General features: G+C 39.6%; 2 protein-coding genes across 2 annotated transcripts; both read left to right on the forward strand.

The window, feature by feature from the left end:
• The first annotated feature begins 14,359 nt into the window (after positions 1-14,359).
• Positions 14,360-27,087, forward strand: FCRL1 (Fc receptor like 1). Its single transcript, XM_037500783.1, has 11 exons — positions 14,360-14,390; positions 17,734-17,754; positions 19,760-20,032; positions 21,370-21,657; positions 21,827-22,102; positions 22,332-22,451; positions 23,473-23,500; positions 24,475-24,557; positions 24,737-24,808; positions 25,389-25,420; positions 27,004-27,087. The coding sequence occupies exons 1-11, from the start codon at positions 14,360-14,362 to the stop codon at positions 27,085-27,087; spliced, it is 1,308 nt and encodes a 435-aa protein (XP_037356680.1).
• A 17,529-nt stretch (positions 27,088-44,616) lies between these two features.
• LOC119236829 (Fc receptor-like protein 2) lies at positions 44,617-57,392 on the forward strand. Its single transcript, XM_037500784.1, is given in 10 exon segments — positions 44,617-44,647; positions 45,984-45,998; positions 48,828-49,088; positions 49,322-49,552; positions 49,555-49,605; positions 50,563-50,850; positions 51,288-51,376; positions 51,378-51,564; positions 51,876-51,997; positions 57,372-57,392. Coding segments are annotated over 10 exon segments (1,296 nt in total).
• Positions 57,393-72,089: the final 14,697 nt, after the last annotated feature.

Consider the following 72,089-nt stretch of genomic DNA (forward strand, 5'->3'; position numbering starts at 1 on the left):
AATTTACATTCCCACCAACAGTGTACTAGGGTCTCCTTTCTCCACGTTCTCTCCAACACTTGTTATTGGAGATCTTTTTAAAGTTTGACATCTCATAGGTGTGAGATGATATTGTGGCTTTGACTTGCATCTTTCCCATTAAAAGTGATGATGAACATTTTTTTTTGACACCACTGCTGATCTGTATAGTCTAATAATTTTCAGATCTGCTGCCCATTTTTTTAAAAAATAAATTTATTTAAAAAATTTTCTTAACATTTTTCATTTCTGTACAGTAATTGCTTTCTCTCCTTGTGTTTATTCCCTATAATCCTCCCACCCCTGCAGCACTCGTGACCATCACCATAGTCCATTGTGCACCATTGTGCTCTTCTCTCCCCTCCCTTGCTGTATTCCTCAGATCTATAGTTTGTATGCAAGTTTTGTCTCTTTTCTGATCCTTTGTTTGGTTTCCCTGTATATTCCCTATTAGTGATAATCTCATCCAATGGTTTTCTTTTTCCTTCTTATTTATTTTGCTTAGCACAGTCCCTTCCAGTTCCATACATGTTGCCCCTAATGGCACGAATTTATCCTTTTTGATTGTGGAACAGTATTCCATTGTGTATATATACCACATCTTCTTGATCCAGTCATTTGTTTTGGGGACATTTAGGGTGTTTCCATATCTTAGCTACTGTAAATAGTGCTGCGATAAACATAGGAATGCAGGTTTCCCTTCAAATTAGTGTTTTTGTGTCCTTTGGGTAGATTCCCAGGAGTGGAATCACTGGATCATATGGTAGATCCATTTTTTTGTGTTTTAAGGATACTCCATACAGCTTTCCATAGTGGCTGGACCAGTTTACATTCCCACCAGCAGTGTAGGAGAGGTCCTTTTTCTCCACATCCTTGACAACATTTGTTATTGCTAGTTTTTTTTTTTTTTAACATGGGCTATTCTCACCAGTATGACTGCTGCCCATTTTAATTGATTTTTGTACTTTTTTATTGAAGTAACATTGGTTTACAACACTGTATATGATTCAGAGGTTCATGTTCACACTTCTTCAGATGTTCTTCAGATGTATGTTACAACATTGCAGCTGTCACAATCTATCCCAAATCCTCCACCATAGTCCACTATGGACCTAGCCCCCTCTGACAGCTCCAATTGTGCAGTTGGATTTTTAGAGTATGTTTGCTTTTTTTTCTATCCCTTAGCTTTGTTTCTCTATATCCTACCTATGAGTGAAATCGTTCAGTACCTGTCTTTCTTCTGTCTTATTTCACTTTCTATGCTTATCTCCAGTTCTAGTCATGTTACCCAAATGGCAGAAGTTCAACTTTTCTTAGAGCTGTAATATTCCATCTTGTGTACAAACCACATTTCCCTGATCCATTCACTGATATTGGGCAACTCGGTTGTTTTCATAACTGCAATGACCATAGTAGAATGTACATCCCTTCAAATTAATGTTTATTCACTTGGTATTTGAGTAAATACCAAGGAGAGGGAATGATGGGCTATATAGTGTATATATTCATATTTTGAGAAACCTCCATACTCTATTCCATAGAAGCTAACGCAGTCCACATGCTCACTAACAGCGTGCAAATGTTTCTCTCCAAATCCTCACTAGTGCTTGCTATTTCTGTTTTTGACATGGGCTGTTTTCACAGGTGTGAGGTGGTATCTCATTGTGGTTTTGATTTGCATTTCCTGGTTGAGAAGTGATGTTGAACATTTTTTCCTGTGCTTATTGACCAGCTGTATGTTTTCTTTAGAGAAGCACCTATTTAACCCTTCTGCCATTTTTTTGATTAGGTTGTTTGTATTCTCATTGAGTGGTGTGAGTTATTTGTCAATCTTAGATATTATCCCCTTGTTAGATGTGTGAGGTGCAAACATTTTACTCCAATCAATAGGACGTCTTTTTGCCTCGATGATAATTTCACTGCACAGAAACTTTTTTAGTTTGGTGTAGTCCCTTTTGGTTCTGTTTGCTTTTGTTTCCCTTCCTGATGAAGTGGTGTCCCCAAAGACAGTTGCAGTGTTTTGCTTGTTTTCTTCTATGTGTTTTGTAGTTTTTGGTTTTCCATCCAAGTCTTTAATCCATTTTGAATTAATTCTTCTGTATGGTGTGAGATGATGATGTAATTCATTCTTTTCCATGTAGCTATCCAGTTTGCCCAGTTGAAGAGGCTTTCCACTCTCTATTATATGCTCTTGGCTCCTTTGCCATAAAATAGCTGTCCTTACAAAAGTGGGTTTATTTCTGGGCTCTCAGGTCTATTACATTGATCTGTGTGTCTATTTTTACTCCATTAACATACTGACTTGAATACTGTTGCTTTGTAGTATATTGTGAAGTCTGTGGCCCTAATAGCTCCATTCTTCTTATATTTTGTCATAATTACTTTTACTATTAAGTTATGCTTTGGAGAATCCAAATAGTAAAAGAAAAAGTAAAACTATCACTATTTGTAGACAATATGGTAATATACATAGAAAACACTAAAAACTTCACAGAAAAACTAATCAAAATAATCAATGAGTTGGGCCTCCCCAGTGGCACAGCGGTTGAGCACTGGGTTGCGAAGCTGCCCGCAGCCTTTGCAGCACCGGTTCCATCCCCGGCTGCTCCCCTGCCACCAGAGGAGGGTCCCACATGGTGCACAGACCTCTCCTGCCACCCGCTGCTCCCCTCAGCAGTGTACTTCGGTCCTTCTGCCTGATCTGCTCCCCGCTCTGGCTCTGGTGAATTCTCTCACCCTCCCGCCTTCTGACTGTACCCAGTGCATGTATAAATAAATAAAAAATTAAAAAAAAAATCAATGAGTTTAGTAAAGTAGCAGAATACAAAATCAACACACAAACATCAGTAGCCTTCCTATACACAAACAATCAAGCTGAAGAAGAAGAAATCAAGAAAAACATCCCTTTTATAACTGAAACAAAAAAAAATTACAGACTTGGGAATAAACCTAAAAAAAGAAGTGAAGGAGCTATACAAAGAAAATTATAAAACACTGTTAAAAGAAATTGAAGAAGACACAAAGAAATGGAAAAACATCCCTTGTTCATGGATTGGAAGAATTAACATTGTTAAAATGGCCATCCTACCAAAAGCAATTTACAGATTCAATAGTATTCCAATAAAAATCTCAATGACTTTCTTCAAAGAAATAGAACAAATACTGATGAAATTCACAAGGAACCACAAAAATCCAGGAATAGCCAAAGCCCTACTGATGAAAACAAAGTTGAATGGAGGTATCACACTCCCAGATTTCAAACTATACTACAAAGCCATAATAATTTAAACAGTATGGTATTGGAACAAAATAGACACACAGACCATTGGAACTGAACAGAAAGCCCTGAAATAAAGCCACACATATATGGACAACTAATCTTTGACAAAGGAGCAAAGAATATGCAATGGAACAAGGACGTTTGTTCAATAAATGGTGCTGGGAAAACTGGACCACCACAGGCAAAAGAATGAAACAAGACCACTACCTCTCACCATGCACAAAAATCAACTCAAAATGGATAAAAGATCTGTACATAAGACCTGAAAATATAAAATCTATAGAAGAAAATACAGGCAAAACCCTCCATAACATACATCTCAGTAACATCTTTAGAGACTCATCACCCAGAGCCAAGAAAGTGAAGGCAAAGATAAACACCTTGGGTTACATCAAACTGAAAATCTTCTGTACAGCAAAAAAAAAAAGACATTAACCAAAACAAAGAGACACCTCACTGATTTGGGAAAAAATCTTGGCACTCCATACAACTGATAAGGGACTTATCACAAAGATATACAAAGAACTCACAGGACTCAACAAAAACAAAATAAACAATCCAGTTAAGAAATGGGCAGAAGCTGTTCTGCTCCCTGCTTTGTCTCTGGTGAATTCTCTCACCCTCTCACACCTCTAGCCTGTACCCCAGTGCTTGTATAAATAAATAAATTTAAAAAAATTAAAAAAAAAAGAAATGGGCAGAAGAATTTAAAAGATATTTCTCCAAAGAGGAAATGCAATTGGCCAACAGGCAAAAGAAAAAATGTCTAACATCCCTTATAATCAGGGAAATGCAAATCAAAATCACAATGAGATACCACCTTACACCAGTAAGAAGGGCACATATAAAAAAAAAAACAACTAGCAACAACAAATGTTGGTGAGGATGTGGTGACAAAGGAACTCTCCTACATTGCTGGTGGGAGTGAAAACTGGTCCAACCACTATGGAAAACTGTGTGGAGTTTCTTCAATCTACTAAAAATGGAGCTACCATATGACCCCAGCAATTCCACTCCTAGGGTGCTACCTAAGGGACACAAAAACATTGATTCAAAAGAATACCTGTAAAAACAAGGCAACATGGCGGCGAGGAGACGCTGCGAGTAAGATCTCCCATTAAAAAAAGTGAATAGGGAGGAAAAGCGGCAGGTCCCAGTGAGAACTGGGACACGGAAGATAAACGGGTGACTCCAGCAAACTGCCCAAAGAAGAAAGTTGCCATAAAAGAGGACCAGAAGGGAGGGAAGCGCAGAACCCTGCTCCCCTCCCCCGCCCACAGAGGCGGCACTCTCCGACCGGCAGAGGGGAGGAAACAACAAACCAAAACGGCCAACAAGAAAAACGGACGCAGCAAGCGGGACTGTGAGTGGAAAGGAACTATTTCAGCCACCACACCCCGTGAACGGGAGCTGTGGAGAACCCTGCAGGATTCGCCGCGGAGGTGAGTGAACGGCTCCGGGCGCCATTAGAGAAGAACAAAGACCCCGGGAGACGCTCACACAGCCCGGGCTGCCGGTAAGCTGGCGCGGGAAAGTGGCGCGCTCGGCGCGCTTGAAAAGCAAGTGCAGACCAGGATCGTGGCTGCCCAGGTCCCCGCGCCTGCGACCTAGGCTTGGGAGACGACCTAGGCTTGCGGGGAGGCGCGGAGGTCCTCACTGAGGTGAAGGTCCCTCCCTAAGTAAGCAGGAACCAGGCGCCCAGGCACGGGAGCGGTGCAAAAGGCGCCCTTCCCGCGCCACTGAACTGGGCTACAGCCCGCGTCCTGGAACTGAGGGCTTTGGAACTGAGACCCGGGGCACGAAATTAGGGGCGTGGGTTCCCCACGACGGTGGGGCACAAGGCAGACACAGCACCCCAAAGCCGTTGAGGTGTACCCTACCATCCCTGCTTTGCTCCCTGTCCCACGGCGTGGAAAATCAGCTCCCCAAGGGCTCTAGGAGAGATCTTTGGCGCCACCTAGCGACTTGTAGACAGCACAGGCTCCTGAAGGAACTAGTGGCCAGCTGGGGAGTTAGCCCACACCCGGCCCCTTCCGAACAAGTAGTCTGAGCCCACAGGGAGAGCGAGCACCCACAGCCAGGGCAGACCAGGCACGCAGAAGAGTGTGCCTGACACCGGACGCGCAGGGAGTGTGTCCCACATCACCATTTTAGAACAGGGACATTTCTTCAGTAAAGACTACCTGCAGAAGGCTTCCTCAGGAGCCAGAGGTGAGCGGGGGAAGTTCGCCCACGCCAGACCCCCTCTGGCCTGCAGTCCAAGCCCAGAGGGGGAGCAGGAACCCACCGCCGGGGCAGACCAGGCGCACAGGGGAGTGTGTCCCCACATCGACATTTTAGGACAGGGACCTTTCTCCAATAAAGACTGCTTGAAACTGACAGATGACTCCAGGAGGAACCAGAGGGGAAAAGAGAAGCCCACCCAAGATGCCGGCCAGTCCCAACAACACAGTGTCCCAACGCATACGGCAAATTAGAAAACAGACAGTAGGGAGGAGAAGAACCACACGCAACCTAGCAACTCTCCAGAGAAAAAGCACACCACAAAAAGAAAACCAGCCCCCAGATTGCAACGACAGTAACTTGGAAGAACTTCTGAGCCTTCCAGAAAGAGAATTTAAAATTGTCGTGATTAAAAAACTGACAGAAGTCATAAAGGAAAACAATGATAAGGGAAAAATAATCAACGATCAGAAGAATGAAATTGAGTCCCTAAAGAGGGAAGTAAAAGAAATGCAGGAGATCAAAGAATTAGTGGAAGAACCAAAGAATTCTGGGAAAAGCAATGAAAGCAGAATTGATGAAATGGAAGAACGAATAAGTGCTCTTGAAGACACAGAAATAAAAAGAACCAAAACAGAAAAGGAAAGAGAAGTACGAAGGAAAAAGAATGAAGAAAGACTTCGGGAACTATCTGACTCCATGAGGAAAGGAAATATAAGAGTTATAGGAATACCAGAAGGAGAGGAGAGAGAAGTAGGAACAGAGAAAATATTCAAAGAGATAATTGAAGAGAACTTCCCAAATGTGAAGAAGGAGCTGAAAATTGATATACAAGAAGCAAGAAGAACACCAAACTTCCACGACGAAAGAAAAAATACAGCAAGACACATAATAGTAAAGCTCCCAAGAATCCAGGACAAGGAAAAAATAATGAAGCTGGCAAGAGGGAAGAAACAGATAACATTCAAAGGAAAACCAATCAGGCTGACATCAGACTTCTCCGAAGAAACACTACGGGCAAGGAGAGAGTGGAGGGACATAGTCAACAGACTCCAAGAAAACAGATGCCAACCAAGAATACTCTATCCCGCAAAGCTCTCCTTCCTCTTTGAAGAAAGAATATGGACCTTCCCAGACAAACAGAAACTCCGGAATTTCATTGCAACTAAACCCCCACTCCAAAAAATACTACAAGGAGTCCTAAAGCCAGAACCTCAGAGGGACGAATAACAATGAAAGAAGGCCAAAAAAAAAAAAAGTTATTAAAAGAATAAATAAATAAAATCAAAGGAAAGACAAACACAATGGCAAATACAGATGTTAACATATCAATATTAACTCTAAATGTAAATGGACTAAACTCTTCAATAAAAAGACACAGAGTTGCAGCCTGGATTAAGAAACAAAACCCAACCTTTTGCTGTCTCCAGGAAACACATTTAGCTACAAAAGATAAAAATAGGCTCAAAGTCAAAGGATGGAAAACAATCCTACAAGCAAATGGGCCAAAAAAGAAAGCAGGAACAGCTATACTTATATCAGATAAAACAGACTTCCAACTCAAAAAAATAAAAAGAGACCCCAATGGTCACTACATTATGATCAAGGGGACAATACTTCAAGAAGAAATAACACTCATTAACATATACTCACCAAACGAAGGAGCACCAAAATATATCAGACAACTGTTGTCTTCTCTGAAAACAGACATCAGAGAAAACACATACGTAGTGGGAGACTTCAACACACCACTATCAACAATGGATAGATCAACAAGACAAAAAATAAGTAAAGAAACCAAAGCTCTAAATAAGGACCTAGAGCAATTGGGCTTAACAGACATCTATAGAACACTAAACCCCAAAAAAACGGAGTACACATTTTTCTCAAGCGCACACGGATCATTCTCCAGGATCGATCACATACTGGGGCACAAGACAAACATCAACAGATACACCAAGATTGAAATCATACCAACCATCTTTTCTGACCATGAAGGCATCAAACTAGAACTAAACCATAAAAAGAAGGCAAGGAAATTTCCTACCTCATGGAGATTAAAAACCACACTACTGGAAGACCACTGGACTAATGAGGAGATCAAAGAAGAAATTAAAAAATTTTTTGAATTGAACGACATGGAGGACACCAATATCCTAAATGTATGGGATGCAGCAAAAGCAGTAATAAGAGGAAAATACATAGCAATAGAAGCTCACATCAAAAAACAAGAAAGAACTCAAAGAAACAACCTAATCTCGAAGCTCAAAGATCTAGAAAAAGAACAACAAAAAAACCCCAAAACCAGTAGAAGAAAAGAAATAATAAAAACCAAAGCAGAAATAAATGAAATTGAAACTAAAAAAACAATCCAAAAGATCAATGAAACCAAGAGCTGGTTCTTTGAAAAAATCAATAAAATAGACAAACCCCTAGCCAGGCTCACAAAGGAAAAAAGGGAGAAAGCACAAATAAACAGGATCATCAATGAAAGAGGAGAAATCACAACGGACACAGCAGAAATCAAAAGAATAATCAGTAACTACTATGAACAGTTATATGGAAATAAGTTTAATAATCTAGAGGAGATGGACAAATTCCTACAACTCTACAATCACCCAAAGCTAGATAAAGAAGAAATAGAACACCTAAACAGACCAATTACAATTAGCGAAATTGAAATGGTAATCAAAAACCTCCCCAAAAACAAAAGCCCAGGACCTGATGGATTTACAAATGAATTCTACCAAACATTCAGAGACGAATTAGTGCCTATCCTTCACAAACTCTTCCAAAAAATTGAGAAGGAAGGGACAATACCAAACACGTTCTATGAAGCCAACATTACACTAATACCAAAACCGAACAAGGACAACACTAAAAAGGAAAACTACAGGCCAATCTCCCTAATGAACACTGATGCAAAAATCCTCAATAAAATTTTAGCTATCAGAATCCAACAATGTATCCATAAGATAATTCACCACGACCAAGTAGGATTCATTCCAGGGGCACAAGGATGGTTTAACATCCGAAAATCAATCAACGTTATCCAACACATCAACAAAAAGAAATATAAAAACCATATGATAATATCAATAGATGCTGAGAAAGCTTTCGACAAAGTGCAACACCCATTCATGATAAAATCCCTTGAAATTCTTGGGATACAAGGAACATACCTCAACATCATAAAGGCCATCTATGACAAGCCAACAGCCAGTATCATTCTCAATGGTGAAAAGCTGAAAGCAATTCCATTAAGATCTGGAACAAGACAAGGATGTCCACTCTCACCACTGCTTTTCAATATAATACTGGAAGTCCTAGCCAGGGCAATAAGACAAGAGAAAGACATCCAAGGAATCCAAATAGGAAAAGAAGAAGTCAAACTATCACTATTTGCAGACGATATGATATTATACATAGAGAACCCCAAAAACTCCACAGAAAAGCTAATTCAACTCATCAATCAGTTCAGTAAAGTGGCAGGATACAAAATCAACACGCAAAAGTCAGTAGCCTTCCTATACACAAACAATAAATCTGAAGAAGAAGAAATCAAAAAACCATCCCTTTTGTTATTGAAACAAAAAAAATCAAATATTTGGGAATAAATCTAACAAAAGAGATAAAGGACCTATACATAGAAAACTATAAAACACTGTTAAAAGAAATAGAAGAAGACACAAAGAAATGGAGAGACATCCCCTGCTCGTGGATTGGAAGAATAAACATTATTAAAATGGCCATCCTTCCAAAAGCAATATACAGATTCAATGCTATTCCAATCAAAATTTCAATGTCATTCTTCAAAGAAATAGAACAATTATTGATGAAATTCATATGGAATCACAAAAAACCCCGAATAGCCAAAGCTCTCCTGAAAAAAAAAGAAGGGAATGGAGGCATTACACTCCCAGACTTCAAACTATACTACAAAGCCATAATCATCAAAACTGCATGGTATTGGAACAAGAACAGACATACAGACCAATGGAATCGAATAGAAAATCCAGAAATAAATCCACAGATTTATGGTCAACTAATCTTTGACAAAGGAGAAAAGACTATGCATTGGAGCAAAGAAAGTTTGTTCAATAAATGGTGCTGGGAAAACTGGGTCGCTACATGCAAAAGAATGAAGCTTGACCACTACCTCACACCATACACAAAAATCAACTCAAAATGGATTAAAGAACTAGACATAAGACCTGAAACCATAAAATATATAGAAGGAAATATAGGCGAAACACTACGTGATCTGCACATCAAAGACATCTTTACAGACACATCACCCAAAGCAGTGATAGTGAAGGCAAAGATAAACAGCTGGGACTACATCAAATTAAAGAGCTTCTGCACAGCAAAAGAGACAATAACAAAAACAAAGAGAAACCCCACCAACTGGGAGAACATTTTTGCACCCAACACTAATGATAAAGGACTGATCACAAAAATCTGCAAAGAGCTGATGAGACTCAGCAACAACAAAGAAAATAATCCAGTCAAAAAATGGGCAGAAGAGCTAAAAAGAAACTTCTCTGAAGAGGAAATGCAAATGGCCAACAGACATATGAAAAAATGTTCAACATCACTTGTAATCAGGGAAATGCAAATCAAAACTACCATGAGATACCATCTCACACCAGTGAGAATGGCACATATTAAAAAAACTAGCAACAACAAATGTTGGCGAGGATGTGGAGAAAAAGGAACTCTTGTGCACTGTTGGTGGGAGTGCAAACTGGTCCAACCACTATGGAGAGCTGTGTGGAGATTTCTGGACCTACTAAACATAGAGCTTCCATATGATCCAGCCATTCCACTCCTAGGTATTTACCCAAAGGACACAGAAACATCAATTCCAAAGAACACCTGCACCCCTATGTTTATAGCAGCACTGTTTACAATAGCTAAGCTTTGGAAACAACCCAAATGCCCAAAAGTAGATGACTGGATCAAGAAGATGTGGTACATATATACCATGGAATATTACTCAGCATTCAAAAAAGATAAACACATGCAATTTTCAGCAACATGGATGGCGCTGGAAGGGATCATGCTCAGCGAAATAAGCCAAAAAGAAAAAGAAAAATACCGGATGGTCTCACTCATAGCAGGAATCTAGAAAACTTAAATAAGGGACCAGGAAAATGAATAACTATAAGAAAGTGAATATCAAAATCAACAAAAAACTATGAACCAGAGACACTTTTAGGGGGGTGGGGGCGGGAGGGGAGGGATTGGGGTCAGAATGGGGGGGCTGCAATTGTATGGGGAATATAACAATAAAATTTATAAAAAAAAAAAAAAAAAAAAAAAAAACAAAAGAATACCTGTACTCCTGTGATTATTGTAACACCACTTATAATAGGTAAAACCTGGAAACAACCCAGATGCCCAAAAATAGATGACTGGATCAAGAAGATGTGGTATATATACACAATGGAATGTAATTCATTGTAATTCATTGTAATTTAATGTATTCAGCAATCAAAAAAAGATAAACTCATGCCATTTGCAGCAACATGGATGGAGCTAGAAGGGATTATGCTCAATGAAATAAATCAGAGGGAAAAAGTATAATTTTGCATGGTTTCACTTATAGGAGGACTATAGTGGAACCAAATAAGACATCAGGGGAAAAATAATAACAATACAAAACACAATACAACAAAACAAAAACAAACAGACAATTATAAATCAGAGCCATCCTGCAGGGGAGAAGGAGGGAGAGGGATTAGAGGGAGTGAGGGAGGAGCACAGGGGGCTGTGGTGATGGTGCGTGGGTAAATTGGTGAAGGAAATTCTATGGGGACTACACCCAAGAGGGGGAGCGAAGCAAACATTGTTTAAAAATGAACAATGATGTAATATATATATATATATATATATATATATATATAAATAAAAAATAAAAAAGTTATGCCTTGGAAGAATTAACATTGTTAAAACAGCAACTTTCACAAAGTAATGTACATATTTAATGCAATACTTACCAAAATTGGAATGCCATTTTCAAGGAAATAGACAAACATTACTAAAGTTTGTACAGCACCACAAAGACCCTGAAGAGTAAAAGTAATTCTGATAAAATAGAAGAATAATGGAGCTATTGGGCCTCAGACTTCACACTATACCACAAAGCAATAGTAATCAAGTCAGTATGTATTGCTAAAGAATTTCTTAATTCTCTTGCTAGGACTTCCAATATTATATATGCTGAGAGCAGACATTCTTTTCATATCTGACCTTAGAGGGAAAGATTTCAGTTTTTCACCACTGAGAATGGTATTAACTGTGGATTTATTATATATGGCCTTTATTATGTTGAGACATGTTCCTTCTGTCCCCATGCTATTAAATTTGATCATAAATGAATGTTGAATTTTGTTATGTTTTCTCTGCATATGTTGATAGGACCATAAAATTTTTCTCTTTCCTTTTGTTCATGTTGTGGATTACATTGTTGAGCCATCCTCCCATCCCTGGAATAAATCCCACTAGATCATGATATACGATCCTTTTGATGTACTGTTGAATTAGGTTTGCTAGAATTTTTATTTGGGATTTTGCATCTATGTTTATTAGGGATACTTGTCTATAGATTTTTTTTTGGTACTATCCTTTTATTCTTGTAAGCTTTTGGTAATATTTTGGGATTATTGTTTCAATTTCCTTGCTTTTCAGTTTTCTTGCTTGTAATCAGTCTGTTTGGATTTTCTATTTTTTCTGATTTAGTCTTGGAATGTTGCATTGCCAGATTCCAGCTCCCATGAACAGGGTTGAGAGAGGAATCCAATTGAGTGGAGGAAATTATCAAGAAATGACAGACACAAAATAAAGTTTAAGAGAAGCGGGACCCAGGGGACACAAGGGCTCTCATTCCCGCTCAAGCATCCCCAGTGCCCTGAGCAACTCGTTTTTATTGATACAAGCAGTCCCCTCCCTCAGGTTAGTTACTAGACAATTAAGTATTCTCTTAGCAGTTTACCTGGTGCCAGCACACATTCACCACCAACGTTCTGCGCTATCAGGTTATTCTGTTTCTTTTTCTAATCTAGTTTGACCCCCAGACATAGCTTCACAGACACAAGAAAGAACATCAGGGTAGTCCTCCCACCTGGGCTGATCAGTTTTTTAGCCACAACATTCATGTTTTCCTGTCTCAGCACTGCATGCCTTAGGGGTCTCCAACATTTTATGATTCTAAGAATTTATTTATTATAGATTATCCAGTTTATTTGCAAAAAGATGTTCCTAGTAGTTTCTTATGCTCCTCTCCATTTCTGTGATGCCTATTGTAACTTCTTTCATGTTTCTCATTATGTTTATTAGCATTTTCTCCATTTTTTAGTAGGTCTAGCTAAACATTGTCTATTTTATTTATTTTTCAAAGAACCCGCTTTTAGTTTCATTGATCTCCATATTGTCTTTTTGGTTTCTATTTTGTTCATTTCCACTCTATTTTTACTATTTCCTTCCTCCTAGTGACTTTAGGTTTCATTTGTTTTTCCTTCTCTAGTACCCTACAGGGTAAGGTTAGTTTCTTTATTTGAAATCTTTGTTTCTTGATGTCATCTGCTCTGTCTTATAGGTCTGATAGATCTTGTCTTCATCTTTCTTTTTTGCTTTTACCTAGATATTTTTAGTTGCTCTTTTGATTTCCTCATTAACCAATAGTGGCATATTATTTAGACTCCACATGTTTGATGTTTTCCTCACTTTACTTATATGTTATATTTGGTTTCTAGTTTGATAAAATTGTGATCAGAGGATATACTTGATATGATTTCAATCTTCTGGAATTTATTGACACTTGTTTTGTGACTCAACATGTGGTGTATAATAAGTTCCACATGAACTTGAGAAGAATGTATACTCAACTTTTTGCAGGTGGAGTGATCCACATATGTCTATTCAGTCCTTTTGGTCTGTTTCTTCATTTAAAGGCATTGTTTCCTTGTTGGTTTTCTTTGTGGTTGATGTCAGTCAATTGTTGAAATCCTCTACTACTATTTGTGTTACTGTCAGTATCTGTATCTGTGTTTAAGTCTATTAATAGTTGCTTATATATTTTAATATTCCTTCCTTGGATGCATCTATATTGATGACTGTTAGGTCTTTCAATGTAGTAAACATTTTTTTTAAAGATTTATTTATTTATACAAGAATTGGGGCACCGGCCAGAGGTACGGGAGGGTGAGAGAATTCACCAGAGGCAGAGCAGGGAGCAGAACAGGCAGACGGACCAAAAACGCTGCTGAGAGGAGCAGCGTGGAAGACAGGAGAGGTCTGCCAGGCCATGTGGGTAGCTCCCTGGGCGGCCAGAAATTGAACCTGCACTGCAGAGACTGCGGACAGCTTCACAGTGCTGCATTCAACCCACTGTGCCACTGGGAAGGCCAAACTCTTAATCATTATATAATATTTATTTCTTTCTCTTGATAGCTTCTTAAGCTAGAAGTCTATTTTTACGAAATAAGTATGGCTATCCCTGCCTTTTTTAGGGCACCAATGCTTTTCTGCCTTTCACTTTAAACCTGAGCTCTTGATGAATCTCTGATGTAATAATGTGTATATATTGATGGTGTAGAAGTTAAAGCAAACTAAAAAATTGAGCACATTTATTTTTCTCAGCTTGTACAGAAAGGAAGTGCAGATTTACTATTAGGGGATTCTTGTTTCTTCTTCTATTTATGTAAAGTGGTGCTGGCATGTGACTTCTGACCCTAATTTCCGTAACCCTTTGACTAGGTGCTGCCTTTTGACTCTGAAGTAAGTTCTTTTTTTGATGAAAGGGCATCTCCAGTTGCAGCACCCAACCTAGTCCTCATGCTGCTGAAGTTCTTGCTGTTGATCTGTGGTAAGTAGACCACCCAGAGCAGGGTGTGGGAACCATCTGCTGGTGCCCCACATCCTGGAGAGCTGTGGGAGCTCTGAGGGTTTTGCTTGGCAATGCTTAGGGATGCTCAGATAGTCACCTCCAACTAAGGGTTCAGAGTCAGACAGAAAGTAGTAGAGTGGAAGGCCAGATTTTTGAGAAAAATTGTCATTTTAACTTCACTGTCCATCTCTCCACTATTAATTCTGATTTTAATATTTCCAGCTCACTTTCTCTGACAATCTATCTCCAAATGTCTTCAAATTCCCAAGATTATTTTCCCTTATCAATTACTACACTCCATTTCCTTGCTTCTCACAGCACTCAGCTTACATTCAGTAATCCATCACAATATGCCCTGGATACATCTTCATCTCTCTTTGCTTAACGGTTTTCTCCTGAGATGAAGTACATCTTTCTACTTGTTTCACTCCCGTGTTTGTATGGTGTGACTTTAAACAAGTGGCACAATCTTTATAACTTATCACCTTTAACTGTAGGACCACCTGCCTCAGGTGGCCACGAGGAGGTAATTCTACACATTCAGGGTCTGTGCTCTCCCTTCTGATGGCCACTACTTTACATTCCTTTCTCCTCAAGCTTCACAGTTCTTACTCTCATTTTTTAAACTTTGCTTCATATTTCACTGAAAAAATCTAAGTAATCATAGGATAATTTCCTCATCTTTCTCCCGTAAAACTTATCCACCTGCCCTCCCCTCCACTGTATTCACACACCCTCTTTCCTCCCCCCATCATCAGAATAGTGCCCTCACTCCACCGAAGACATGAATCTCCATTTGTGCTGGTCCCCTCTTTCTTGCTGGCTCCAAACCCTTGTTACATTGTTAAAATGTTTCAACATTTGTCTTTAGTCCCATAAATATACAAACATGCTATACTATCTTCTTAATTATTTATTTTTGATCGAGGTGGCATTGTTTTACATTGCTGTTTGTATTTTGGAAGCACCCCCCCCCATCCTAGGTCATCCTGCTCCCTCCCCACTCCCGCTTGCCCACACACAGGGAAGGTGAGGGTGGGAGGCTTGTCTAGCCTTAAAGCCTTGAACCCCAAGGCAACAGTATATGTTTTAACTTAAAGTAATAAAAATGTGACCTGATGGTGTCCTTCCATTTACTTAATCTTTTTCCTGTCTCCCCGTATACGTTTTTCAAGAGTTAATGTTTTTCACTTTCTCTTTCCATCCTTTTTTTTTCAAAATTAACTTTAAGTTTATATTATAGTAAGAGACTTTTTTTAATATATCATCTACTTTTTTAAAAAAATCTATGGTTTTTGACAAAGATTTTCAGTGATGTGGCCACTAGCACACTCAATACAGAACATTTCTATCACATCAGAAATTCCCTCATGCCCCAGATCTATTTGCAGTCAACTCCTCCCCCACTCACAACCCCTGGCTTCTAGTAGCCTCTTACAGGGCCTTAAAATTCTTTCTCATACTGTCTTGAGCCCACTACAATATTTCATTTCCATCTTCATTGAAAGAGCTCTTGCTAATATCATCAAACTCCCATATGTTTTCCTTGTTTAGGATTCAATTTTCATTTTATTCAAATTTTCAGGGGTATTTGACATAGTTGATCACCCTCTCCTAGAAAGACTTTTTCTCTTAACTTCTGGAATGCCATATTCTGTTGAGTTTTTTCCTAAACAATGCCTGCTGCTTTATTGACCCCCAAATGTTTGACTTCTCCAAGATTGATACCTAGACTTCTTCATCTACAATCACTTTCCAAAGTCATACAATCTAGTCACTTTACTGCCACTTTAACTGTTTGAGCTCAAGCTTTGATTTCTCCTTTGAATACCATTCATGTATTCAACTGCCATCAGTTGTCTAATAGGCATCTTAAATTCAACATGTCCAGGGGCTCCCCGGTGGCGCAGCGGTTGAGCGCTGGGTTGCGAAGCTGCCCGCAGCCTCTGCAGCGCCGGTTCGATCCCCGGCTGCTCCCCGGCCACCGGAGGAGGGTCCCACATGGCGCGCAGACCTCTCCTGCCGCCCGCTGCTCCCCTCAGCAGTGTACTTCGGTCCTTCTGCCTGCACTGCTCCCCGCTCTGGCTCTGGTGAATTCTCTCACCCTCCCGTGCTTCTGACTGTACCCAGTGCATGTATAAACAAAACAAAACCAAACAAACAAATAAATAAATAAAATAAAACATGCCTCTATTAAAAAAAAAAAATTCAACATGTCCAAACAGGTCCAATCCACTAGCACCACCACTAACACCTTAACTTATTTCTTCCCACAAAATCTCCTCTTCTGTAAATGTCCCCACCATTCTTCAATTGCTGTGACCAAGAATCTAGGAGTCATATGTTATTCATCTTTTTTTATACACAGTTTTCATCTGATTCAAAAGCAATTCCCATTGATTCGACTTTCAAAATATGTACTGAAATCTGGCCACTGCACAGCACCAGTGCTGCTTAATCTGAGTGATCACCTTTGCTCTGCCAGTGTAATCTCCCATTAATGTTCTCCCTGCTTCTCTTGCATATCTATAGGCTGTTCTCACAATGTAAGAGTGATTTTAAAAAATGTAAATTAAGTCAGAACTGTCTGTAGCTCTCCATTATGTCTAGAATGAACTCCAGAACTGTTAAAAAGTTCACAAGTACCCGCATGCTGCCTCTGACCTACATCTCACACACTAATGTCCATCACTGACACCCACATCCCCCACATACACACCTGGTCACCTTCTCATTCCTCATTGGACAAACTCATTTCTTCTTAAAGTCTTTGCATTTTCTGTTTCCACGTTAGGGATGTTCCTTCCCAAACATTTGGAAGACTTGCTCTCTGATTTCATTTACGTTTCTGCTCAGTTGACGTCCATCATGTTGATACCATGAGTCAGTTAGAGAAGAGTTAGATCATCAAGCTTCTGAGAAGAGAATGAGTTTTTTGAAGAAGGAAATTGCAAAGTAGTTACAGAATAAAGGCAACACCTCCTCATCATAGAGGAGAGAAGTTATTGGAAATTTCTTTGTGATCATACAATGACACTACATGCTGTTTTCTGGATAGGTAAGGGAAGGAATGTGGAATGGGACAGGAACAGAGAAAAAGAGAAAAAGAAGGGAGGAAGGAAAGAAGGGGAAGGTGAGTGAAGGGGGAGAAGAAAAGACAGAAGGAGGAGAAAGAGTAAGGACAGAGCTTCTGAGGAAAGGAGCGGTGCTGGGAGGGCACAAGGGAAGGGGTGTGTTGCTAGGAAAGCTCCCCAGGGAGTAAACATCACTTAGGCTTTGGGATTTGCTACTCTGTACTAATGTCTGCTGGTTTCCCTCCCAGCTCCACTCTGTGAACCAACTGGTGAGTTGCACTTCTTTTTGTTCTTCACTCTCTGTGAGTATCTTGTATGTTGGGCCCATGCAGGAAGCCAGGGATGTCTGTGTGACCGCTGACAGCTGCAGAGGCACACAGCTGTCTGCAGTCCCCCGCGCCTAGATTGCTTCTGTCCACATCAGATTCTGAACTTCACGGGTGTCTGCTCTGTTGGGGGAGCAGATCTTATTCTGACCTTCTCAAGACCACAGTCTTATTTGTGGGAAGTCCTGGCTTAGGGAGAAAGAGGCTGCCCAAAGAGAGTGCTGAAGGCTGATGTTAGAAGAATCTTTGTCTTTATAATCTCAGAGGCTGTAAGTTCCATGTGTGATTGCCAGCTGGGTACTTTACCAGGGCAGATGCAGGAAATGCCAAGGTCATGTCCAAGAACATCATTGCAGTTAGTCCTTAGGCCACATGCAAAATGAAGCAGTGATGCGGCCACATTCTTATTCATAGCTCTGCAGCCACATCTGTTACCCCAGTATGCTTTCTCTCAGACTCTGAGTTACGCAAATTTGCTTCATTGCTTTGATCCTGATTCAGTCTTACCTTTACCTGATGAATAGTGTAGGAAATTTTTCCCCACAAGGAATCTATCACTAAAGTGTGTTTAAATGCAAGATATATGAGACCTGCTCTCTAGTGCATAAACTGTTAACACAGGATTAAAAAGATTATCCTGCAGCCTCAAGAACACTGGCTGTGTATGCAACTAGGAAATACAGGACTAGGAATTCATGTAACCAGAGATACTCAGAACTGACTCAACCTTCTGGGCCCCACATCTGATGTTTGTCCATCTGATGTTTGTCCCAGCATCTGATGTTTGTTCATACCTTGTGCTGACATTGTGCATGCCTGTGCTTGGCCCAGCTTTGGCCCCTGAGCCCACACATCCAGTCCCAGCCTAAGCAGAAATCTAAAGCCACATCAAGGATGAAGAAACAAAGTATCTGCCACCAAGATTTTGACAGGTAGTCACTGGGTCTGAGAATTTCTGATAGAAGATCTGAGCTACAAGTTCCAGTGCCAGACTCTTGCAACTGCCCTTTCCTATATCCTGCTGCATCCCACCCTGGCCCCATCCAGAAGAAGGGGTTGCAGGCACAGAGATGTTTTTATTCCCTTCTCTGCTCAGCACCAACGCTGTGCTTTTCCATCTCTGGGGACAACTGTTTTCTAAGGAGAGAAAGGAGCTCTAACTTACAGGGTATTCATAACCCAGTACAGAGCAAACATTCTGGCATTGTCATTGGAATTGATTTTTTTTTAAGTCCCAGGGTAAAGCATTGCAACAGGGAAGCTTGGAGGTTATGGCTATTGGAGCATGAAGCACCCTTCAGTGATCTAGAACATGTAACATTTCCAATGGATGCAGAAAAAGGTTTTCTTAGCAATTGTGTCAAAATTTCCCAAAGAGTTAGATAAACAAGTACCCAAAGAGTCAATGCTATCAGGACTTTTGATATTTCATGGGCTGCAGCTGGGAGATAAGGAAATGAGGTGAAAGCAGAATACAATTTTACCCATTCTTAATTCATCTAGAAAAGAATCTCTGTGGCTTAAAGGGATAGTTCTCTGAGTCATAAGGTATGGAATAAATTTGCTCCTTATAAATATGGTTTTTATAGAAGAAGTTGCAAGGGAGCTGGGTGCATGGATGTGTGCACACAGGGCTTTTCCAGGCAAGTGCACACCTATGCCTCCATTCTAAATGGTGGTAATAGTGAAACTCCAGAGAGTAACAGCCAATTCAAAGGTAAGGGTTGTCTTCTGGAAGGAGGTAATGCTGCAAAGGGCAGGGTGTGCTGGGGCTAAGCTGCTTGCAAAAAAACCGCTCCCGGGCCACTTGTGAGGGTGGTAGGAGGGGTGGTTTGTGTGTCCGGCTGACTGGCTCTTTGAGTCTTGTTTCACTGCTGAAAACACAAAGTGCCTCTTACAAGTAACTGAATACCATGCCCTGGAATATGTGTTCAATTCTTGTCTCTAGTGGTGTCTCTGACCGCCAGCCCCTCTCAGCCCGTGGAGGGGAACTTAGTGACCCTGACGTGTACGGTCCAGCTCCCACCACAGAAGTCGGACGCCCAGCACCTGTTCAGTTTCTACAAAGATGGCCACACCCTGGGGCCAGGATGGACCAGCTCCTCAGAGCTCCAGATCACTGCCATATGGAAAGCAAGCTCAGAGTCCTACTGGTGTAAAGTAAGGATAGAGAGATCCAGTAAACCCCTGTGGAGCAAGCGTGTCCAGATACGTGTGCGGAGTGAGTGCCATGGGCCCGTGCAGGTGGGCGGAAGGGCAGACCGCGAGGGTGGTCTTCCCTGACTGCTGTGTTCTGCTCCTGCAGCAATAGGAGCTGTTTGCAAGATGCCTGAGCATCTCCCTTTGTGAGTCCTGAAGGGCTCTTCCCTTATCCTTGCTATTCCCATGTAAACATAATCCACGGTCTCTAATTTCGAGAAGTTGCTCAGTGTCACCCGAAACAACTCGGGTGTAATATGTGGTGATGTCCAGTGTTGACCACAGAGCAGGGAGAAAGCTGACCAGGCAAGGAGGCGAGAGCAGCCCTTGTGGAAGAGGCCACGGGGGAAGGGCTGAATGAAAAGTTATTTTGAGAGATAAAAGTAAGAGGGTGTCCTGAGACTCTGAGTCATGTCATTCCATGTCAGTGACACTTTCGACATCCTCTCCCATTCTCAGACAAAGAAACATCATTGTGCCTTAGAGCAAATGTCCAGACCTCCTGAAGGCTGGGCGTCCCATACTGGCTCCCAGCTTGGCCACAGCACAAGCCGTTGGACAGGCAGCAGGCCCAGTTCTAGAGCTTTGCACAGTGTTTAGCTGAACTCTCGCACCAAGAAGGGCACTATCACTACCCTCCCTGGTTCTCAGAGAAGTTAAGTGACTTGAACAAGCACACACAGTAAGAGTTGGAGGCAGCATTCAAACCCAGGCCATTTGATTTGCAATCTGGGCTTGAAAGCACTCTGCTATTGCTCCATGGACAAGGACAGCATGACTGGTCCAGTGATCTGCGAGTCACTGAGTTGGGCAGGAAGGTGAGTCTGCATCCTCCTGGTGAGGTTATGGTGTCTTCTTTTTTTTTTAACTTATTTTTTTATTTTTATATTCCCCATACAAAATCAGTTGCAACCCCCTGATTTTGACCCCAATCCCTCCTTTCCCTGCTCCCCCCCTCAAGTGTGTCTCTGGTTCATAGTTGTTTATTGATTTTGATTTTTTTTTCTTTCTTATAGTTTTTCTTTTTCCTGGTCTCTTATTTAGGTTTTCTAGGTATTTTTCTTTATCTTTCTGGCTTATTTCGCTGAGCATGATCCCTTCCAGCTCCATCCATGTTGCTGCAAATTGCATGTGTTCATCTTTTTTGAATGCTGAGTAATATTCCATGGTGTATATGGACCACATCTTCTTGATGGTTATGGTGTCTTCTTACCCAGCCCATCAGCCCAACTCGTGCCACTCCAGCTCAGCATTACGCGACTGACTTTACCTGAGGCTGTTCAGAACTGTCACACCTCCCATCTGTCCTTAACACCCTCCATGCTCAGGGTTCTCCTCTGTCATCTTGTGTTCATGCAGGAATCCATGTCTCTAATGTGAGTTTGGAGATTCAACCTCCAGAGGGACACGTTGTAGAGGGAGAGAAGCTGGTTCTCATCTGCTCAGTCCCTGAGGGCACAGGAGACATCACCTTCTTCTGGTACAAAGGGAGCCTGGGTTTAAACATGGGAAAAAAGACTCAGCGTTCACTGAGAGTGAAGTTCGAGATCCCTGCAGTGAGAGAGAGTGACACTGACCAGTATTATTGTGCAGCGGACAATGGCCAGGGCCCCCGCCTCAGTGAGCTGGTGAGCATCACCGTCAAAAGTAAGTTCTGTTTTGTTACCTTTCTTACCTTCCGATCAGCCAGCAGGTTGCAAACTGGGCACCATGTTCCCTAGGGAGGACGTTCCATGGGGTTGAGCCTGTGTGGGAAGGGGTTCTGAGTCTGTCACATCATCAGAAACCCTCTCTGACGGTGTCCAATCTCCCTCAGTTCCAGTGTCCCACCCTGTGCTCACTCTCCGGGCCCCCGCCCAGGCCATGGTGGGGGATGTGGTCGAGCTTCACTGTGAGGCCCAGAGGGGGTCTCCCCCGATCCTGTACTGGTTTTATCATGAAGATGTCACCCTGGGGAGCAGTTCGGCTTTCTCTGGAGGAGGAGCGTCCTTCAACCTCTCCCTGACCGCAGAACATTCTGGAAACTACTCCTGTGAGGCTGACAATGGCCTGGGGGCCCAGCGCAGTGAGGTGGAGACACTCAACATCACAGGTATAGCTCAGGCCATGGAATCATCTGGGTTAGTATCCTGTTCTAGCATCCTGGGAAATTTTTGCCAGTCCCACAGTGTTTCTGGTCTATCTTACCAAACACAGAACTTCTGTGGGTAGTGTTGACCTGGGAGATGTTCCCAAGGCTTTGACCTCAGCTCACACTCAGCTGTTTGCTGTTCAAACCCAAGCCCTCTTCCTGGCAGCTCATGCCACGTCTCTCCCCTCAGGGCCTGTCGGGGACAAAAGAGGCCTTCTTCCCTCAGGAGTCATTGAGGGGCTGCTTGGCATCATGGGTCTCACCACTGTAGCCCTGTTATTTTGCTGCTGCTGGCTCAAGAAAAGAAAAGGTTAGTATTTAAAGATACTGTCCTTTTGTTCCTGTGACCTTTGTTTTTATTGAAATAGGCTGAATTTGTGGCTGCATGCTAGGGGATGATTGTGCAGTTGTCACCCTTCTTGCAGGTCAGTCACAGCCCCCCTGTGTAGGCAGGGCACCTATTACAGTGTTTCTAGTACAGTTCTCCACCTCCATGTGTTATCAGTTGAGGTTCAACTGATAGCTTATATTTCTGTGATTTAATTTTTATACAAAGATGTAACTATTGAAAACAATGAATCAGTCACTAGAAGAGAAATGCAATCAGCAATTTCAGTGTTACTGACCATCTCTCAGTCAAAGCCATGCATCAGTTCTTATTCATCATGGATTATTGTCATAAAGGTTTCCTTCTCCCTGGAATGCTTATTTACTCATCCACATAGTCTACTCATTGCTGAATCTTTCCCATTGTTCAGCATAAATGTCATTTTCTCCAAATTGCTCCCTGACCACAAAGCCTACAATTTACTATTTTTCCTCATCAGAGAACCTAGTTAGTCTCATATTTTATCACAGTAGCAACCACATATTTATTTGCATGTTTACTATGGGTCTTCAGTTCTCCACTGAGCAAGCTGGAGATGGGGCAAGAAAAGTCAACACGAGATTCTCAAGTAAATTCCAAGTTTTTCCTACATCATTGGACACCTCACCCCATCTCTAGCGTGACCACAGCAGCACCTACCTCTGAGGACTCCTGCCATGATAAGATCGGGCAGTGTAGTTTGAAACCAAAAGCAAGTATGATAATTGGCACAAGGGTGAGACTCAAGTCCTCATTCTCGTATTAACTGTCCTTGGGAATCTGGCTTAACTGTTGGGCTTCTGTTTCTTCATCTGCAAAATGAAGGATCTGCCTAAATGTTTGCCAGGATGGCCTCTAGACTGTCTGGAGATGGGTGTCCTGGTGCAAGCGTGGGCCCTGATGGGGCTCTGATGGCACCCATAGCCCCTGCACTGACATGTCTGTCCATTTGTTTGATTTGCAGAAAGACGTCCAGTCATACAGCCACGCAGGTGAGGCCTCTGCTTTCTTCACGTGCACCTGTAAGGCAGAACAATCCATTTAAAAAATAGGAATTGCCCTCTTTCATGAACTTTTATTCTCCACATTTTGTTATATCAAACATTGTCTTTCCAGAGTTCTCCCACTGATAATTTTGATCATTCATTTGCTATTCCTTGTATTTCATATGTTAACTAATTAATTTAAATTCGTTCTTCATCATCCTTCCCAATTTATCTCCTTCCCTAGCTCTGCAGTATCAGGTGGTTACAGAACTTTGGCCAGCTGCTTGCATTCATTCACACAGCTAACCATTGTCTGGGGTCTGTAAGTCATTCTGGTGGATGATGAAAGCCATGTGGCGATGCAATGTCTTGAGAGTCTCAGAGATCTTGAGTAGTTAGGATCTATGCGCACTTCTGTAATGAGGGCCAGGGAGTCATAAACATTGAGGAAGTTATTTGGAAGCTTAGGGGAGGAAAGGATTCTCAAAATATTTCCACCCAGAGATATCAATGTTTAGTTGATGTATTTTCATAGTATGTAATTGTTTATGCCAACAAGTTGCTTGTCTCCAAATCAGAGTGGTGCTCTTTCAGGCCCAGGGACAGGCCTACCACTATCTTCTGGTCTTTCCTCAAGCTCTTGCTATGCCTTGTTTCCTGGGGTGGGTCAGTATTTCTTCATTACTGAACCCCTGATGTGTGAATGGTATTATTCGAGGCAAGAACAGTAGTATGAGTCAGTCAGATGAGGACCTTGCACCTGTGGAATGTGCAGTGTAGTGACAATCTGCTCAGCTTGGGGTAGGGTTGTGGCTTGTACCTTACAGCTGTGTCAATGGCTGATTTTTCCATAAATTAGCATTCACCTTAAGGCCCTTTCTAACAGACTTCTCTTCTTCTACTTCATAATCCCAGAGAGTAATGTCTGGGACATCTGGGAGGCTTTCCCAGACAGGTAGCATGCGTTTCTGTGTTTGCAGGAGCCCTTCCAACACTGTACCACAAGAAATCACCTACCTCAACTCACCTGTCCCAGAGCAAAGACACCCTGTATACCAAAATGGTGAGGCTTTCTGACTGACTCTGGGCCAAGGTGGGAGGAACAAGCTGGGGAAGGGAGTTGGGGTGACTTCTGCTGACCCTGCTGTGCCCCACACACCTCCGAAGGTGACTCCTCTGTCTATGTTTATGATAGTGGCAGAAAGAAGGGACTGTCATGGAGCCTTCTTTTTTCTCTTTCAGTGAATGTTGTGAGTGGGGATGAGGTGTACTCACTGGTATACCATATGCAGCAGGCGTGTCCATCAACAGCAGGTGAGACATGGGGGAGTGAATGTGTCTCTCCCTTTTGCCTTTCTGGAACCAACAGGATCATCAGTGGCTGTGTATGGCAGTATGGCAGGGCTCCTTAGCCCAGCTGTTGCTTTTGCCCTTGGAGCCAACTGTGAGCATTGCTGTGTCTGTCTGAAGGCTGCCCTTGGTCTGGAGGTGACCTTTAAGAGTTCAGTGATGATGCCGATGGCCTCCTGTCTGTCTCCCTCCCCAGAGTCATGGCCACTTTGGAGGTGGGGCTGCTGTTTAGTCCCTTGAGCTCCCCTCCCTTTGCATCCTGTAGCCCCCATCACAACATGAGTTGCTATTCTATCCCATACGTGGTGGTCTAGAAATGTTGAGGTGTAAATCTCATGAAGAACCTACTTAGCCCCCAGGTGGCCAATTTTCCTTTGTATAGTAAGAAAAACATATTGATGATAGGTAGATAGGTAGAGAAGAGAGACAGAAAATATGAATGGAAATCAATCCATGGGAAATAGGAGAGGACGAACCCTTTATTAATACAAATTGAGTGAATGACTTGAAGTGAAATCTTATAGCATAACCTTTTCTTCCATAGCGGAACCCCCAACGACTCATAATGGATATAAGGTAAGTTAGAGTCCCTATTATTATTTCTCCCTTTCTGTTTCTTCTGGCAACAGGTTCTTAAACTTTTAAAATTATGCCATTTAGGAAAGACAAAAGAACACATGTCTATCTACTCTATTATCCCCCCTTCCATGTATAATGTGGATAAAAACTTTGATAATAACAATCAATAACAATAACTGTACAAGGATATTTTGGAGGCTTACATTTCCTTTAACAGTGGGCATGACTGGTAGACTACAGTGTATGCTCAGTCTAAAATTTCTGTTTGTTTGACCATCATCTTGAAATACCATTGAACCACACATATATCTCTTTGCATGGTGAGGTTAACCAAACAACCTGCAGAAACTAAATTCATATTGAATGAAAGTTAAACTAATAGTGATTTGTATCATAAGAATCAGTAATTTGTAAACCTTGGACAATTAGAAACATCATTGATGATACAAAAATACTCTTGGAAAGTTGCAGCTATTTCATCTCTGCTATGTGCAAGGTTGGGGGGGTGCCTTGCCATTTTGTCTACTGTGGGGAGGCACAGAGCCAGATGTCTCAGGACAGAGTCCACATGGCTTGTGAACTCCAGTGACGTGCTAAATTTAATTGATGAACACAAAAGTCTGACAGCCTTCTAAATGGCAGTCACAGGACTGCCTAGCTGTCTATGAGAGTGAGAGAAGGTGTTATGTTTGGTCAGCTTGCAGCCTATCAGGATCAATACATAGTCCACCAGTGGGGTGAAGGTTGTTGAAAATGTAGGCCTAGTCTGACCACAGTCTGCCAGGGGCCCCATTTTGTGTGCTGTGTACCATTAAAGTGTTAACAGGCAGATCGGGGGCACCGTAGGACTCCCAAACCCACCTGCTGTAAGTGGGATCTGTCATCAGCCACTTAAGAACAAAACATACTCTTAGTGGTAAGACCGTCAACAAAACAGAACTTTTATCCAATTAGTGTGCAATGAAGAGAAGAGAAGGAATATGGTTAAAATAGTTTCCACTTAAACACCCAAAGTTACCCATCCCCTTGTGGGTATATGCCCCCAAACAGGGTAGGTTTTAAGCAGGCCTACTAAGGCCTGAAAACTTGCCATAAGTCTAAGGCTCCTTCTGACTGGGAACCATGCAGAAGGAGCCAGGCAAGTTTGGAAGGAAAAGAGCAACATCAAAATACAAGTCAAGTTAAAGGCTGCTATTGCCAGTCTCCCCTCGGGTCTCTCACCCACATCTCTGTCTCTTTCAAGTGTCTCCTTCCATGTCCATCAAGTCCCTGGTACAAATCCAAGGCCACGAAGCAAGTGTGGCTTCTTCACATGTCTCTCTGCTCCATGTACCACTTCCAAGTCTTCTTCCTTCTCCTTTTCACCTTCTCTCTCAAGTGCTTTTTAGTTTCCATTCTAGCTTCTCCTCCCTGCTCAGTTCCACCCTTCATTGGGTGGGATAGGGAACCTGGAACTTCCCCTTTCTGTGGCTATCAAACTGTTACAATCAGATTCCTTCAGGCTGCTTGGGGAAAACAGTGGTACAGACTTGGCCTACATGTCCGCCTCTTCTGGTCTTATTTATGTACCTTTCTTCTAGGACTCAGCCGTTTATTCTAGGTTGAAGAAGCCAAACTTTACAGACGTGGACATTACAGACGTGGACTATGAAGATGCTATGTAGAATTATGGAAGCATATCTCTTTGGAAACCATCCAACACTACACTTCAGAACCAATGTGTTCTTTAAAGAACTGGGGGTCAGATTTCTAGAATACTTCTTCCAGATGCTTTCCTCCACAAAACTATTCCTGCATCTGTTAGGAGGTGAATTTAGTGCAAGCCTGGAAATACCACCCAAATAACTGGAAATACTAACACAGATAACAAGAGTGGGAGGACTTTGGTACCAGAAACTGATTCCTGCTGATTCTTTCAGTGAAGGTCAAAATGTGCTCTAACTCCTCACTACAAGAGGAACAGGATGGAATAAAAGAACCTGGAATCTTGGGACAGAGAGACAGTGAAACTTAGGGCATAGAAACATATGGCCAATGATTTTGCGGGATTGTTTCATAGAAAGCTTTGTCCATCACTTAGTTCAAGGGTCTTCTCTACTCAGCACAGAACACCAGCTCAGGTACTTACATTAATCATCCTGTTTTTATGTAAAATATGTGACTTCCTGCATTTTGATTCACTATTACCAAATTAGAATTAAAACAAAGTTACAAAAAGGTTATTGTGCTCACACTCAATTTTAGTGACATATTGTATACACAACAGCCCATCTAGATATCCCCAAGTTTAATAATGAAATGATCTCGGTGCCACCATGTTTATAATGAGATAGAATCTATAAATTTCACCACAACCAGAGTTCTGGTGGCACTCGCAAAAAGCTTTATGAATATATATTTTTTTTTTTATTCACAAGCATTTTTGAAGATGCGATTGGTTTGGAGTCTGTATTTTAATTTTAAAACAATCTTATGCTAACTCATAAATTAAAACAATCACATGGTAACTCATATATGAAAACAATTTAGAAGTATCTAGGGTAAAACGTTAAAAATCTTTCCTATAATCTAAGACCACAATTATTAGAAACTTAACATTGTTAAATTCTTAGCTCTGCACATATTTTCTATTTTTATGTATACATTTTTACATGTAAATATATAAATATTTAAAATATACCTATTTAACAAAATATCATCAATTTTTTTTCAGTCTGTGTATAGATCTATTGTACTATTTTAAACAGCTGTATGGTATTTAGCTACGTATGTATCATTACATATGTATATATATTTGGTAAAATATGCATAGCATATCATTTAACATTTTAACCATTTTAAGTTACAATTCAATGGCATAAACACTATCATGTATTTCAAGTCTTTTAATCACAAATGTGCATTAGAATGTTTTCCCAAAATCTAATATTATAGAAACAATGCTAAAAAAATGTTCTCTTAAAATCATACTCCTCTAGTCTATCTGAAGGATAAACTTGTAAATCAGGATAACTATATTTTAGAATGTGCATACTAGATGTTTTGTTAAATACTCTGAAATTGCTCTCCAGTAAGGCTGAATTAAATTACGCATCAACCAATAATGTATGAAAGAATCCATTTGTGGAAGAAAAGCTTCATTGTTATTTCAATTTAAAATGTTAAAATTACTAATGCAGTTGAGTATCTTTCCATAACAACACTTGATTTGTAAATACAAAAGTTTCCTATTTACCATTTGTCCATTTTCTAAATCTTCGTTTGTCTTTTTCTTCTAGCTTTCATAGGAAGTGCTTATGGAGGAATAACTTACACACGGTGAAATGCACAGATGGCATGTGCATAGCCCATCAGTTTGACAAATGCATACATCCAAGTAATCCAAACTCATCATGATATCAAATATCCCATGACTCCAGAAACTTCCTCATATCATCTCCCATTTCATTTCTGCTCCTCTTGAAACACTGAGTATTATGTCTTCTAGCCATTTCTCCATTGCATATGATATAAACATTCTAATCTTTCACTTCATTTTTTTAATCACAATGAACTTTAAAATATGGAAAGTTCATTTTTTTGTGTGTATCTCTCAATCTTTTCCTTCTTGACTTCTGAATTTCTTTTCTTTGCTATTTTCTATCAGACCATGTTAGTATCTTTATATTTTCTTAAAATATAAAAATATCCTATATTTTCTTAAAAGGCTTTCAAAATTTTATTTGATATACACATAATGTATAAATTTGTTACACAGAAATAATCTAACTTTTCTTGCTTAATGTTTATATCATATTTTAATTAGAAGAATGAAAATTATGCAAGATAGAGGCCTAACATTTTTTCAAAATGATGTTATCTACTATTGTTTATTTGTTTTCTCTATTTCCTTTTATTTCCAGACTACCTTTTTCTCAACCAAATAAAATATGAGTGTGTTTCTTTAGGCTTTGTGTTTAGTATCACAGATCTTCCTGCCACTCTGCCACTGAATAGTCCACTTCAACCATACTTGCCTCAGTGTTCCCCAGCATGTAGACACTGAGGGACCCAACTCAGGAAGTCTGTACTTCCTATTTCCTGTACACTTCATTGAATATTCAGTTTCCTCGTGTCTGTGGTCTCTTATTTCCTTTCCACTTTGAGTTTCTGACCCATGGGTTTTTAATAATTTTTTTTAGGACAAACATAGATTTTTATATTTTGTCTGTCACTGCTATATATTTGGAGCTCAGGATGAAATTGTGGTACCAACTGACCAGAAGCTTGAATTTCTTTGTATGGTCAAACTTTTACCTTGACACTTGCATTAAACCTCTCCATTACTTCTTAAATTCCACTCCTTACTTTTTAATTTCTTTCCCTCCAACTTTATTTAGATATAAACAACATATCAAGGTGAATTTAAGGTCTAAAATTTGATGATTTGATATGCATATATTGCAAAATGATTATCACAATGAGGTTACTTAACATTTCCATCATCATATAAATTATCATTTATTTGGTGTGCTTGTGGAGAATGTATAAAATCTATCCTTTTAACTTTCACATCTTTAGTGCAGTTGTGTTAATTGTAGTCACCACACTGTAGATGAGATCTTGAGAAGTTCACCTCATATGTGGACATAAGTATCCTTTGACTAACCTATTTCTAGTTCCCCCATCCCTCAGTCCCTGGCAACTGCCAATCTATGAATTCAAGAGAAACTTTGAGATTCCACATAAAAGTGAGAACACATGGTATTTGTCTTTCTTTGACTTATTTCACTTAACATGATTCTTTCAAGGTCCAAGTCAATACATACTGTCACAAATGGCAGGATTTCCTTCTTTTTCTCTTCTCTTCTCCTCTCTTCTCTTCTCTTCTCTTCTCTTCTCTTCTCTTCTCTTCTCTTCTCTTCTCTTCTCTTCTCTTCTCTTCTCTTCTCTTCTCTTCTCTTCTCTTCTCTTCTCTTCTCTTCTTCTTTTTTTTTTTAAAAGATTTATCCACTCATGCATACAAGAACCGGGGTATAGGCCAGATCTGCAGGAGGGTGAGAGAATTCACCAGACACAGAGTGGGGAACAGAACAGGCAGACTGACCGAAATGCACTGCTGAGGGGAGCAGTGGGCGAGACAGGCGAGGTCTGCCATGCCATGTGGGTATCTCCCTGGCTGGCCAGGACTGAACCTGTGCTGCAGAGGCTGCGGACAGCTTCACAGGGCTGTGCTCAACCCATTGTGCCACCTGGGAGGCTCAGGATTTCCTTCTTTTTTCATAGCTGAATAATATATATATTTGTCTGCCATGTATAAAGTAATAAACATATAATATAGAAAAGAATATATCACCACATGCAAAGTAATATATGTGTAAATATTTATGTGTGTCTCTGTATATAACTACATAGGAAACTATTGTTTTCATTCTCCATTTATCCATCAGTGGACACTTAGGTTATTTATACGTCTCGGCCATTGTGAACAAACACTGCAGTCAATACAGAGCTAGAGAAATCTCTAGTGCCTCTCTGAGATACCGATTTCATTCCTTTGGACATATACCCTAAAGTGAAATTGCTGCATGTTATGGTAGTTTATTTTCAATTTCTTGAAGAACATCATTACTGTTTTCTATAGTGGCTGTATCAACTTACATCCCCACCAACAGTGTGTAAGAGTTCCTTTTCTCCACATCTTTGTCAGCATTTGTTCTCTCTTACCGCTTTGATAATAGTCATTCTAATAGGTGTGGGTGATCTCATTGTGGTTTTACTTTGCTTTTACCTGATGATTTGTGATGTAGAGCATATTTTCATGAACCTGTGGGTCGTTTGAATTTCTTCATTGGAAAAATGTCTTTTCAGATCCTTTGCCTATTTTAAAATTGTATGATTTGATTTTACTAATGTGTTGCATGAATCACATATTTTGGATATTAATCTTCCAACAAATATGTGGTTTGCAAATATTTTCTCCCAATCTATTCATTGTCTTTTCATTTTGTTTATTATTTAATTCGGTGTAGTCCCACTTTATTTTTGGAGTTTTTTCCCTAAGTTTTTTTCTAGGAGTTTTAAGGTTTCAGATTTGACATTTAAGTTTTTAACCCATTTTGTGTTTAGACAGGACTAAGATATGGCTTAAGTATTTATTTTTAAATTTGTATTTTAATTTTTGGGGTTGTGTTTCTGCTCTTCCATGTGTGCAGATTTTCCATGCTCCCTCCACCAAACCAAACCACAATGACAATACTCTCTCTGCCTCCTTCCTTCTTCACCTCTTCCCTCCTCCTGTTGCTTCTGGTAACCATTATATTGTTTCACTGTGATCAAGATTTATTTTTACTGTAGTTTGCCTGTGTATTTTTTTTTGTTATTTATGTTCCACAGAAAAGTGAAACCATCTGATATCTGTCTTTCACTTTTTGACTTATTTCACTTAACATAAGCGCCAAAAGTTCCATCCATTTTGTCCCAAATACCATTATATCATCTTTTTCATAGCTGTGTAGTATTCCATTGAGTAACTATTCCACTGTTTCTTTATCCATTCATCTGTTAAAGGGCACTTAGGTTGATTCCATGAATTGCAATTGTGAACAGAATTGCTATGTATATAGGCATAAATACACATTTTTGTTTTAGAGTTTTCATATTATTTGCATAAATACCTAATAGAGGTATTACTAAATCATATGGAATTTCCATTTTGATTTTTTTAAGAAATCTCCGCATCATTTTCCACAGAAGTTATACCAACTTGCATTACCACCAACAGAGGATCAGAGTTCATTTTCACCACAAATTTACCAACATTTTTTGATTCCATTCTTTTTTACATGGGCCATTCTCATGCAGGTAAGGTTTTGATTTGCATTTTCCTTACAAGTGACACTGAACACTCTCATATATCTATATGCCATCTGAATGTCTTCTCTAGAAAAGTGTCTAGTGAGGCTCTTTGTTCATTTTTTGATTAAGTTGATTGTTTCTTTGTTGTTGGATTGGATAAGAACTTTGTAAATTTTGGAGATTAGCCCCTTGTCAGATATGTGATATACAATTTTCCCCCCATTCTATAGGTTGTCTTATTTTTTGTGATGGTTTCTTTTGAGGTACAAAAACAAAATCTTTTTGGTTTGACGTAGTCCCACTTGTTTATTTTTGCTTTTGTTTCTCTTGACCTTAGAGGTGAGTCTCTAACTACATCTTTGTGGTAGATGTTCTGTAGTGTGTTGCCTATGTTTTTTTTTTTTCCCAAATGCTTTATGGTTTGGGTTCTTTTATATGTATCTTTACTCCATTTTGAAATAATTTTCATGTCTGGAGTTTAGTATGGATCTTGGTTTTTTTTTTTTTTTTTTTTTTTTTTTTTGTGGTATGTGGCTATCTATGTTTCCAACACCTTTTATTAAGGAGGCTATTTTTTCTCCACAGGATGGCCTTTGTCAAAGATAAACCATCCATTATAGTATGAGTGAATCTCTGGGTTTTCTATTCTATTCCATTGGCATGAGTTTCTGTTTTTGTGCCAGTACTATACTGTTTTGATTACTGTTGTGCAATACAGTTTTATTCAGGAAGTCTGATACTTTCGTTTTTCTTCTTTACTCTCAGGATTTCTTTTTTTTTAAAAAGATTTATTTATTTATGCATACAAGAGCTGGGGTGTAGGCCAGAGGTGCGGGAGGTGAGAGGATTCACCAGAGGCAGAGTGGGGAGCAGAACAGGCAGATGTACTGAAATACACTGCTGAGAGGAGCAGTGGGTGAGTCAGGAGAGGTTTGCTGTGCCATGTGGGTCACCTCTCTGGCCAGAGATCAAATTTGTGCTGCAGTGGCTGGGGATAGCTTCATAGTGCTGTGACTTAACCACTTGCACCACCAGGGAGGCCCTACTCTCAGGATTTCTTTAGCTATTTGGGGCCTTATGTCATTCCAAATAAATTTTATATTTGTTCTATTTCCTTGAAAAAAGTCATTGGTATTTTGCTAAGCATTGCATTGAATCTAAAACGCTTTAGGTAATAAGGCCATTTTAATGATGTTAATTCTTACAGTCCATGCACATGGGATATCTTTACATTTCTTTGTGTATACTTTTATTCCTTTAACAGAGTTTTATGGTTTTCTGTATATAAGTCCTTCACCTCCATTGTTAACTCCCAAGTACTTTATTCTTTTTGGCATGATTGTAAATGATATTGTATTCCTTATTTCCCTTTCTTATGATGCATTGTTTGTATATAGAAAATCAGCTGATTTTTGTGTACTGATTTGTATCCTGCCACTTTACTGTATTCATTTATTATTTCTAGTAGTTTTTTGTTAGAGTCTTTTGGATTTGTGTTATTTCTAGTAGTTTTTTGGTAGAGTCTTTTCGATGTCACTTGCAACTAATAACAGGTTCACTTCTTCTTTTCCAATTTGGATTTCTTTTATGTCTTTTTCTTACCTAATTGCTCTATCTAGGACTTCTAATACTATGTTGAACAATAGTGGTGATAGTGATATCCTTGTCTTGTTCCTGATCTAGGTAGAAATGCTTTCAACTTTTTTACTGTTGAGTATGATTTTGGTTGTGGGTTTGTCACATATAGCTTTAATAATATTTTGATAACTTCTTTTTTTTAACATCCTAAGTGATTTTATTTTTTTAATTTATTTTTTTATTTTTAAACAATATTTGTTTCCCCCCACCCCCTCAGATTGAGTTCCCATAGAATTTCCTTCCCCAAGGCACCGGTGCACCATCAACACATTGATAACTTCTTTATCCCCATTTATTTGACTGTTTTTATCATAAATGGATTTGAATCTTGTCAAATTATTTTCAACATCTATTGAGATAATCATGTGATTTTTTTATTTTCTTTTCTGCTGACCTGGTGAATGACACAGGTTGAACCAGCCTTGCATCCCTGGGACGAAGCCTACTTCATCATGGTGAATGCGTCTTTTAATATATTGTTATATTCTGTTTGCTATGATTTTGTTGAAGATTTTTCCAATTGTCTTAATCAGAGATATTGGCATATATATATATATATATACATACATACATACATACATATATATATATATATATATATATATATATATATATATATATAATGTGTTGGGGAGTTTCCATCCCTCTTCAATTTTTTGGATGAGTTTAAGTAGGGCAGGTATTAGATTTTTTTTAAGGCTTGGTAGAATTTACCAGCAAAGTCATTGGGTCCTGGGCTTTTGTTCCTAGGGAGACTTTTTGTTACTCTTTAATTTCAGCACTTGTGATTGGACAGTATAAGCTGTCTGTTTCATTCTGGTTCAATCTTGGGAGATTGTTTAAGTCTAAAATTTGTCCATTTCCTTAAGGTTGTCCAGTTTGTTTGCATAGAGACTTTTGTAGTAGATTCTTAATAGCCTATGAATTTCTGCAGTACCTGGTATAATTTTACCATTTTCATTTCTGGTTCTATTGATTTGGGTTTTCTCTGTGCAAGCTGAGCCAATGGCTTATCATTTTCTTTTTTTTTCTTCCAAAGAACCCAGACTTGGTTTCACTCATCTTTAGGATTGTCTTTCTGTTTTTTCACTTCATTTATTTCTGCTTATATTATTATATTTTTTCCTCCTACTGTTTTTTGGATGCTGTTCTTCTTTTTCTATTTCCTTCAGCTGCTCAGCTAGATTGTTTATTTGAATTTTTTCTTATTTTTTATGTGGGCCTGTATTGCTCTGAATTTTCCACATAGTACTGCTCTTAGAGCATCCTATATAGTCTGGTATCTTGTCTCACCATTTTCCTTAGTTTCTAGAAACTTTTTGATCTCTTTGATTTCTTCATCGACCCAGGAGTTATTCAGAAGTGTTTTGTTTAGTCTCCACATGTTTTAGTTTATTCCAGCATTCTTTTTGTGGTTAATTTCTAGCTTTATAGCATTGTGGCCTATGACATGTTTTATGTCATAACATATGATCCATCTAATACTTCATTTAGGGCCTTCATTTCTTTGTTAATTTTCTGCATGGATAATTCTTCATGTCAGTGATGTGTTGAGGTCTCTAACAATGATGATATTTTTGTTGATACGTCGTTTTAGATCTGTTAATAGTTGCTTTAAGTAACTAGGTGATCCTATATTAAGTGAATAAATATTAATAACAACTGTATTTTTCTGATGAATTGTTTCCTTAATCATTATATAGTGTCCATTTTTGTTCCTGAATAACTTTTGTTCCTGAATAATCTTTTTCAGTTGAAAGTCTATTTTATCTGATATGAGAGTAGAATCCCCCTTTTTTCAGTTAAAGTCTCAGCACTATCAAGCTATCACTAGTCACTGTGGCCTGTGTTTGATCCCCAGCCCAAGAACTAACTCATATGGCTCAGCAGACCTCTCCTGTCTTGCCCGCTGCTGCCCTCAGCAGTGTATTTCAGTAGATCTGCCTGTTCTGTTCCCCACTCTGGCTCTGGTGAATCCTCTCACCCCCTCACCTCTAACCTAACCCCAGTTTATCTATAAATACATACATACATACATATATACATAAAATAAATCTTTTTTTATTTAATTTTTTTAATTTTTATATTCCCCATACAATTGCAACCCCCTGATTTTGACACCAATCCCTCCTTTCCCGCCCCCCACCAAAGTGTCTCTGGTTCATAGTTGTTTGTTGATTTTGATTTTTTTTTTCTTATAGTTATTCTTTTTCCTGGTCCCTTATTTAGGTTTTCTATATTCCTGTTATGAGTGAGACCATCTGGTATTTTTCTTTTTCTTTCTGGCTTATTTCGCTGAGCATGATCCCTTCCAGCTCCATCCATGTTGCTGCAAATTGCATGTGTTTATCTTTTTTGAATGCTGAGTAATATTCCATTATGTATATGTACCACATCTTCTTGATCCAGTCATCTATTTTTGGGCATTTGGGTAGTTTCCAAAGCTTAGCTATTGTAAATTTTGCTGCTATCAACATAGGGTGCAGGTGCTCTTTGGAATTAATGTTTCTGTGTCCTTTGGGTAAATCCCTAGGAGTGGAATTGCTGGATCATATGGAAGCTCTATCTTTAGTAGGTTGAGGAATCTCCACACAGCTCTCCATAGTGGTTGGACCAGTTTGCACTCCCACCAGCAGTGCAGGAGAGTTCCTTTCTCTCCACATCCTCACCAACATCTGTTGTTGCTAGTTTTTTTTAATATGTGCCATTCTCACTGGTATATGATGGTATCTCATTGTAGTTTTGATATTCATTTCCCTGATTACAAGTGATGTTGAACATTTTTTCATATGCCTGGTGGCCGTTTGTATTTCCTCTTTGGAGAAGTTTCCTTTTAGCTCTTCTGCCCATTTTTTGACTGGATTATTTTCTTTGTTTTTGTTGAGTCTCGTCAGCTGTAGATTTTTGTGATCAGTCATTTATCATTAGTGTTGTGTGCAAAAATTTTCTCCCAGTTGGTGGGGTTTCTCTTTGTTTTTGTTATTGTCTCTTTTGCTGTGCAGAAGCTCTTGAATTTGATGTAGTCCCAGCTGTTGATCTTTGCCTTCACTATCACTGCTTTTGGTGATGTGTCTGTAAAGATGTCTTTGAGGTGCATGTCATGTAGTGTTTTACCTATGTTTCTTTCTATATATTTTATGGTTTCAGGTCTTATGTCTAGTTCTTTAATCCATTTTAAGTTGGTTTTTTTGCATGGTGTGAGGTAGTAGTCAAGCTTCATTCTTTTGCATGTAGCAACCCAGTTGTCCCAGCACCATTTATTGAACAACCTTTCTTTGCTCTAGTGCATGTCTTTGCTCCTTTTTCAAAGATTAGTTGACCATAGATCTGTGGGTTTATTTCTGGGTTTTCTATTCGGTTCCATTGGTCCATGTGTCTGTTCTTGTTCCAATACCATGCAGTTTTGATTATTATGGCTTTGTAGTATAGTTTGAAATCTGGGAGAGTGATGCCTCCATTCCATTCTTTTTTTTTTTTTTTCAGGAGGGTTTTGGCTATTCGGGGTTTTTGGTGGCTCCATATGAATTTCATCAATATTTTTTCTATTTATTTGAAGAATGATGTTGAAATTTTAATTGGAATAGCATTGAATCTGTATATTGCTTTTGGTAGGATGGCCATTTTGATAATGTTAATTCTTCCAATCCATGAGCAGGTGATTTCTTTCCATTTCTTTGTATCTACTTCTATTTCTTTTAACAATGTTTTATAGTTTTCTTTGTATAGGTCCTTTACTTCTTTTGTTAGGTTTATTCCCAAGTATTTGATTTTTTTTTATTTCAATAATAAAAGGAATGGTTTTCTTGATTTCTTCTTCTTCAGATTTATTGTTTGTGTATGGGAAGGCTACTGATTTTTGTGCATTGATTTTGTATCCTGCCACTTTACTGAACTGATTGATGAGTTGAATTAGTTTTTCTGTGGAGTTTTTGGGGTTCTCTATGTATATTATCATATTGTTCACAAATAGTGATAGTCTGACTTCTTCCTTGCCTATTTGGATTCCTTGTATGTCTTTCTCTTGTCTTATTGCTCTGGCTAGGACTTCCAGTATTATGTTGAAAAGCAGTGGTGAGAGTGGACATCCTTGTCTTATTCCAGATCTTAGTGGGAATGCTTTCAGCTTTTCACCATTGAGAATGATATTGGCTGTGGACTTGACATAGATGGCCTTTATGATGTTGAGATATGTTCCTTGTATTCTGAGAATTTCAAGGGCCTTTATCATAAACGGGTGTTGTACTTTTCAAATGCTTTCTCAACATCTATGGATATTATCATATGGTCTTTATATTTCTTTTTGTTGATGTGTTGTATTACATTGATTGTTTTTTGGATGTTGAACCATCCTTGTGTCCCTGGAATAAATCCTACTTGGTCGTCGTGAATTATCTTATGGACACATTGTTGGATTGTGTTGGCAAGGATTTTTACATCAGTGCTCATTAGGGAGATTGGCCTGTAACTTTCTTTTTTGGTGTTGTCTTTGTTGGGTTTTGGTATTAGTGTAACGTTGGCTTTGTAGAACGTATTCGGTAGTATTCCTTCTTTTTGAATTTTTTGAAAGAGTTTGTGTAGGATAGGCACTAATTCACTGCTGAATGTTTGGTAGAATTCATTTGTGAAGCCATCTGGGCCTGGGCTTTTGTTTTTGGGGAGTGCTTTGATTACTGCTTCAATTTCGCTGCTTGTAATTGGTCTGTTTAGTTGTTCTATTTCTTCTTTGTCCAGCTTTGGATGATTATATCATTCTAGGAATTTGTCCATCTCTTCTAGTTTGTTAAATTTGTTTCCGTATAAGTGTTCATAGTAATCTCTTATTATTCTTTTGATTTCTACTGAGTCTGTTGTGATTTCCATAAAATAAATCTTAAAGAGAAAAGGGGAACTTTTTTATTTAAAGATTTTTGGCCATTAGGTTGCACCTTACTCCAACCTATAATTTTTAGTTTGTTTTTGTCTTTCAGATTTTGTCTTTCAGTTTTAAATGGGTCTCTTGTAAGCAAAGTATTGATGACAGAGACTGTTTTACCTACATTGCTAGTCTATGTCTTTTTATTAGTTAATTCAGACCTTTCACATTCAGAGTGATTATTGTTATAAACTGTTTATTATCAGTCATTTTGTTTTTGATTGTTTTATTTTCTTGTTATTTCTTTTCCCATTTTTCTGGATGACTTTCCTTAATATTTCTACCATTTTTTAAAAATTTCTTCAACTGTGGGTCTCTATTCTGGATTTTTGGGTAGTGGTTACCATGGAGGTTTTACTTAAATTCTTGTGTCTTATGTCTTTTCTGAGATGGTGCCTGCTCTCTGGCATTTAACTATACATTTCTTCCTCCTGCTTAGTGTGTTGTTGTTGGCTTATAATAATATTCTTGTTTATGTTTCTGGTCTATATTGCTATTGTCATTTTGCTCAGGAATTTGTTTTTCATTTTTCTTTTCTTGTAGAACACCTTTCAACATTTCTTGAAGGGCAGGTCTGGTGGTGGTAAGTTCTGTTAACTTCTGTTTGTCCGGGGAAACCTTTATCTCACATTCACATTTCAATGATAATTTTGTAAGTTAGAGTATTCTTGGCTGACAGTTCTTGTCTTTTAGGATTGTGAACACTTCTTTACATTCTTTTTTTGCCTGGAGAATGTCTGGGCTAAAACCCAGGGAAATCTTAATTTGAGAGCCTTCGTAAAAATGTTCCCCTTGATTCCTGCGATATTTTTTCTCTATCTTTGATTTTTGATAATTTGATAATGATGTGTCTCATTGTAGGTCTTCTTGCATTTAATAATTTGGTTGTTGGACAATGATATTTCGTTCATTCTTTAGGTTTGGGAAATTATCAGTTGTTATTTCTTTGAATAGGGTTTCTGCCCTCATTTCTTTCTTTCCCTTTTGGGATTCCAGTTATTCTTAAGGATTCTCTTTTAATTGAGTGTTGTATTTCTCATAGAGTTTCCTCATTTTTTCCTTTGTCTTGAATCTCTCTTTTTCTAAGTTGGTGATTTGTTAATTTGAGTCTTCTACATCTGAAATTATTTCTTCTGCCTGTTTAATTCTACTTAAAGTTTTTTTTTTTAAATTTGTTTTCATTTCATCCAGTCTCTTTCTGTGATCTTTTCCTATATTCAATTGATTTGGTGAGGAACTATTTTGGTTCCTGGATCTCCTTTATAAGAACTTGCGGTTGCCTGTCTGCCTTTGCTCTCTGGTAGTTCATTTAGCATTTCCGATGTTGTGGTGTTGAAATTTTTGCTAGGTGTTCAATTTGTGTTGGGACTTCTGTTCTTTTCATTTTGCTTTCTCTAGTGTGCAGATGTCCCTTGCTTCCTAGGCACATGTGTTGCACTATTTGCTCTGTGTTGTGCAGGGGAGGGGAGGTGGGTGTGGGGGAGGGCATGGGCATGCTGGAGATTTAGTTTTGACTGTTTCTCTGCTTAGTTTACTTTGACATGAGGTGGGGGCAGAAGGGAAATGGGGGCATTTAATGCTTGATTTCAGTTTGAGCAGTGAGCTTGGTCACCTCTACTTCCTCTTTTTTCATTCTACAGCAAGCAGTATTCTGCACTCAGTTTGTCTAACTACCTAACTTGCTTCCCTGCTGCTCCTTTCTGCTTCACATCATGATCTATGAAGCTTGAGTCTCTTTGCCCTGCTTCTGCTGCCACTTCTGCAGGTCTGAAATGTCTGTGCACCATAAACAATACTTTCCTAGTGACTCATGAGTTATCTCTTAAGTCCTCTCTGCTATTGGGCATTTTTATGGCATCTGGCTTAGCTCAGCCATAGCGTCTCTTGATCTTTTCTGGAAGGGGGACTGGAAAGGAGTTTTCTGTGTCCAGGATGAATGTGGAGTTCCCAAATTCTGGGTATGTGTCTGCATAGTTCCCACTACCCCAGGCCAGTGTCTGCCTACTTGCATATCAGCAGAGTTCCTCCAGGGAATTTCACAATGTCCCAGGTTGTCCCTGTCATGATTTAAAAGAAGACCTAAAATCAATCATTCTTAAACTGGTCAACCCCCAGTATTATTCTAGCTGTGATATCTACTCACCAGTTATGCTACCCTTTGCTTCCTCCCACTTCTTCCCCTCAGTGGCCACCAACCTTAGTTTGAGATCTCCAAGGTGAAATCCTGGGACCTTGAAAGCTGGACAGAGTGTGTGGATCTTCCTATGAGCAAATTTTACTTTTTACGGTTGTTTTTAAGGTAGAGGGTTATCCCAGCCTCTCTATTCCACCATGTTGTGAGTGGGATGCAGTTTCAATATTCAGCATGTGAATATCCAGTTTTCCAATTAATTGAAGAGACTGTTACTTTCCCATTGAATATTCTCATCTCCCTTGTCAATATTAGTTGACTGTATATACCTGGATTTTATTTCTGGACTCTCAGTTCTGCTCCATTAGTTTATGTGTCTGTTGTTATGCTAATACCATGACATTTTTATTATGATAGATTTGCCACACAGTTACGTTAAACTGGAAAGTATGATGCTTTCAGGTTTGTTCTTTTCAAGATTGTTTTGGGTATGTTGGGTCTTTTGAGGGTCTGTATAAATCTTAGGCTATATTTCTATTTCTGTAAAACACATTCCATTGATATTTTAGTAGTGATTATATTGAATTGATAGATGGCTTTCGGATGTATGGACATTTTAAGAATATTAATCCTTCTTATCCATGAACAAGGGATATCTTTCTATTTATTTGTGTCTTCTCCAAAGTCTTTTTTTTTAAAGATTTATTATATTTATACAAGAACCGGGGTACAGGCCAGATGTGCAGGAGGGTGAGAGGAGTCACCAGGGACAGAGCGAGGAACAGAACAGGCAGACTGACTGAAATACACTGCTGAGGGGAGCAGCGGGCAAGACAGGAGAGGTCTGCTTTCCATGTGGGTTGCTTCGAGGCTGGCGGGAATTGAACCAGCACTGAAGAGGCTGCGGACAGCTTCACAGTGCTGCTCTCAACCACCTGCGCCACGAGGGAGGCCCTTCTCCAATGTCTTATATCAAAGTTTTAAAGTTTTCATTATACAGATCATTTAACTTCCTTGGTTAAATTTAATGTTTAGTATTCTATTTCTTTTTTTTTTTTTGCAGTAGTATATGGGTTGTTTTATTTTCAGGTAGCTTGTTGTTATTGTATAAAGTCACAACTGAGTTTTATGTATTGACTTTGTATCCTGAAGCTTAACTAAATTTATGACTTCTAACAGTATTTTGTAGAAATCCTTAGGATTTACTAAATAAAGATCACATCACTGCAAATAAGTAGTTTTACTTCTTTCTTCCAATGTTTTTTTTTTTCTTCTCTTGAATAAGTGCTCTGGTTATGACCTTCAGTACTATATTGGATAGAAATAGAAATAGTGAAAGTAGGCACTCTTATTCCTAATCTTAGAGGAAAAGCTTCAGCTTTTCACTATTGAGTATAAATAACTGTGAGTTTCTATTTATGGCTTTTATTATGTGGAGCTACACTCTTTATACTTAATGTTGAGAGCATTATGAAAGCATTTTGAATTTTGTCAAATGCCTTTTCTGTTCTGCTGAGATGATCATATGATTTTTAATCTTCATTCTTTTTGATGTATCACATTGGTTCATTTACATCTGTTGAACCATTCTTTTATTCTTAGTATGACTCCCACTTGATCATGGTGTTTGTTAACATGCTGAATTCAATTTGGTAGTATTTTGTGGAGAAATTTTACGTCTTCATTCATTAGGGATAATTCTTGTTATTTCTTTCCTTATAGTCTCCTTGTGTTGCTTTGGCATCAGGATAACTTTGCCCTCATAAATTTTTTTAAAATGCTTCCTCTCCTTCAATATTTTGGAACAGTTTAAGAATGATTGATTTTAGGTCTTCTTTTAATATTTTGTATTCTTCCATGAAACCATGTGGTCCTGGGATATTTTTGGAGGTTTTTGATAGCTGATTCAACAAGTTTTGGTGAGGAGGCAGAAGAAAAGAAGCACTTATACACGGTTATTAGAATATTAGATCAGCCTATCCTCAATGGGAAATGCCATGGATATTTATCAAAACACTAAAAATAAATTGACCATATGATGCAGCTATTTCACTCCTAGGTATTTGCCTGAGGATACAAAAATACTAATTTAAAGGAATATACACACTCCTATGTTCATTGGAATTCTATTTACAATAACCATGTTGTGGGAACAACCTAAGTGCCCAACAACACATGAATGGATTACAAAGAAAAATACCAGAAGATCTTCTCATGTGTCGAATAAAGAAACGAAACAAAGAAACAGACAGATATAAACCAAAATGAAACCTATAAATCTGACTGTAGAATTGAGTTTACTGGAAGGGTAGGCTGGGGAGTGTTGAGCAAATGAGGGAGGGGGCCTGATAGACTACAGTGGAAGATTATGAATTTTTTTGTTGTTGTGTATAATGGGGTAACATATATTTGAAGACGTATAAACCAACACCTCCAAATCATATGATGTTTTAAAACAATATTATTTCAATAATACTAAAATAAGATAAAATAAAATCCATAATTAAAAAAAATTTCATTAACAGTAAAAAACTTCCAAAAATATATGAATTTTCTAGTTATTTTTTTATTTTTTCTAGCTTAATGTCATTGAAAATAGAGACTATTATTTTTATGTTTTCTTGTCTATGAAGTATTTGAGACTAACGTAGACTCAAACTGCATAAGATATCCATGAGTGCTTAAGAAGAATGTACATTCTGCAATTATTGGGTGCAACATTTTATAAATATCTATTAGATTAATTTTCCTAAACAAAATCTGCACTGAAAAAACCCTCAATTTCAAAACCCATAGCAGATCTCACAGCAGCACTTTCAACAGATGGAATCCTCCCTCCCTGTGTGAAAATATCTCATGGTAAGTGACTAGGGCTCCTTGGGGACAACAGGTGTAGAAGGGACCCAGAGGGCAAAGGTTGTGCAATATTAAACTTTCTACTTTCTGTTTTAATTGTATGCATGTGGATTTCCAGAAGGTAGATGGGCTATGACTTTCCAAACAGGAAGGCCAATGGCCAAAAGGAACTGAGAACCATGGTAACTGACTATACCAACCAACACACACAGCAGTTTCTTGTGAGTGTGTTCCTGGCAGTTGAACATAAATTGTGCTAGCATAAATTGTGCTTTCCCTAGAACCAAAGTCTAGGTTTTCCTTCAAGGGTTTTTTGCTAACTCTTCTATATATTCTACTGACAACTCCTTTCCAGTTCACAGTTATAATCCCTAGTCAGAGGACACATTCACGCATTCATTCAATTCACTTAGTGATGAGTGAATATTACATATTTTAAGTGCATAATTAAACAGATAAAAAGAAGGGAAATCCCCCCATTATAGATTTTAAAAAGAAGTGAAAACAGAGTGTTAAACATGTAAATTGACATGTCTGCGCCTCTGGGGAGGAGTAGGGATGGAAATATTACACTAGATAATTTTCATAAGCTAAGCATTTAAAGTCCATGTGTAATGAAGAGACAAAGCCTTGGGTCTGCAAAAGGCAGAAACTTGAAACCATATCACCTGCATAAAATCTGTTAAAATGAAGATTTCAGAACTCTCTTACTTCCTTTTTTTGATAAAGGTATTTTGAAAAGCAGTTTCCTTTCTTTGCACAAAGGTTCTAGCTGGTGGCTCAGGAGCTTCTCTTCTCAAATAGATGAATCAGGTTCTCATGCTGTTGTGCTCATTGCTGATCATCTTTGGTGAGTTCAATCACTTAAGTTAGAAATGAGATGGCAGCAAGAGAAGGTCTCCAGCTTCTGAAAGGTGTGAGGATTTATCACAGCCCTACGGCCAATGGGAAAGCTCAGATCTATACTCTCAGCTTATGCTTCAAAGGCAGATAGGAAGCAGTGGACACCAGGAAAAGCAAGTCACAATGCATGCCAATTCTTAATGTTCAAGGAAGTCACTTTATCACTTCTTGCTTATAAATTTTGTTTTAATATCTTATATCTTATAAATGTTATATGCTTTCACAAATAAAATTTCAATGCTTACTATTCCTCATGAAAACAATTCAAGGGCCTCCCCGGTGGCGCAGCGGTTGAGCGCTGGGTTGCGAAGCTGCCCGCGGCCTCTGCGGCGCCAGTTCGATCCCCGGCTGCTCCCCGGCCACCAGAGGAGGGTCCCGCATGGCGCACAGACCTCTCCTGCCGCCCGCTGCTCCCCTCAGCAGTGTACTTCAGTCCTTCTGCCTGCTCTGCTCCCCGCTCTGGCTCTGGTGAATTCTCTCACCCTCCCGCGCTTCTGACTGTACCCAGTGCATGTATAAACAAAACAAACAAACAAACAAACAAACAAATAAATAAATAAAACATGCCTCTATTGAAAAAAATAATTAAAAAAAAAAAGAAAACAATTCAAACACTTATCTGTAAGATTTGTGTTCAGAAGATGATTTGAGGGCCTCCCTGGTGGCGCACCAGTTGAGCACTGGGTTGTGAAGCTGTCCGCAGTCTCTGCAGCGCCGGGCAAGGGTCCCACATGGTGCACAGACCTCTCCTGCCGCCCGCTGCTCCCCTCAGCAGTGTACTTCGTCCTTCTGCCTGTTCTGCTCCCCGCTCTGGCTCTGGTGAATTCTCTCACCCTCCCGCATTTCTGACTGTACCAGTGCTTGTGTAAATAAATAAATAAATCTTTTAAGAAAAAAAAAAAAAGAAGATGATCTGAGGCCATTTACTAACATTCCTTTGCTTAGTCATGGGATATGTATGAGGTTAACAAAGGATTGCTGGGAAACAGGATTCCTTCTCCATGCTCACTGGACACTAGTTAGGTGTTTGTTAAATGAGGAAAAGGACCCTAACATAAAATATGATCAGGGAAAAAGTGTCAGTTCAGGATGTGTTCAATGCTCATATTTCTCACAGGACATGTTTCTGATGAACTCTTTGTGACTCAAGATGGGATAATGATGTAGCAGTGTGTCTGCCCTGAGAAAAGCATGGATATGAAGGTTAAGGGGAAGAGAAGAAAAAATGAAAGGGAGTCATCCCCAATCCCTGGTGGACTCCCTCTTGGCAATACCCGTTCCAGTCACGGAACAGGCAGGTAAGTCAATCACCTTTGTTGTTCTTGGTCTCTGGTATATGCATCGCCTGCCTACCACAAGGTCCAGTGGGGATGGCCAGGTGAGCAGGTCCTGCCCAGGTTTCTCAAGATCAAGTATTTGTTCCTTGTTAAAACTCCAGATGTAGGGAGGGAAATAGCATCTGAAAGAGGATGTGCAGACTAGACAGAAGGTCAGTTTGAAAAGAATTGTATCCTGGCCATGGGATCATAACTTCTCCACGTTGTCTCTGTGAATGTTCTTGCCACTCTGAAAATGATTATTTTTTGAGGAAAATGACTAAGAACTGCATGGTCGCAATGAGGTGTCATCATTTTTTCTCTAACCCTAGGTCAGGATTCAGCAAACATGTCTGTGAAACATCAGAATGTGTAGTCTAAGCTTGCAGATCTCTGTTGTAACTGATATATCACTGTGGCAGGAATGCAGCTGTAGCCTATGTGTGAATGAATGGGCAAGGTTTTGTTCCAGTGATACTTTATTTAACAAAACAGGTAACTGAGCACCTCACAATCCATAGTTTGTCAGCACTTACTATAGGCCATTATTTCACTGTGTATTTGTTCATACATGTGCTCAACAAAGGAAGTAAATGAAAAAAAGATATTCTAGTGTCTATATGCAGGATATCCACATGAAGCAAAACTAAATCTAAAATATGGAGAATAGTTCCCTTGCTTATCCAACATTAACCATCCAGTAAAAAGGACTCTGGACTCTAAGGAATTACACTGGGGCAAATAGATCCTGTCTCACTGGTACTGGTGAGCCAGTAATAGAGTAGGAATGTCCAGGGGCACCTACAGAAATTCTGGCCTGGTGCTTGCTCAGGAGAAGGACTCATCTCTTGCAGTCATTACATCCTATAAGTCATCATTGAGGACCAACATAAAGCTCCCTTAGTCAACTAAAGCCTGTGTTTGAAAAGTTGCTGGTTACATACCTTTTCAATAGCATCTCTGACCACGACTCACAATGGTTTCCTTCTATCCATGACAGCATTATCCTTGGGAAATTTTCTAGTTTTTGGATGAGGGGAATACTAGTGGTTTAAAAATTTGCTTGATTTTAAATTCAATGGCTGAGTCCCCATGGGATCCAGTCTCCACCTGTGAAGGAAGGCAAAACCCCTTGAATGAAGTTGTTTCTGCAATTCACCCTTTCAGTGCTTCCATTTTTATTGCAAAATAAAAGATTGTCCTCCAGTGTTGAAGAGGGAAATCTGGTTCTCCGCCTAGAAGAGCCAATAGTGAAAGCATACATCCCCCCCCCGCAAATTATAATACCAAATTCCATAAGCTTCTTGTGCTACTCTACAATGGTATTTTATCAAGTATCACATCTCTTCTATAACTGGCATCTACTTCCTTACATTACACATACAAATTCTGGCATTCTGATACAATTGAGCAGAGGTAGATAGCAATAACTTAGTCCCTCACCTCAAGGTTAAATTCCCTTGCTATAATCTTAAAATATTGTGCAGATGCCACAGAGAACATAGTCTGGTACTATAAATATATGAAGTGACAGGGCAGAAATTAAGAATCTATGGCCAACATAAGATGAGCACTTCGGGAAGGCAATGAATTGTGCTCACTATAATCAGTCACCTGAAACCAGAACCTTAAATTAAAACTCATCTGTAGTTCATTATACATTAAATGGATAGGAAATGTTTTTGAAAGAATTCACATGGAAAGTTCTGAGATTTAAAATACTGGGATTTGCTTCAGTAATCAACTTATTCCCGTTTATCCAGGCCACATGATTGTTTCATCCAACAAGGCAAGAACGAAGAGAACATGAATTTCTTTCTTTCTTTTTTTTTAAGATTTTATTTATTTGTTTATACAAGCACTGGGTACAGTCAGAAGCGTGGGAGGGTGAGAGAATTTACCAGAGCCAGAGCAGGGAACAGGACAGGCAGACTGATGAAATACACTGCTGAGGGGAGCAGCGGGCGGCAGGAGAGGTCTGCGCGCCATGTGGGACCCTCGCCGGCGGCCAGGGATCGAACCGGTGCTGCAGAGGCTGCGGGTAGCTTCGTAGCCCAGCGCTCAACCACTGCACCACCGGGGAGGCCCGAAAACATGAATTTCTAATGCAGTGTAGTGCCTCTACAGGCTGGATGAAGACAGGGAATGGGAAAGCAGTGTCTGTTGAGGACAATGGTCCCTGTGTGATGCTACCTATGGGGAGAGCTAAGGGGAAAGAACCTGCAGGACTCTTGACCCAAATACATAGTTATGCTTACCATGACACTCCCTGCAATGAGCAGAATACTTGAGCTCTCCCCCATTCCTAAGTTGAAATTCTAGTCCCAATGTGATGATCTTTAGAGGTGGGCTTTGGATTGTATTTAGATGCTGAGGGTGGATCTCATGAATGAGATTTGTGCCTCTAAAAGAGGCCAGAGAAATGGTTAGTTCTCTTTCTGCCATGTAAGTCAGTAGTTGCAACTAGGGGGAGGGTCCTCACCAGAACCTGACCACCCTGATATCAGACTTCCAGCTCCTGAACTGTGAGGAATAAATTTTTATTATTGATAAGTCACCCAGTTTATGGTATTTTGTTATAGTAGCTCAAGCTGACAAAAATCCCCTCAGGAAAAATGTGATGGCACCATGAGTAATGAAGGCATGTGCTGGAACCTCTATCTTGTCTGAAGGGGAAGACATTACACTGATACGGAATCACTGCCCAAGGGCAAGGGAGCAGGCTACACATATGTGGGACAGAAATGACAAATCACATCTGTGATATGTCTCTGTCTCTGTCTCTTTGTCTCGCAGTGCCCTCTTTCACAGATGAACTGAAGTTCCTGGCTCCCTCTTCTGTCTTTGAAGGAGACCGAATAGTTCTGATGTGCCAGAATAAGAATAACTGGAAAATAAAGACTGTGACTTATTACAAGAATAAAAAACAGGTGTTTTTGACAAATGCAGCTTCAAACTTCATTATACAAAGTGTAGCTCTGAGGGACAGTGGCAAGTATCATTGTACTGTTACTCAAAGAAAATCATGGACAAAATGAGCAACTTCAAGAATAGTAGAGATGGAAGTCTGAGGTAAACCCATTCCTCCTATTGGAGCCAGGCTGGAGAGGACTGGCTGGTGGAGAGTTGGGTGGGTACCTGTCAGGCAGAGCTCCCCACATGCCAGATGACTCAAGGCTTGTGGTCTGACCATGCATGGGAGACATGGTGATGTGTCTGGTTCTGAATGTCCTGTTTGTCAAGGTTGCTTCTCACCAGGGATCCCCATCTCATTTCTCTGGGACTCTTATGGTTCTTCTCTCTAGAGCTGTTTCCACATCCTGTGCTGACAGCCAGACCCTCCTGGCCCACTGAGGGGAGCCCAGTCACCCTGACTTGTGTGACCTGGTTATCTCCACAGAGGTCAGATGTTCAGCTCCAATTTCGCTTTTTCAGAGATAGTAGGGTCTTGGGGCCAGGCTGGAGCAGCTCCCCAGAGCTCCAAATCCCAACCATGTGGAATGAAGATTCAGGGTCTTACTGGTGCCAGGTAGAGACAACACACACAGCATCAGAAAACAGAGCTACCTGTCCCAGATTCAAGTGCAGAGTAAGTATTAATGGGGATGAGTTTGGGGAAGAGACAAATTTGGTTTTGACTTAGACTACTAGTCTCTGTGTTTCTTTGCACAACCTCTGTCCTTGTGGAAAGTGGGAACGGGGCTAGAGAAACTCCAAATTGCTTTTGGCATCTCGCTGCATAACAATAACAATGGATCAAACTCATCATAATGTTTCTCTTCTTTATTAGTTAAGCAATATTCATCAAGCAGCTCTTCATTGATGTCTGGTCATATACCTTGGCTTTAGCAGTAGACTGGGAGCTTTACAAGACAAGGCACCTGCTTTCCAGTGGCTCTTCAGATTTTCCACTTACTGGACTGCAACACAAATGGATTTGCTAGAAGGCAACATGGTACCATGACATATAGAGCTAAGTGAAGCATCTGAGAAAGCAGAAATCAATGTAAACTAGGGTTCAGAGGAGGGGTTGCAATTTGTGTTGCTCCCTGAAATTGGGAATAATGGAGGAATTAGTAGTAGTATTGTTATTAGGAACAATGCCTTATCCAAGCTAGAAGTAACACTACCAGTGAAATGACTCTCTTTACTCTGCAAAAGACATCTGTCTAGACAGTGACTCAACCCCTCAAAATGTTTCCTGTCTCATGGAGTGGACAATCCATCACAAATTCTTTAATAATTGCTACTCATGAAATTAGCCAGGAATTAAAGGTTAAGATTCACAGATACCTGTCTTTGTGTGTTAAGCTTAAGACACAAATATCTGGACCCAGATTCTGGGTGTGAAACACACAAATAACTGCATTCATAGTCAGTCTTCAAGGGAAATTACCATGGGCTCTCTCTCTCTGTATATTTGTAATACATCATATATGCTATCACCATATTCCCACGGCTTGCGTCAGAGAATGAGATCAGCCTAACCCTGGTTCCACCATCTCCTACAGTCAAGGTTCTCAGATGTTACCTCCTGTCCATGCAGGAGTCCTACTCTCCAACGTAAGCTTACAGTCAGCGAGCCCTGGGGGACAGGTGATTGAAGGAGGGAGTCTCATCCTACTGTGCTCAGTGGCTGAGGGCATGGGAAACATCACGTTTTCCTGACACAGAGAGACCACAGGATACAGTGTGGGAACGAAGACACAGCGTTGCCTGTCAGCAGAGCTGGAGGTCCCTACTGTGAAGGAGAGTGATGCTGGTGAATATTACTGCAGAGCTGACAATGGTCATGATCCCATCCAGAGCAAGGTGGTGAAAATCCCTGTAAAAAGTGAGTTACACTCCCATTCATCTCTGACAGAAACCCAAAACCACAGTTACCAGGTATCAGGAGTCACAAGGAAGATCCCAGGGAGAGTGCTGTGGAGAAGCAACTGCAATTTGAGGATGGGTTACCCTTGCAAGATAAACTGCTGACATCTTTCTTTTCATGAAGGGAAACTTAAAGAGGGCTGGGTTGGCATAGGAAAAAAGTCCACATGAAAATGGGATATAGCCATGTTTCTAGACAGCACTCCAATATTGATACTCCCCCCGCCCCCATTCTTAAAGACATTGTTGGGAAAATCACCTCTGAATATTCTTGTGGGGATGTGAGACTGGAAGTAATGTACCTTGTGGACCAGGGCCTTGGGTGGAGACCCCACAGGGAAGCTTGAGTCTGCTGTGGTATCCCAGTCCTCTGCTAGATCCCTTTGTTTCTGTTAGTTCCAGTGTCCCGCCCTGTGCTCACCCTCGGGGCTTTTGTCCAGGCTGCGGTGGGGGACGTGGTGGAGCTTTACTGTGATGCCAAGAGGGGGGTCTCCCCCCATCCTGTATCGGTTTTATCATGAGGATGTCACCCTGGGAAATAGCTCAGCCCCCTCTGGAGGAGGGTTGTCTGTCAATCTTTCTCTAACCACAGAACATTCTGGAAACTACACCTGTGAGGCTGATAATGGCCTGGGAGCCCAGTGCAGTGAGATGGTGCCATTCTTCATTTCAGGTGGGTTCACAGTGTCTGGGCGCAGGTATAGTCTGATCACTGGCTCTGTCCTGTCAGCCTTTCTTGGTATCATATTGTGGTTTCAGAAGATTGTGCTGTGCTTGGTGATGTCTGCTGCTGGGGGAGTTACAGACGGTTATCCCAGTGCCTGGCTGCTTCTCTTCTCTCCACACTGGCGTGCACAGTGCACACTTTTTTTTTTTTAAATAAACCTACATGAATTCATATTTACCATCACTCCAAGTATTGCTAGGGACGCCAGGGCCCAAGCTTTTACTCTCTGGAGCTCTACTTTCCTCTGCTTTCCTCAGGGACTGATGCCTACAGAGGAGACCTCGTCACAGCCAGAGTTCTTGGGGTTTTATCTGGTATCCTTGGTTTCATTGCTGTTACTCTGTTTCATTGCTGTTTTACTGTTGGCCTAAGACATCAGGTTGGTATTCACTGTTTTCTTTCCTCTTTACTGCTGTGGCTGGAATTGGAAAAAAAAAAAAACAACTTCCCCAATCAATTCATTTTATGCTTTATAATCCTGCAAGTTTTCAGCCAGTGAGCAATGTTTCCACCTTACTAATTTTACATTATGTCATTTCCCCTGTCTGTAGTCACTTGAAATTAAAACCATTAATACATCCCTCCATGCTTGATTTAAAGTAAAAATTTCAATTATTTAAATGTCGTTTAATACTTTTAATAAGCATAATTAGTTTATATGCAATGGAATAAAATACAATAATGAGCTAGATGTAAGGAATTAAGGGAATTTGATGCAACATTTTTTCTGTTATTTATCCATTTCTTATTAGTTATCCTACTCAAGACAAAAACAGTTACCCCATTTGAATTCCTGGATCCACTATATGGATCATATGGGGTCACTTCACCCTCATGACTGGCAGTTGAGGCTGACTATGGTTGGCCTCAGTTAGGACTGTCAAATAGAGTATAAAAGTATGACTACTAATGGGCCTGGATTTCCTCAAAGCAAGGTGACCTCAGAATAGTATACATTTTACGGTCCTCCCTGGTGGCCTAAGGGTTAAGTCTCAGCACTACCACTGCTATGGCCTGAGTTCAATCCCCAGCCAGGGAGCTACCCACATGGCACAGAAGACCTCTCCTATTCTTGCCCACTGCTTCCCTCAGCAGTGTATTTCAGTCAGTCTGCCTGTTCTGCTCCCCACTCTGTCTCTGGTGAATCTCTCACCTCACAGCATGTCTGGCCTATACCCCACATCTTTTATGGGAAAAAAAAAAAAGGAAACATTTTACATGTGAACTCAGACTTCAAAAGCAAGTGTGACAGTTAATCTGCAGCATCTTTTATCAACTAATTTAAAGATTACAGTGTCACTCCTATTACAAATTTATTGGGTTTTAGCACCTAACAAACTTGCTCAGATCCAGGGGAGAAAGCATAGAAACCGTCTCTAAGTGGAAAAATTGTCAAAGAATTCATAGCCATATTTTAACAATTTCCACACATACCACCTTAAATTCCAATCAATGTCGATCAACACCATGAGCCTCTTAGTTGCCCTCTCTGAACTTGGCAAATCCCCCAGGGAACATGTGGTTACAGGCAAATTTGTCTCTCTGAGCTTTTCCTCTTATCTTGTCTCAGACATTTTTCACTATCTTAGTCCTTAAATAGCTTTAAACAAGCAAACTATTTTACCCAACATTTCTAGTTATTCTCAGAGAAAGGTTAGTTCAATTTCTTCCTCTTATCACTGGGAGCATAAAAACACCTTTTATAACCAACACTTCATAAAGCTGCAGTGCATTTGCAGCATGACCATATCTCTTTGTAACATTTTTAAGACAACAGTTTTGGGAGTTCCTTTAATTTATATATCATACTAGTTCCTATTAGTATTCTATTAGTCAAAAATGCTGCCAATGGCCAATTACTGGGTCTATTATTGCAAGCTTTCTTTCATAAATCATCTGTAATTATAAAGAAGAACCTTCAAGTGCATATTATTGTTAATGTTTAGCAATTTGTAGGGAGCTCACTAGTGTGCTGTGTTCACAGAACCCAAGGATGGTAGATCTAAGAGCAGAACACATCTACCTGACCGTAAAGCTCCCGCCTGGCTTTGTTGCACCTCCTGACTGAAACTCCCTGTTTAAGCTTCGCTTATTTCAGAAAATGTTATTTATTAATCTATCAAATACAGGGCTAGGATGGAGTATATCAGAACCTCAACAAAAACGTTTAAATTCTTACTAAATACTTCCTTAAACATAGCTACAAGCACCAAGTGAAAGAAATTTGAAACTCACCTTTCAATTTTATCCACATAGTAAAAATTTAATCTAACTTTTCAAGTCCAGTGGAAATAAAAATTTTAAACAGATCGTCTAAGACTAAGGAATTGTGATGTTACACCAACTAGTTCATTTTCTGCTTCTCTATTTCCAAAATAACTTTTCCAGCCCTTCACTTCTTTTTAGAACCTCCTGCTTTATCACCCCTTGCACTTTTAGAAGATAAGATACCCTTCCAGAGCCTTCTATGTGGGTCTCCAGTTCTGCTCTGTTTTACTCACCCCCAAAATTAGAAAATAAATTTGCCTCACATCTATTCCAGGATACATTTAACATATATTTGGCCCCTCTAAAGGTTTAAAGTGATACTATATTTGTTCTTTCCATGAAGAGAGCATAGAATGAGAAGAGAGAAAGTGAAAATGCTTTCCCTCCTATTTAGCCACATTTTCTATTGTCCTGTTAGCTAAAGTAACATGCCATGCCCAAATGTGAGTAGTAGAGAAGTAGTTCTGCCTCTTTTTGAAGGAGTGAGAAAGTCACATCGCAAAATGACACATACAGGAAGATAAGGGACATAGACCATTACTGCATCAAGCTTCCACACAGTCATTGGCTAGCACTTACAATCTTTTAACTCACGTGAGTGAAACTATTTTTTCCTGGATTTGCCTACAGATCCAGGGTGACTAAATTAGAACAGATTTTAATCACAGGTGCAACCTGGTCAAGTGTGACTTCAGATAGCTGATATTAACACCAGTTTCATGGAGAGTTTCATTTAAGTGAAATTAATTGAAGATTAGTTTAAACTAATTTCTAAATTAAATAAAAATCCTTAATTAAAAAAATATATTTTTACATCATTTTTCATCTTTGCACAATCTCAGTTTTATGTAGTTTAATTTATCACTTTTTTATTTCTACATTCTGAGGATTTTTTGGCATGTATTGTGGAATTCCTGTATTGTTTAATGCTAAAAAATCCCCATATATTCTTGCAAAAATTTTCCATATTTATTCATTTATTTTAAATTTTAACTTATTATTTTTATTTTTATATAATTGGATTTGCTTGATTTTAGTCTAATGTCCCTCAGATGCTGTTTTCAGACCTAAAGTCTGTCAGCCTCAGATTGCTTAACAAACAATTTCTGCGAGGAACTCTCCTAGGATGCAGTTTTCTATCATTCATGTCACATCACTAGATAAATTACATAGTTCTGCAGAATTTAGATTTTTCTCCAGGGGGTTTGTTACATAATTGTGATGGTTGTCACTTAATTTTTAGTTTCCATGAATTGAAAAAAAAGGGTTTTCTTTCCATGTCTTGGCATCGTTGCTTTATATATATTTTTTTGATTTTTTAAAAATTTAATTAATTAATTAATTAATTAATTAATACAAGCACTGGGGTACAGTCAGAAGCACAGGAATTCACCAGAGCCAGAGCGGGGAGCAGAACAGGCAGAAGGACCGAATTACACTGCTGAGGGGAGCAGCGGGCGGCAGGAGAATTCTGCGCACCATGTGGGACCCTCCTCAAGTGGCCGGGGAGCAGCCAGGGATTGAACCGGCGCTGCAGAGGCTGCGGGCAGCTTCGCAACCCAGCGCTCAACCGCTGCGCCACCGGGGAGGCCCTCGTTGCTTTATATATTAAGGTTACAGTTTGCAACACATCATCCTAGGATGCCTGTGGCTTTATAGACTGAAGCCTCTGTATCTTTTGGGTGACTGGTGTTCTAGTGTGGCAAGGTGTGGGAGGTAGGAGCTGGGGCGATGGAGTACTAGGAGGTTACTGCTAGCAAGTACAAAGATATCAAGCCTTCTAAGGCATTGTAGGTGTTTGATTTGGACTGGGGAAACTACAACAACCCCCACTCCTAGGCCAGTTCCTCAGTCAAAGCTTCACCAATAGCCTCAGGCTAGCACCAGTCCCATAGCTGTGGTCTGGCTCTGCAGGTTTTACTACCAGTAGTTTTTCTCCCCGAGGTATGGGCAGGGGAAGAGTGATTCTGAGAGCTTCAGGATCACACTGCAGATAGGTTACCCTCTCTGTTATGATCACAGGTGGATGAGAACCAAGTGTTTCGCAAGGTTTGCACATGCCATTCACAAAACACTGCTTCCCCTGCAATTTGAGGTCAGGGTCTGTTTCCTAAGAATTTCAGGCACAGAAACTTGATCTGAGGTACTAACTCCAGCTGCCAGGGCTTTGAAACTTTACACTGATTAGAGACAGCATGCACAGTTTTGTGGATATTATCTCACTTTGATTCTGGGCAGGGGTGAGGCAGCTGTTTGCATAATACGGTAACCAATTATAGACAGGAGCCTTTTTTGCAAAAATGCAGGTCAACTTCTTCATCCTCACTTTGAGGTCCTCCAATCTAGTCCTCTCCACCAGCTTGGTCCCAACTGCTTACTTCCTAAAGACACAAGTTCAAGCTCACTACCACCACCTAAAACAAGCTCCACACTAGTTGTCACTAGGACTGCCACTGTCCTCAAGAAACCTGTAGGCACTGCTGTGGGTGTTTTACCCTCTAGTCCTGATCACATGGTTGCTTTCTAACAGTATGGCGTCTGCGTTTGCCAGTGTCAATCTGCTTCCCTGTTTTCAATCACAATCTCTACTACTTGACTCCCACTGTCCTCTGGAGATAGACCCCCTCCATTTTGCATGACAATTATGTCCCCCAGTTCTAAAGTTCCCAGTGTAGATGTGAGCCCTTCAGTCAAAAGCAACAGAGTTTTCATATTGAAGCCTTCTGACCCTTTTTTGGATTTCATTGCCCTGGTACCATTCTAAACACAATTTTTTTCTTACGCTCTGCTGTGTCACTTTTCTTTGTGAAAGAGTGGTCATCCAATTACCCTCTAGGGACCATTATCTTTATCTGTATAAATTTTAGTTATGAATATGTGGAGGAGAGAATCCCAGTGTCTTTATTCTTTGGCCATCTTGCTAGACTCCCTTAAAATATTTTTGATATTTCTTTAGTGAGTCAACATTTGATCAATTTTTGTTATTGTTCATCAGTGCTTATAAGGTAGACTAGAGTCTATTTAAAAACTCATTCATTCAAGGAAGACTTGCTAGAACTATGTACACCATTGTCATGCTGTTTGAAAATATGAATTCCTTGCCCTTATACTTGAAATTGGGTTGGTAGAAAATTCTGAAATCATGCTGTAAGAGTGTAATCCCCAGAGAAAGGGGGGGGTCCAGGTTCCCTGGCCCACTCTCAGGAAGGGTGGAGCTGGACAGAGAGGAGAGACTGAGAAAAGACAAGGAGAAGGAAGGATGGAGATCAAGAAGACTTGAAGAAGGGACATGGAGCAGAGATATGTGAAGAAGAAACTGCACTTGCTTGGACTTGTACCAGGAATTGGGGACATGGAAGGAGACACTTGAAGCAAGTGTGGTTGGCAGACCTGTGAGGAGGTTGACAATGGCAGCCTTTATCTTGGTTTTGATTTTGATCTTTTCCTTCCAGACATGTCTGAACCTTTCTGCCCCTTCTCTGTAGGTTCCCACCAAAGTGCCTTAGACTTGTGGCAGGCTTTTAGGCCTCAGCATTCCTGCTTTAGGCCATCCCTGTTTGGCTGAGCACTTACTCACAAGTGAATGGGTAACTTTGGGTGCTTAATTTGGAGACGATACTCTTTCTCATCTCTCTATAGCATGCCACTTTTATTGAATTTCTTTTCCATTGAAGGTCTTACACACTAGGGTATGTTGTGTCTTTATGTGGTGTATGGAAGGACCTATTTATAGAAGAGAGGTTTGGGGTTCCTGGGGTACCTCTCCCCCAGGCCTGTAACAATGCTTCCTTTTCTTGAAGATGAGAGAAACTAAAGTTTCTCCTGCTCTTTGGGAAACTGAGCTTAAGTAAACCTTCTAACGCTGTTTTCCAGAAAACCTGAAAAAGTTGGGAGGTTGGTTGAATTACTGGGTAACATTTTTCTTGATGTGTATACTGCAGCTAGGCTGGGAAGACTCTCATCAGGAACATAAATGCTTGGTGGAAAGCAGAAAAAGAGGCACCCCTAATACAATGTGACTTTTGAAAATGATCACTCCTTTGTAGTGACAACTGTACCATCTGTATGGTTATGTTCCCTGAGATTTTAGTTCCTGGACTGTCAAAAACTTCTCAGTCATGATGAAGTATCCCTCTGATGCCACACCTGATTCATCCATGCAGGTGTGTTATGGGCTTGTCCTACATCTCTGTGAAACCCACTGGGGCAGCAGATAGCCTGTCAGTCCTTATAAATGTCAGTCTGAAGCTTAACCCCAAGACTACTATGGAGTGGGTGTTGCAAATACCAAAACATTTAAAAAATAAGAATGGCGGGCCTCCCCTGTGGCACAGCGGTTGAGCACTGGGTTGCGAAGATGTCCGCAGCCTCTGCAACACCTGTTCGATCCCCGGCCACTGGTGAGGGTCCCACATGGTGCGCAGACCTCTCCTGCCACCCGCTGCTCCCCTCAGCAGTGTGCTTCGGTCCTTCTGCCTGCTCTGCTCCCCACTCTGGCTCTGGTGAATTCTCTCCCCCTCCCGCACTTCTGACTGTACCCAGTGCTTGTATAAATAAATAAATAAATCTTTAAAAAAAAAAAAAAGAATGGGAATGCTTTTAAAAAAATAAGAATGGCCATGAAAAATCTAAATGAGAAGATTAATAATATAGACTTAGAGACACAACAGTTAAAGCATATTTTGTAATAATTGAAGCAACATGGTTTAGGTGCACGAATAGACAGTAACCAATGCATTTGGGGTTTGCCATTTGAAGTGATGTTTCAAATAAGTGCTGAAAACATATGGGCTTTTGAGTTAACAGTGTTAGAATAAATATGTAGTCATTTGGACAGAATATAATTGGATTTTTCTTGTATATCTTATCACTTACTATCTAATTACACATGGAAAAGCATATAAAAGTTTTAACAAATAAAACTTCCTCCCTTGAAATGAATGTTTTTTTTCTTTCTTTTTTACCTGCTTTTCAGGAGGGACTTCTGCCATGGCTGCACTTAGATGAACAACTTTTCTTACTCAAAATTGCAACTCTAGAAGCTCCCATATTCACAGTTTTAAAGATTTATTACTACTCTATTTATACATAGGAATTAAGGCAATCTGATTATAAGGTATCTTTCTATGATGCTTACTCATGTCTCTATTATATTTATGTTATGAGTGTACTGTGTTAGGGTGGCCTGCATGCCTTTTTTTGCATAGAATTGATATTTATAAATTAATATGCTAATTAATATGTTAAAGATTATTTGTTGAATACCTATAATATATGAGTAAACTTTTGTTAGACATTTAGAGAGGTGAAAATATGCATGGAATGGAGTTAATTTCCTTAAGGGACATGTACAGACAAAAGAGAGAGAGAGACATAAAATAATCAGAAAGGAGCATATGAAGTTCTTCTACGAGAGTTCATAACAGAAAAATATTAAATCTGGGAATTATTATTGTCTTATTTATGATGTTTGAGAAAGTTAAAGATGAGGAATAGAAAATGTTTTCCAAATCAGTGTGACTATCCTATTCAGAAAATACTTTGTGGTTATGTGAGTTGCAATAGGCTATGACTTTCGGTGACAGCTTGAGTAACCCATTCAGAAAAAGGTTGTAGTCACCCAAGTGCTGTGCCTGCCTGGCTCCACCCACGCTCCCTCCAGCCTGTCTCCCCACTCTCACTCGCTGTCCTGGGGGCTATCATGCTAGTTACCTTTTTCCCAGAGATGCTTCCAGCCCAAACCTTCCAGAGCCTCCCCACTCCAGCCCACTCCCAGAAGCCAAGAGCTGCAGCCAGTGTATGATAATGGTGAATGTCTGCTGGGGCACAGAGGGGAAAGAGCAGGAGAAAAGACCATTAGCTGGTCTAACTACCCCAACACCACGAGGCCCAGTCACTTGCAATAAATAAGTGGCTCTCCTGGAATCGTGTTGGGGTTGGGAACACAGTTATGAAGTAGGGAACTGGGAAGACGTGTATGAAGTTTGAACTTTTGTCTATGGATATCTGTGAATCTTGTCTTTTCTCTGCAGTGGACCCTCTAGGTGTGGTTGTGGTTTATTCCCAGGTCTTAAGCATCCAATATCCAGAAGGCTCAGGTGAGAAGCTATTAAGGGGCACCTGCCAGTTGCATCATCCCAGGATAATGGCACTATGTGTGCAAAAGAGGTTTCAATATGTTGCTTACTTTTGATGTGAAATGTGTAGATACAAGAGGGAGCAAGACATATCTACAGGCAGGCTCTTGTGGAGAAGTGGAATTAAAAACAAAACAAAACAAAGGCAGATAGTCCACTGAGTCTTCATTCAATTAGGAAGAGACAATCAGTGAGAATCTGGGATTTAGGCAAAGGGTTAAGATCAGACCAGGGTGAGAATATCTAGTCATAGCACTCAAGTCAGGGTCATTGCAGTGTCTCAGTGAAAGGACCTGTAGTCTTGGAATAGGATAAACAGATAAATTTAACCTAGAGAAGTTTCACTTCAACATATAACTTTGCAATGATTCAGATGTTAGGTCTTTAACAGTATAGAGTTGTGTCCTTCAGGCTGCTACCCCAGTGCTATTGAAGCTGCAAACTTAGAGCTTGCCCTTTGGTCTGTGATCCTGGCTACTTCTGGTAGAGGCAGTGGCTGCTGGCAGCTCAACTACCTTACTGGGAGATAGTTATCCAGCTTCTTTCTTCTCAGCCTCTGAAGCTGGGCCATCTGTCAGCCTTGCTTAGACCTGTGCTATTGCAGCTTCATGCAGAAGATTGATTATCCTGTTATTTCCCTTCTGTATCTGTGACCAAACAAAATTAAAAAGGTACAATTATCTCCAGTTATCTCCTAGAAGATGTTTATCTTCCAGGTCCTGTAGGTGCTGATTCACAGTTAGTGCAAGGAGGGAGATTCAGTTCTTTTGTGCTTACCTGGAAAGAAAGAGAAAGAAGCAGACATCCCTGAGAAGTTACTGCAGCCACTAGTTACTGTGTGACTGAGGATCACACTTCTCTTATACCTGAGTCTCCACTTCCTTCTACATGGTGAGCTGAACCACTTGTGGCTGGTTATGTAAAGAACATAGAGGAATGACAAGAAAGTGAGACTTGCTCGAGACCTGCAATGGCCAGAGGAGTCAAAAGAAAAAGATTTTAGAGATAATAATCCAGGGTAGTTGCATCAGAGAGAGGTAGGGGTTTGTTAAGTGGTATTGGTGGAGGGCTTAGAGGTGGATGGAGACTTAGAAGGATTTTACAGTGAATGATATTAGGGGCTGGTTTACAGAAGAACAGAAAAGGGAAATCCATACAGTAAGCACAACAGTTCAGTGCCCAGGACATAAAGTATGAGAATGAGATCTAAGTAGGAGCCTACGAGCTCAGTACTTTTTTTCCTCTTTGCAGCCAACACCAGGAGGGCATTTCTGGAGGGTCAGGTGAGCTAGATTCCAGCTTATATCCCTCCACCACATCCCTTCTTTTGCTCATTTAGGTCTTCCCTCCCATGTGTCTCTCCCAGGGTCCCCAAGTCATCTACTCTGATGTGAGGAAGACGTGGACATGAAACCCGGAGGAATCGGGGAATGGCTAACATTAAGAATTTTCATAAAACCTTGTAAAAATGCTCAACTCTCGTAACCTGTCCAAGACAGAATGCACTCCAGGGACTCTTCATTGAATATATGTTGAACTGCCTCCTCCATCTCAGGCACTGTGCAAGGAAATTATTTCTGCTGTATTTTATCAAGCTGTCAATGAGCAGAGTCAAAAAAGAAAAATGAGTAAGAGAGACAAGGTTTTACCTTTACATACTTTGAGGTGATGCAAACAATCCATTGTTGAACTTTCCCTCCGTCCCTCCCTCCCTTCCTTCCCTTCCTCTCTTCCTTTCCTTCTTTCTTTTATTCTTTCTTTCTTTTTTTTTTTCCAAACTGGGACTTTATTCTCTTTTGTCCCACAGATATCTCAGGTTCTAAATAGAATCCTTTCTTGTTTTTGTGAGAACTTTAGAACTGAATTGTGGGAGCAAATAGTAGCTTATGTTCATTCTTGATGTTCAGTTTTTACATTGATTCACATTTATTTAAAATTAGCAAGGGTGTATGTGTCCTTTTGAAATGTTAAATGTTTTACAGTCATTGCCACTATCTTGTGGGGATAAAACCACAACCTTTGGAGCTCTTGGTGGGGTATCATCCCCACGCTATTCCCAGTAACTGTCCTTGAGCAAACTGCTTAAACTCCTCATGCCTCAGTTTCTTCACCTATAAAAGGGGGTGACCCATAAGTTATTATAAGAATTAAATAAGTATTTATGAGTTGCCTTATATGCCTAGTGTCTGGCATATACGTGCGACATGTAAGTGTTCATTAAACAAAATAAGCACAGCCGTCAATTACCCTCAAACTCATCACTAAGAAAGTTTAAAAAGCTCAGTTATGGGCCTTCCCGGTGGTGCAGCGGTTGAGCGCTGGGCTGTGAAGCTGCCCGCAGCTTCTGCAGCGCCGGTTCGACCCACGGCCACCGGGCGAAGGTCCCACACGGCGCGCAGACCTTTCCTGCCGCCTGCTGCTCCCCTCAGCAGTGTACTTCGGTCCTTCTGCCTGCTCTGCTCCCCGCTCTAGCTCTGGTGAATTCTCTCACCCTCCCGCACTTCTGACTGTACCCAGTGCTTGTATAAATAAATAATCTTAAAAAAAAAAAAAAAGCTCAGTTATGAGGGACTCTAGCCAAATGACTATTAAATGCACTATTAGAATTTTCACAACACCTCTTTCATTAACATTTTGTGTAATTCCCCCCCTCCACTGCCCCCCCCCACCCTGCCAAAGAAAGTTCACTGCCTCCTCACTGATGGAGAGACCCTTACTCCTTTCCGCCCGTGTTCCTGCAGAGGCAGTTCTGGGAATCTCATTGCTTTTGCTGCCCTAGTGAGTGGTGTGTTGCTTTTTACTCCCATATCATCAGGACCACTGCCATCTGCAGGAAGTGGGTGCAGGTCTATTGTAGACCCTAAATCTCTCTTTATTTCTCACACACCCTGTGCCCACACTCCAGGGTAGACAGTGGGGTATATGAACAGTGAGTTCATGGCAAGGACATAGGTGATCGTGGGCTTGGATTTGATGATCAATCTACACAGAAATGATTTATAATGTCTCATAAATTCTGTAGAATAAACTTGAAATTCATCAGAAAAGCAAATAATTAAAAATGGCTATAGTGGTTATTGAAATTTTAATTTTTAAATTTTTTTAAGGTTAGTGAGCATAGAGAAATAAGAAAGAAAAGAAATAGATTTTCAATGAAATATCCAAAGTTACCCATCCCCTTGTGGGTAAATGTCCAGCCTCACAGTTGACCCAAAGCAGGGTCACTGAGGCCCAAAAGCCTGCCACAAGTCTAAGGCACCTCTGGTGGGGAACAAGAGAAGAGACCAGGAAGTTTAGAAAGAAAGGAGCAAAATCGAAGTACAAGTCAACATGAAGGCTGTCTTTGTGAGCCTCCCCACCAGTCTCTCACCCACGTCTTTTCCAAATGTCTCTCCTTCCATGCCCCCTAAGTCCCTGGTGCAAGTCCAAGTCCGAGAAGCAAGTGTGGCTTCTTCTTCACATGTTTCTCTGCTCCACATGCCTCCTCCAGGTCTTTTCTTCTTCACATTGCCTAGCTCCACCCTTCATTAGCTGGGACAGGGAACGCAGAACCTCCCCTTTTTAGATTAAACGGTTACATAAGCATTCTGAAATCTGAGGGACTACCACCTGGACAGCAGTCACAAACACCCATGGATTTTGATGTATGAAATAACATATCAACATTGTAGAAAATTAAGAAATACAGAATATCAAAGAGATAACTATTGAACTTGTTTATATATAGTCATCACTCTAGAACAATTGCTACTAATAATTCAGAATATTTTCTATGTATATGCTCACATATAAACAGGTGTATGTTTTTAAAGGAATTTAAAATTATTTTAAAAATATTTTTTGTTATATTTTCATGCACTAAATAGTAATTTAAAAATATTCATAGTGTTGCATGGTATATAGCAATTTTCTTTGTAAATTACTCATTTGGGGATCTTTATAGTATTAATAATTAATCACTATGACAATCAGTGTTGCAATTAGCACTTGTCACTAAATCAACATTTTGGATAGTATTACTAGCTTAGGGAAATGAAAGCTCTTTTTTTAAAAAAAATATTTATTTAAAGGACCTAGAGCATTTGGGCTTAACAGACATCTATAGAACACTAAACCCCCAAAAAACGGAGTACACATTTTTCTCAAGCACACACGGATCATTCTCCAGGATCGATCACATACTGGGGCACAAGACAAACATCAACAGATACACCAAGATTGAAATCATACCAACCATCTTTTCTGACCATGAAGGCATCACACTAGAAATAAACCATAAAAAGAAGGCAAGGAACTCTCCTAACCTCATGGACATTAAAAACCACACTACTGGAAGACCATTGGACAATGAGGAGATCAAAGAAGAAATTAAAAAATTCTTTGAATTGAATGACAAGGAGGACACCAATATCCTAAATGTATGGGATGCAGCAAAAGCAGTAATAAGAGGAAAATATATAGCAATAGAAGCTCACATCAAGAAACAAGAAAGAACTCAAAGAAACAACCTAATCTCAAAGCTCAAAGATCTAGAAAAAGAACAACAAAAAAACCCCAAAACCAGTAGAAGAAAAGAAATAATAAAAACCAAAGCAGAAATAAATGAAATTGAAACTAAAAAAACAATCCAAAAGATCAATGAAATCAAGAGCTGTTTCTTCGAAAAAATCAATAAAATAGACAAACCTCTAGCCAGGCTCACAAAGGAAAAAAGGGAGAAAGCACAAATAAACAGGATCATAAATAAAAGAGGAGACATCACAACGGACATAGCAGAAATCAAAAGAATAATCAGTAACTACTATGAACAGTTATATGGAAATAAGTTCAACAATCTAGAGGAGATGGACAAATTCCTACAACTCTACAATCACCCAAAGCTAGATAAAGAAGAAATAGAACACCTAAACAGACCAATTATAAGCAGTGAAATTGAAATGGTAATCAAAAACCTCCCCAAAAACAAAAGCCCAGGACCTGATGGATTTACAGATGAATTCTACCAAACATTCAGAGACGAATTAGTGCCTATCCTTCACAAACTCTTCCAAAAAATTGAGAAGGAAGGGACAATACCAAACACGTTCTATGAAGCCAACATTACACTAATACCAAAACCGAACAAGGACAACACAAAAAAGGAAAACTACAGGTCAATCTCCCTAATGAACACTGATGCAAAAATCCTCAATAAAATTTTAGCTATCAGAATCCAGCAATGTATCCATAAGATAATTCACCAGACCAAGTAGGATTCATTCCAGGGGCACAAGGATGGTTTAACATCCGAAAATCAAGCAACGTTATCCAACACATCAACAAAAAGAAATATTAAAACCATATGATAATATCAATAGATGGTGAGAAAGCTTTCAACAAAGTGCAACACCCATTCATGATAAAAGCCCTTGAAATTATTGGGATACAAGGAACATACCTCAACATCATGAAGGCCATATACAACAAGCCAACAGCCAGTATCATTCTCAATGGTGAAAAGCTGAAAGCAATTCCATTAAGATCTGGAACAAGACAAGGATGTCCACTCTCACCACTGCTTTTCAATATAATACTGGAAGTCCTAGCCAGAGCAATAAGACAAGAGAAAGACATCCAAGGACTCCAAATAGGAGAAGAAGAAGTCAAACTATCACTATTTGCAGATGATATGATAATATACATAGAGAACCCAAAAAACTCCACAGAAAAACTAATTCAACTAATCTATCAGTTCAGTAAAGTGGCAGGATACAAAATCAATGCGCAAAAGTCAATAGCCTCCTTATACACAAACAATAAATCTGAAGAAGAAGAAATCAAAAAAAACCATCCCTTTTATTATCAAAACAAAAAAAAATCAAATACTTGGGAATAAATCTAACAAAAGAGGTAAAGGACCTATACAAAAAACTATAAAACACTGTTAAAAGAAATAGAAGAAGACACAAAGAAATGGAAAGACATCCTCTGCTCATGGATTGAAAGAATAAACATTATTAAAACGGCCATCCTACCAAAAGCAATATACAGATTCAATGCTATTCCAATTAAATTTTCAACGTCATTCTTCAAAGAAATAGAACAATTATTGATGAAATTCATATGGAATTACCAAAACCCCCGAATAGCCAAAGCTCTCCTGAAAAAAAAAGAAGGGAATGGAGGCATCACACTCCCAGACTTCAAACTATACTACAAAGCCATAATTATCAAAACTGCATGATATTGGAACAAGAACAGACATACAGACCAATGGAATCGAATAGAAAATCCAGAAATGAACCCACAGATTTATGGTCAACTAATCTTTGACAAAGGAGCAAAGACTATGCATTGGAACAAAGAAAGTTTGTTCAATAAACGGTGCTGGGAAAACTGGGTCGCTACATGCAAAAGAATGAAGCTTGACCACTACCTCACACCATACACAAAAATCAACTCAAAATGGATTAAGGAACTAGACATAAGACCTGAAACCATAAAATACATAGAAGGAAATATAGGCAAAACACTACGTGATATTCACATCAAAGACATCTTTACAGACACATCACCCAAGGCAGTGATAGTGAAGGCAAAGATAAACAGCTGGGACTACATCAAATTAAAGAGCTTCTGCACAGCAAAAGAGACAATAACAAAAACAAAGAGAAACCTCACCAACTGGGAGAACATTTTTGCACACAACACTAATGATAAAGGACTGATCACAAAAATCTACAAAGAGCTGATGAGACTCAACAACAACAAAGAAAATAATCCAGTCAAAATATGGGCAGAAGAGCTAAAAAGAAACTTCTGAAGAGCAAATGCAAATGGCCAACAAGCATACGAAAAAATGTTCAACATCACTTGTAATCAGGGAAATGCAAATCAAAACTACCATGAGATACCATCTTACACCAGTGAGAATGGCACATATTAAAAAAACTAGCAACAACAAATGTTGGCGAGGGTGTGGAGAAAAAGGAACTCTTCTGCACTGTTGGTGGGAGTGCAAACTGGTCCAACCACTGTGGAGAGCTGTGTGGAGATTTCTGGACCTACTAAACATAGAGCTTCCATATGATCCAGCAATTCCACTCCTAGGTATTTACCCAAAGGACACAGAAACATCAATTCCAAAGAGCACCTGCACCCCTATGTTTATAGCAGCACTATTTACAATAGCTAAGCTTTGGAAACAACCCAAATGCCCAAAAATAGATGACTGGATCAAGAAGATATGTTACATATATACAATGGAATATTACTCAGCATTCAAAAAAGATAAACACATGCAATTTGCAGCAACATCGATGGCGCTGGAAGGGATCATGCTCAGCGAAATAAGCCAGAAAGAAAAAGAAAAATACCAGATGGTCTCACTCATAGCAGGAATCTAGAAAACTTAAATAAGGGACCAGGAAAATGAATAACTATAAGAAAGTGAAAATCAAAATCAACAAAAACTATGAACCAGAGACACTCTATGGGGGGTAGGGGGCGGGAGGGGAGCGATTGGGGTCAAAATAAGGGGGTTGCAATTGTATGGGGTATATAAAAATAAAATTTATTATTTAAAAAATAAAAATAAAAAATAAAAAAATAATATAAAGTTTTATTAGAACACACACACACACACACACACAAATATTTATTTATTTATACAAGCACTGGGTACAGTCAGAAGCACAGAAGGGTGAGAGAATTCACCAGAGCCAGAGCAGGGAACAGAACAGGCAGAAGGACTAAATACATTGCTGAGGGGAGCAGCGGGTGACACAGGAAAGACCGGCGCTGCAAAGGCTGCGGGCAGCTTTGCAGCACAGCGTTCAACCTCTGCGCCACCAGGGGAGGCCTTGAAAACTCTTCTTACAGACAATGTAACTTGGTAAAGATTTTCCTGAAACATCTAAGTGGTTATGTGAGAGCCTGTCAGCTTACACTTTACTATTCTGACACAGACTTAAAACAACCCTAGAGGGAAAACAAAGAACAATCTCCATTTTATCAGCATTTGTATAAGGAAATAGAGACCAAGCATTGGGGGAATCTCTCACTTGGTAGCTTATTATTAATACAAAACTCTATGAAGAGTAGCTTTGGGTCCCTGATTTCTGTTGCCTTTTCAAACACACCTTCAGGTCAGTTGATGAGAGAATCTCTTCTCAAAATGCTTAATGTGGAGGACCCCAAGCTGCTGTGGTCCTGACTGCTTCTCTGTGAGTAAGAGCATCTAGAACAAGGAAGAGGAGCAGGAGGTTGGAGACCTGATGTGTAAGATCCTTGGGGCTTTCTCATTGTCCAAGCCTGACAGTGTATGGTGAGGCTGGATCTCCATTTCTACTTCAGTCTCCAGAAATATTTGGGAATTGAAAAAATTTCCAAGAATATGTAGAAGTGATACATTTTAATTTCTATTAGGTAAACTAGTCCTTTTTTAATTTATTTTTTATATTATTATTATTTTTACATCATTGTTCATTTTTAAACAATATTTGCTTCCCCCACCCCCTCAGGTGTAGTCCCCATAGAATTTCCTTCCCCAAGGCACCTGTGCACCATCACCTCAGTCCCCTGTGCTCCTCCCTCCCTCCCTTTGATCCCTCTCCCTCCTCCTCCCCTGCAGGATGTCTCTCATTTATAATTGTCTGTTTTTGCTTTGTTGTGCTTTGTACTATTATTATTTTTTTACACTAATATCTTATTTGGTTTCCTTATATTCCTGCTATAAGCGAAACCATCCAATATTTTTCTTTTTCCTTCTGGCTTATTTCACTGAGCATAATTCCTTCTAGCTCCATCCACGTTGCTGCAAGTGCCATGAGTTTATCTTTTTTGATCACTGAATAATATTCCATTGTGTATATACCACATCTTCTTGATCCAGTCATCTATTTTTGGGCATTTAGGTTGTTTCCAGAGGCAAACTAGTCCTTCCTTTTGTCATGAATTTCTTCTCTGATAATATAGGAAACTACGCATGATATAGTCAGGAATTTTTTTCTATTAAACTTACTAATCCCTACTTCCTCCTATACTGAATAAAAATTCAAAGTATTGGGATAACAAACTAAAATTCATGATAGGCAACGAGAACCCTTGCTAGCACTGCTTTATTGTGGGCAAGGAAAGATAAAACTTTGCTAAGAAATATGATTCCTTTCTCTGTACTTAGCAGACATTCTGTACATAATGTCAAAGTAAAGGAATGGATTCTTAATCCAAAAGTTGCCCTGAAACTAGGAAAAGGGGACTTTGTACCATGTAAAACCTTGGAGAACCCCCTTTTCTCCATGTTTTCTCACAATCTCTGTGGCTTAAACTATATTTTGACATGGAAACAATAGTAAAAAGAATAAATACTGGATGGCTATTCTGGAGAAGGAAAGAGCATTTCATAATGGGTAATGCATATGTTTGAAACTTCCTACGTGGATATAAAATGAGATATAAGATGTGTTAAGGGAAAGATGGTCTTTAAGGAGAAAATAGAAAAAGAAATGTGAAGAAGTGAAAAAGGAGGAGTGGATGGAACCAAAAAGTCCTTAGAATTAAAGATTGAAAAGAAATGAGAATACTGCTGGTTGATAATTTCCATGATTCTCTGTCATGTATTTAGTCAGTGAACAATTTGGTAAGCTTCCTTTCTAAAGGAAAGGAAGACACCACTCAGCTTTCTAAAGGAAAGGAAGCTGATCCTTTCTAAAAAATTTTGAGAAATGCTCTCTCTGACCAGCTCAGGAGGTCTATAGATTCTGCAACAGCACAGGAAGTTGACAACTGCTAGACTTGTAAATGAAAAATGGTTTATCCAGGCCCAGGCTTTTCTGTTTTCTCATGACATCTGCACTAAAAAGTACATGTTTTACCCTTATTCTGAGATATATGCAATCATAAGTCCATTTTAGCATTATTCACAATAACCAGGTTGTGGAAGGAACTGAGGGAGTGCCCAAGAACAGAGGAGTGGATTAGGGAGATGTGGTACATACACAACAGAACACCACTTAGCTATTAAAAAAGATGAACTGCTGCCATTTGTGACAACATGGATGGAGCTAAAGGTGAAAATGCTAAGTGAAACAGGTCAGATGGAGAAAGACAAATGCTACAGAGCTTCACTTCTATGTAGACTAGAGAAAAAACCAAAATGTCAGACAAAAAAACCAACAACCAACCAATCCAGAAATCTGACTAAAGTTGAGTGTATCAGAGGGGAGGGGCTTATTGAACCATGGTGGAGGACTATGGGTGCCTTGGTGGTGGATGTGGTGTGAGGTTGTGATGTAAAGGTTGTGATCCTACACCTCTAACTCACACAGTGTTGTATACCAATGCTACCTTAATAAATATAAGTAAATAAATAAAGAGAATACATGTATATATGCCTATATATGCTTTGTTGAGTGGGCAGATGTTATTTGATCTTTTAAAACCCTCCAATTTTCCCTTTATATCAGTAGCTTAAACACTGGTGCTCTTGAATGTCTATAACACAGGTTTGTTGTGTTTCACTAGCTTGTGTTTTTTTTAAATATTAAAACATTGTAGTTGTGAATAAGATGACATTAGAGGCTTCATCCTAAATCTTATCTTGGAAATACCTCATACACAAGAGGAAAGTGGCTAGCATCATTTTATATAAATAAATCTATGGCAAATACATAGAAATATAGAAACATAGGGAAGCATCAGCTGCGTAGAGAGGAGGAGGCAGATCAGAGGTGAGGGGTTACTTTCTGAATGAGATCATTTTCCCCCCCTTATTGATCTGAACTGATAATTGCCTAATCCAATGAGCAATAAATTCTTGTTTCACCAAGGCCAGTGGAGTAGTTATCTGAGCTGCACCACAATACAGTCTTTATGGGCAGCAGATAACAGTAGGTACAGGTGCACTATGGGCTCCTGAGAATTTCTGTTTTCTCACTCCATTCACAGTCCAAGGGCTGACTGATTATCACTGCAAGGCAGAGAAGTCCAATGAGAAAGAGTAGAGGCCACGGTAGAAGTAGAGAAAAATCCTCCAGGAGGAAGGCAAGTCAAGAATGATTGTGTCCAGTTGGGACTCTAATGACTTTCTGCCTGTAACTACTCCTTCCACACTCTCAAGGTACATCAAATATGCACATGTTGAAGAATAGCCAAGTAGAATTAGTAGATATGAACATTATAATAGTCAAAATAAATAATTGACAGGTGGATTAATTAGCACATAGGAAGCTAATTAATTAGCACTAAAGAAAAAAGATATCAGGATCAGGGGATAATAAAAATCATTGAAAAAGGTAAAGAAATGGGAACTATAAAAGAAAAGTTAATTATGAATGATGGTAATGTCAATATTTCTATAATGTGCACACTACAGATAAAGGTAAGAGGAAAACTTATGGAAACATAATAACCATATAATAATAACCAAAATAATAACCAATAATAACCAGAATAGCTGGTTATAATTTAAAGTTTGAGAATAGCAAAGATCAAGGGAAAATTCTACAAAACTCAAGAGGATAAAGGTATTTTTTTCTAAGTCACAGGAATCAGGTTGGTCTCAGACTTTTAAACAATAACAAGAAATGCAAGAAATGGAAAATAGTATTTTCAAGGTGGACGTATAATTTTTCATCTAACAACATAAAGGTAGATAACTTTATTTCTAACTAGACTAAAAAGTCAAATCTCTAATTTTATATCTAACTAGATTTTCACTTAACTATGAGAGATAATAGAGGATAGTCTGTGGTATAACACACCTTAAAATTTAACACACACACACACATTAACACTCATTAATGCATGTGCACACACACACACACATCCCTTGTCTGAAAAAAACTCTTAGAGGAAGTGTTCCTGTGAGAAGAATCAGATGTGCAGGATTATGCCATAAGACGTGGAAAGTGAGTGATTAAACAGTGAAAATGTGTTGTTTATATAAATAATTCAGACTCTACCCACAACATGGCAGAAGAGGTTTTAATGAACCTCTCCCATAAACATAATGAGGAAAAAGTTAAACTTTGCTCACAGGAAATTTCACCAGTCCTTCACTGAGGATGGGGGCCCAAAATGGATATT

The sequence above is a fragment of the Talpa occidentalis genome, unplaced genomic scaffold (assembly GCF_014898055.3).
Source record: "Talpa occidentalis isolate TD23 unplaced genomic scaffold, MPIMG_talOcc4v2.1 talOcc4.9, whole genome shotgun sequence".
NCBI classification, from domain to species: domain Eukaryota; kingdom Metazoa; phylum Chordata; class Mammalia; order Eulipotyphla; family Talpidae; genus Talpa; species Talpa occidentalis.

Excerpts from the sequence above, each read along its gene's own strand:
- FCRL1 (XM_037500783.1), top strand. The coding sequence starts at position 14,360 with ATGCTGCTGAAGTTCTTGCTGTTGATCTGTG. Across the intron at positions 14,391-17,733 it reads GTTCTTGCTGTTGATCTGTG|CTCCACTCTGTGAACCAACT; the intron begins GTAAGTAGACCA and ends TTTCCCTCCCAG. Across the intron at positions 17,755-19,759 it reads TCCACTCTGTGAACCAACTG|TGGTGTCTCTGACCGCCAGC; the intron begins GTGAGTTGCACT and ends TCTTGTCTCTAG.